Source organism: Numenius arquata, chromosome 21 (assembly GCF_964106895.1).
Source record: "Numenius arquata chromosome 21, bNumArq3.hap1.1, whole genome shotgun sequence".
Taxonomy (NCBI): Eukaryota; Metazoa; Chordata; class Aves; order Charadriiformes; family Scolopacidae; genus Numenius; species Numenius arquata.
The window spans coordinates 3,730,169-3,800,474 of NC_133596.1; the positions used below are offsets into that span (position 1 = coordinate 3,730,169).

The 70,306-nt window shown below is 51.1% G+C and overlaps 2 protein-coding genes and 1 non-coding gene across 4 annotated transcripts in view; all 3 read right to left on the reverse strand.

Annotated features, from left to right (window-relative positions):
• RCC1 (regulator of chromosome condensation 1) overlaps positions 1-5,216 on the reverse strand; it is a 6,390-nt gene extending 1,174 nt beyond the window's left edge. Inside the window, exons 1-10 of one of the 2 annotated variants that reach the window (XM_074162169.1) lie at positions 5,182-5,216; positions 4,370-4,454; positions 4,088-4,275; positions 3,196-3,375; positions 3,010-3,106; positions 2,328-2,450; positions 1,954-2,109; positions 1,465-1,584; positions 864-1,016; positions 1-279 (exon numbers count right to left, since the gene is read on the reverse strand). The exon at positions 1-279 is cut by the window's left edge and continues 1,174 nt beyond it. In XM_074162169.1, coding sequence (XP_074018270.1) covers positions 104-279; positions 864-1,016; positions 1,465-1,584; positions 1,954-2,109; positions 2,328-2,450; positions 3,010-3,106; positions 3,196-3,375; positions 4,088-4,275; positions 4,370-4,442 — 1,266 coding nt within the window. In that variant the 5' untranslated portion in view covers positions 4,443-4,454; positions 5,182-5,216 and the 3' untranslated portion in view covers positions 1-103. Of the gene's footprint in view, positions 280-863; positions 1,017-1,464; positions 1,585-1,953; positions 2,110-2,327; positions 2,451-3,009; positions 3,107-3,195; positions 3,376-4,087; positions 4,288-4,360; positions 4,455-5,181 lie in introns of those variants that run through there. The other variant, XM_074162168.1, reaches the window with a different exon arrangement.
• Positions 5,217-9,437: 4,221 nt separating this feature from the next.
• Positions 9,438-9,642, reverse strand: LOC141474389 (small nucleolar RNA SNORA73 family). The gene has a single exon (XR_012463627.1). It is a non-coding gene; the product is annotated as a small nucleolar RNA SNORA73 family (small nucleolar RNA).
• A 537-nt stretch (positions 9,643-10,179) lies between these two features.
• Positions 10,180-38,381, reverse strand: PHACTR4 (phosphatase and actin regulator 4). The gene is made up of 13 exons (XM_074162157.1): positions 38,171-38,381; positions 28,745-28,921; positions 28,187-28,267; positions 24,909-25,073; positions 24,419-24,778; positions 18,886-19,486; positions 17,951-18,174; positions 17,336-17,486; positions 16,644-16,699; positions 14,886-14,947; positions 13,978-14,115; positions 13,210-13,286; positions 10,180-11,712 (listed from the first exon to the last, which is right to left on the reverse strand). The coding sequence occupies exons 1-13, from the start codon at positions 38,214-38,216 to the stop codon at positions 11,697-11,699; spliced, it is 2,154 nt and encodes a 717-aa protein (XP_074018258.1). The 5' UTR covers positions 38,217-38,381; the 3' UTR covers positions 10,180-11,696.
• Between the last annotated feature and the right edge of the window lie 31,925 nt (positions 38,382-70,306).

Below are 70,306 nucleotides of genomic sequence, written 5' to 3' on the forward strand. Positions count from 1 at the left end.
TCGGTGGGCCACCAGAGCTGGAAACCAGTTGCCCGACCCGGGTGGAAGATGTTGGGGGGGTGTGCGCGGGTCCCGTGATCCCACCGGGCTCAGCGTCGCTTCATCAACTCTGCTCCTTGTCCTTCACCAGCAGCACCGTGTGTTGGCCACCGCTGGACACGGCCAGGACCGTGCGGTTTTCCAGCTGCTTGCCCGTCATCTCCACGGGGCTCCAGACGTCATCTTCCTCCCCCGTGCCCAGCTGGTAGTTGGTGCCCATGCCCCAGGCAAACGCTCGTCCTGCAACGGGAGGCGACACAGGTTTTGAATTCCAAGTGGCCACACCATGGGGTGGGGAGGGGACCCAGTAGCCAAACCCAAGGGGACTTCACACCCGGGCAGGGAGATGAGCAACGGGTGGCAGAGGAAGGCAGGAGGAAGAGGAACAGCTTGCTTGGCAACTCAAAGAGGGGTTTCATCACACAACCAAGGCAGCGTTTTGCCCCCCCCGGGGGAGCAAACCAGACCCGTCAGCCCACGGCAAACCCTCCTCCCGCACCACAGATGCCACGCACAAGCTGGCCCAGCACCAGTCTCGCAGCTGCGGAGATCAGGGTGCGGAGAAGGGACCAGGAGGCGAACGATCCCCTCCCGGTCAACACCCTGTCACCAACCTTCCTGCCAAGGGCCCACAAAAATATTTGAGCAGCTGCTGCCCAGCTGCCCCCAGGTCCTGGCTCCAGTCCCGACCCAACCAGCAGCGAGCGATGAAGGTATGTGGGGCTGGACGGATCCAGGGGGGGGCCAGGACGGATGGATGGATGAGGGGTGGGGTGGGGAAGGTCCACAGGGCGGTGTTCCCAAGCCCACCGGAGCCCACTCACCATCACTGCTGACGGCGTAGCCAACCGATGCACCGCAGGCAACGGAAGAGATGCTGGGGAGCTCTGGGATGACGGTGGGTGTGCTCTTCTCCTCCGCCCCTGCCCCCAGGCCCAGCCGGCCGTACTCGGCCCTGCCCAGGCTGTAGGCTTTACCTGGAGCACAACACACACACACACACACACACAGGAGAGGTGACTCGAGGGGGAGAGAAGCCCACAGCAGGCTGTAACCGGACCCTCTGCCCCTGGAGAAGCATCGCTCCTCCCTGCCATACCCTAGATCCCAACCAGGGGGTGCAGGGTGCGATGGAGACCCTTGAGCTCCCCAAAATCTATAGGGTGGGTGGGTGGGTGGGTGCCTGGACAGACTGCTGAGTGTGCAAGAGCAGAGGTCACAAGTCACTCCGGGTTCCCGCCATCCTCCCTACCCTCTGCTGCAAATTCACGCCACCCTTGTTGCCTTGAACACCTCGGAGGGCTCCAGCACGTCACCCTAACCCCAACAACACCCCAGTCGGGATGAGGGCCATGGGAGACCCGCCCTGTCCCGCTTTGTGTGACACCCAGCCCCCCCCCCCCCCCCCGTCACGCCAGCTCTCACCCTCCGAGTCGACGCACACCGTGTGGTGCTGCCCGCCGGAGAACCCGACCCAGGACTTGGTGGAGTTCTTGAAGCACGTCAAGTTCTGCGGGGAGAAGCAGGGCTCGGTGCCCTGGGTCCCTGCGGGATGGGACGCACAAACCCAGGCAGATCAGGCCCCCGGGCAGGGACAGCCCAGCCTGGCACCAGCACTGAGCCATCCACCCCGGGGCTCACCGTACCAGAGACTAACACAGCCCCCCCCACAACCCCCCAAATCAAATTTCTGCTCAAACCCACCGGCTGCAGGGGTTGGGACCTCAACCCAGAACTATGAAGGGTGACACACTCCCCCCCCCCTCCAAATTTCCAGCTCCAGTGTGTGCTTGGTGTTCAGGATCTGCGGTGTCCAGCAGCGTCCACCCAGCAGGCCAGGGGAGCACAGGATGGGGGAGCCTGCGGCCAGACCAAAGCAGGCAGGAGATGTGGAGGGCCATAAGTGAAGCTCACCCAGCTGGTGGTAGTTGGAGAGACCGAATCCATAGATGTGTCCTTCCTCCGTGACGGCGAAGGTGAAATAAGCACCACAAAAGGCATCCTGGAAGCGCATTTTGCCTCTGTTGCCTTTGCCTCTGACAGGGACACGCTGGGGGATCAGCAGGCGCTCTGGGGGGGCCGGAGACAAGGTGTCATACGAGGAATAATGATTTACACCCTTTTCCATCTCCCCCCTTAGACCCAGCTCACTGAATCCAAGCAACCGATTTACAGGCAAGCCCTTGAGCAGCAGGGGAAGAGACTGGGTGTCCCTGCTCCTCTGCAAAGCGCAGAGCTGGGGCTGAAGGACGCAGCACCCCACTCCTCCAAGCACCAAAGCCACTCACGCAGCCCTTTCCTTCCTCCTCGGTTGGCAAAAAGCGCCGGCACTCGCCCCAGCTGGCCCTGCTCGCCGCAGCCGCACGTGAAGAGGTCACCATCCACCGTCAGCATCACTAAGTGGTCATTCCCTGGGAGAAGAAGGGGAGAAGAGTGAAGCAGGAGCCATGATCCAGGAACCCAGCAAGACCCCGGGGGTGAGATCCCACACGTAAAACCCCAGCTGTCCCAGCTTTCTAGAATTCAGTGGGGATACCTTGACGGCAGCTCCTGGCACAACTTAAAACACGAGGATCTCCCTCTTCCTGATCCCAGTTCCCCATCTGAAACTCCAAAGAAGTTTCTCTGGGATGGTTTGGGGGGACAGGTCCCCCCCAACCTCACCTGGGCCCTGGACAAGTTCACCAGCTGCTCTGCTCAGCTTCCCCAAGTCTAGAAGAGGGCGAGCACTTTGACCCCTCGAGGTCACGGTTGTAAGCACTCTTGTAAGGCATTTTTCATCAGATCGGGTCAAATATTAACAATATTGTTGGGGGTAGAAGAGACACAAGGTCTGTTCTCTCAAGAGAGCAAGCAGAGCCTTGTGCCCACAAGGAGCAGCCAAGGGGGGAGGAAAAGGACATGGACCTTCTGGACCTTCACCTCCTCCCGAGGGTTCCTGACCCACGTGCACCCCAGGACCTTGCTCACCTGAGACAATTTTAATGACGGGCGTGCTGAGCTGGAGCTGCACAGGAACGGAGCTCGTCTTCATGGGCTCCAGCAACCCGATCACCCCGTTGTTATCCTGGGTGGAGAGACAGACGCGGGAACATGAGTCACAGAGGCAGCAACCACCATCAGCACGAGCTTCCAGCATCTGAGACATCAACGTACCCGGAAAGAGCCCCAGACAAACACCCTGCCGTCCTCCGTCAGCGCGGCCGTGTGACTGTCCCCCGCAGAGACCTGCACCACCTTCTCCTGCAGCTCCACCAGCCCCGGCGTGGTCTCCGACCCTTCGGCCGAGGTGTCACGCCCGAGGGCGCCTTCATCGTTGCAGCCAAAGGTGTAGATCTGCAGAGAGCGAGACGGTCAGGATGGGACCCAGAGGGGCCACAGGTTGAGCGTGAAGCCAGGGGACAGGCTGAATTATCCTTCTGACCCCCTAAAATTTTGCAGTCCGTGGCATGGTGGTGAGGGGTCTGGAGAACAAGTCTTGTGAGGAACGGCTGAGGGAGCTGGGGGTGTTCAGCCTGGAGAAAAGGAGGCTGAGGGGAGACCTTCTCGCTCTCTACAACTCCCTGAAAGGAGGGTGTAGCCGGGGGGGGTCGGTCTCTTCTCCCAAGCAATAGGCAATAGGACAAGAGGAAACAGCCTCAAGGTGCACCAAAGGAGATTTAGGATGGGTGTTAGAAACAATTTTTACATGGAAAGGGTTATTAAGGATTGGAATGGGCTGCCCAGGGCAGAGGTGGAGTCACCATCCCTGGAGGTATTTAAAAGCCGGGCAGACGTGGTGCTGAGGGACATGGGTCAGTGGTGGCTTTGTTAGTGTTGGTTGATGGTCGGACTCGATGATCTGAAAGGTCCCTTCCAACCTGGACAATTCTATGATTCTATGGAGACCACGCTCATCCCCGGAGCTGGAGTGAGCTACACGTCTGGGCAGAGCAGGGTCCGATTCAGACCCCCCCGCTCCAGGACATGTCCCAGAGCTTGCAGGGACAAGTGGCTCAGCCTCCTCATGTCGTGTTTCCCCACCACCACCACCCCGCGCTGAACTCACTTTTCCCGTCTGGCTGAGGCACACCGTGTGCATCCCTCCGGCTTCCACCTGCACCATCATCTCTGGCAGCGTCACCAGGGCCGGCCTCTTCCTCTCCATCACGTCCTCCCCCAGGCCCAGTTGACCGACATCCCCCTGCCCCAGTGTCAGCACCAGGCCGGGCTGTGTGCGATGGGACGAGTGGCAGACTGCAGGGCAGAAAAATAACATATATCACATATAGGGAACAACCCGTCTATTAAAGCTGGTCCCTGGGAACGGGGAGGGAAAACTCTTTCTTACCTTTGATCTTCTTCGGTCCAGGAGACTCTTCTTCTGGCACCGGGCTCTTCTTCGCTGTGCGTTTCCCTGGCATCGTGCCTCGGATCTGAACAGCAAAGAGACTCCGTTAAGGGCTTTGCTGGAGAGTCCCAGCGTGGCCATCAGTCCTTTGGGGGCTTTTTCTCCCCTCTCATGCTTTAAAATCCCCTCGGATCACCTGAGGAGCCGGAGACTGAGGATTTGAGCAACGGATCTCCCGCTTTGGAAAAATACTGGGGGTTTTTCTTGCGTGTTTTCTGCCCCGTCCCCACTCTCGGGTAGACCTGAACCCCTCTCCGGGTCACAGCCCCCGGAGAATGCCACCAGACCAGGCCAGGCCAGGCCAGACCAGGCCGGGGAAGGCCCAGCGCCCCGCCTGCCCTCCCCACACACAAACACGGCCCCAAACGGAGGGGGGGGGGGGGGAGGAAGGAGCACCCCGCGAACCCTCCGCCCTGTCCCCCATCCCAGGGACGGAACCGTGTCGCCAGGCGGGGTGTCCCGGCCCTACGGTCCCCCACGGCCCCGCCTCACCGAGCCTCCCCCCCCCCCCATCCCTTCCCGCCGTTTGAATTCCCCGCTCCACGTGGGGCCGCGCAGGCCCCGCCGCCCGGCCGGGCCTTTCTTCCCCACTCGCCGCCGGGGAGCGACCGCACCGAGGGCGGGCCGGGGCTCGGCGGGGACCCCCGCACACCTCTCTCCCCGTCCCCCGTTTTCCCCTCTCCTCCTCCTCCTCCTTCTCCTCCTTCTCCTCCTCCCTCCCCGCCGCCCCCGGGGCCCCGCCGCGCTCCCACCTCCGCTCCAGCCGGCCGGGCCGCCGTCGCGCTCCCACAGTGCGCATGCGCGGGAGGGGGCACAGCCGCCCCCCTCAGCCGGGCACTGCGCCCCCTGGCGGCTGGAGGAGCGAACCGCCACCCCCGGAGTGGGGGGGGGGTGTGTGTGGAGAGACCCGCCCCCCCCCAAATAAGGTATTTAAGCCAAGGGGGGGACTAATTGGGTGCCGATAATGAAGCACGGCAAAGAGTTATTAATGAAATAACAGGCTGGGTGGATGGGTTGAAGGCCAACGGGATGAGGTTCAACAAGGCCAAGTGCCGGGTCCTGCCCTTGGGTCTCACCAACCCCATGGACGCCACAGCCCTGGGGCAGAGTGGCTGGAGCTGCCCGGCAGAAAAGGACCTGGGGACCAAAAAAGTTGGTCGACTGTGGGCTGAACACGAGCCAGCAGTGTGCCCAGGTGGCCAAGAAGGCCACCAGCATCCTGGCCTGCATCAGGAACAGCGTGGGGAGTAGGACTCGGGAGGTGATCGTCCCCCTGGACTGGGCACTGGTGAGGACCCACCTCGAGGGCTGTGTCCAGTTTTGGGCCCCTCACCACAAAAAAGACACTGAGGGGCTGGAGCGGGTCCAGAGAAGGGCAACGGAGCTGGTGAGGGCTCTGGAGAACAAGTCTCATGAGGAGAGGCTGAGGGAGCTGGGGGTGTTCAGCCTGGAGAAAAGGAGGCTGAGGGGAGACCTTGTCGCTCTCTCCAACTCCCTGAAAGGAGGGTGTAGCCAGGGGGGGTCGGTCTCTTCTCCCAAGGAACAGGTGATAGGACAAGAGGAAATGGCCTCAAGTTGTGCCAGAGGAGGTTCAGATTGGATATTAGGAAAAATTTTTACTCTGAAAGGGTTATTAAGCCTTGGAAGGGGCTGCCCAGGGAAGGGGTTGAGGCACCATCCCTGGAGGTATTTAAAAGCCGGGTTGGCATCGTGCTTAGAGACATGGTTTAGTGATGGGTTTTATCAGAGTTCGGTTGATGGTTGGACTCGATGATCTTAAAGGTCCCTTCCAACCCAGACAATTCTATGATTCTATAATTCTAAATCCAGCAGGTGTACGCTCTCAGGTCTGGTAGATGGGGCCATAGCAGAGATGCCATCTAACTGGGGCTATTCTTGAGCTATTTGATGAGCTTATAACTTGTTTTTATGAGTTTATTATTATAACACATTGCCCAGGAAGGTGGGAGACGCCCCATCCCTGGAAACATTTAAGATCAGATTGGACAGGGCTCTGAGCAACCTGCTCGAGTTGAAGATCTCCCTTCTCATGCACTAGATGGCCTTTAAAGGTCCATTCCAACCCAAACCATTCTATGCCTTAAATTTATTTACACCCCGTTCCACCTGTTTGGATCGGTTTATAGTAAAAGCGAGGAGCTCGGTGACACACACACACTCCTTGCGATGCTAGAAAGTTCTCCCAAGGCCACCGATTCCAGGGAGTTGACTTAAAGGGAGTTGATTTTCGACTGGGAATTTTTCAAAGCCATCTACAGCAGCGCTTTGAACCATTTCCAGCGTAGCTGAGACTTTCCCACCTCCAGAGTCCCTGACTTTTCTACCAGGGGATTAAACCTAAAGGACCTAAAAGGGCTTTAGTAGAAGTTGGTGGCTATGGGCCACCATGGGCCACCACCACCTGTGCCGTGAACCACCATGGCGCTGGCAAAAATAGCACCGACTGCTGGGTTTTGAAGAGCAACGGAGTTTTTATAATGCACGTTTGACCCAAATTCGACAGGGTCAAACACTGCCCAACCAGGTTTCCCAGTTGCCACCAGTACCAAGCCACGACTGCCAATTGTGTGGAATTGGGACCGATGAACTTTTAGTATTTTTGGCATTTGTGTCAAACGTTCCAAGTAAGGTTCCAGGATATTTGTAGCGTCATTTATCATCCTTACAACTGGACTCCTTAGTGGTAAGGACTCCCAAAAGTCCAGTTACAGGAGCTTTGGAACTTTCTGGTTCTCATAATTACCATTAGAAGATAAAACCTAAAGATTTATTGGGCTTGCTGAGGGGGTTTGCTTACTGAGGGCACAGCCTGCTGACCACAGGGTTCCCCACCAATGTGCCCCTCCACCATAGGCCACTCCACCTTTCCATTATCCCACTGGAAACTGGAAAACCCAGTTTTATTCCCCCACAGCCCGTGGCCCAGGTGACCAGGAAACCCTTCCAGAGGGGGACAAATGTCCATTACCTGACCCTTTCCTGTTTGTTTTCAAAAGGAGCAGGATTTTTTCAGGCAGCCAACTGCTGGGGGCAGGCAGTAGGTAACTCATTAATCAGCATTTTAACCCTTTATTTAAGCACGACCTGCACAGAAGCTGCTGATGTCATCAACATTGCTCTTCTGCAGAGGAGCAGCCAACCCCCTCAGCAGCAGAGCTGGGGTACACACCATTAACCGCTCTGGGTTTCAGCCCTTAATGGCCAATATAAAGGTCTATCCGCCCCCAAAATTTGGTATCGCCTGCTCCTAGCCCAGCCCGAGCAGCAAGTAACATGGGTTTGAGGTGGGTTTCTGCACCTCTCACCATCATGCTCAGGAGAGGAGACACGATTAACACACAGGAATCCCACTTCTGATTTCAAGTGAGAGGCACCTGTAGAAGTATCCGCAATTTCTTTCATATTCCAGGACTAACGAGGCAAAGAAATGCACATCAAGCCAAAAAAAAGTTTATTTAGTTCTCTCCTGCAGCTAGACATACGTTTACAATCAATACTTTAAGGCCTTATTTCCGTTACACAAACGTACAAATTCCTGCTCATGCCCACGTCCCATGTGATGTCCCCTCTGGTGTTAGTTCCCCCCTGGAATGTCCTCGCCGCACTGGAGCCAATTCGTATCTCCCCTGACAGCTGGCATCAAGGGTGGCCCCACTGCTGGGGGGGATGTGGGTCCACAGGCCAGCTGGTGGCAAGTCCAAGTCCACACGTGGCTTCTTTTTCTCGCTCCTTTCTTATACCCCAGGCTCCCACCCTTAGAGAACACCCCAAAGGCAGCTCCTTCCTGGTGGGCCAACCATCCAGGGTTGGGGTTTTTTTTTTGTGGTGCCTTTCAGGCAATGCCAAATTCACCGCAGCCTCGTGGCTTTCCCTGCGTGTAGCGCAGCCCCAGGCCCTGCTTTATTGCACCACAAAATTCAGCAGCTGCACAACCCACCATGCCACCAGGCCTTTTCTTCTCATCTGCGGGGATCTTCCAGCCCATCCTGGTCTCCCGGGCTACATTTTGACTCCAGATACCGTGTGAACTGACCCTTAGCTATCACCTCCATTTATTACCGGGGCCGGTACTCTCCATATACTCACCCTCTCCCATGAGACACGTGGATTCTTTTCTGTCGTTAGCACCTCATCGCAATCAGTCACGAGTATCTGCAACAATTTAGAATAAAATAAAAAAAAAAAAAAATTAAGCTTCTACTCGTTGAGAAGCACTTAACATAACAGATACCTGATGATGAGGTTAAGTCCACCCACGTGTTCCCAGTCTTAAGCAAGCGTGACATGTGCCCACCACGTGCTTTCCCCCAGTATCACCCCAGTGCTCCCTATTAATGATACATTCCTCTTTCCAGGGGGGGTAAAAAGTCCACTGGGACGGATTAACACGCGAGAATGGGCAATTACAGAGGTCTAAGCCTTCAGTACTTTCCACTAAGGCTGCTTCTGCTCCTTCCTCAATTCCCGTATCACACAATGAAAGCCTTAAACTATTCAAACAGATATCCTTCACCTCCACTTCGCCAAGGATTTCCTCCCCCCTTTTGAAGGGGATTCAGGAATCTGTTCTTTCACCCATCCATCCGTAGCCCAACAAAATCTTAAACGCTAGGGAACGCCCAAATTAAGCTTTCGCTGCTAAACAACGCCTACAAAGTCTGCATTGGTATTCAATTACTTCAATCCGATCCAATTCGGTTTCCCTGAGCCACTTAGGAATAGCTCAAGCTTATTTAAAGTATAAATTGAAGAGAAACGTGTAACTATTTAAGCAGAGCCTTAGAAGCACAGCCAACAATAAGACATTATTAGTGCAATATTACTCACCTTCCAAATCAGTGCTCCGCTCGCTTCAGACTTCTCAAGTTTATAACTGGAAATAGCAAAAAAAAGAAGCTCTTTGAAGTAGTTGCTGGGATTTTCTCCTTTCACATACGCACACCGCCCCCCCATCTTCCCCCTCCCCCGATGCCATTTTGGGTGGCAGAGCTGTTTCCTGCATGGTTTGTCTCCCCCGTCAGGGCCCGAGGGCTCGGGGAAGCAGTAGGAATATGCAGGCTGCAGGCCCGAGGCCCGGCTTTATCTCCAACGTCGTGGAAGGGGACCGTACGTCATGGGCCCGGAGGCCTACGCTCCCTTGCGCCACACGGACAGAGCCGAGAGAGAGCGACTTCTCCGGGTATCCACGTTGGGTCGAGGTTTTAAACCGCCGTAGCCACCTCCCCCCATCCACCCCCCCCCCCTCTCCCAACCCCACACGCGTCCCCTCAGCAGCGCCGAACACCCAGAGGAGGCCGATTAGTAGCACGGGAAGAGGGGGACGGTGTCCCCGCAGCCGGCCGCAGGGACCCCACGCCAGAGCACAAGGAATAAAGAGAAGCTGGAAACAATACGTGAAGGCCGCAACCCCACCGCCCTCCTGAACTCACCTGCTCTCGTCGCCGCCCGCGGAGAAAGAGGCCGAACCCTCGCGCGTCGCGGTATTTATAGAGCGGGCAGGGGGCGGGGCTAAGGGCGCATGCGCCCCGAGAAAGGGGCGGGGCAAAGTGGCGCCTGCGCAGCGGGTGGGGAAGGGGCGGAGGCGGGGGTTGGCGCATGCGCGGTGGGAAGGGCGGGAAAGGCGCGCGCGCTGCCGCTGAGGGGCGGCAGGACACCCCCCCCCCACACACACACCCCTTGTGTTAAATGCGTTTAAAACACGACCACGAAAGCAATATTTTTTTAAAAAAAAATTCCTAAAATACTTTTATTCAATAATTAAAATCTGTTGATGAGGAAACTGATATACAATGCAACGATTTAGTCTACAGGCTGTACAGGGGGAAGCTGTGAGGGGAGACACCCCCCCCCCCCCCATCACCCACCGCCATCTCCCAGGACAGGCCATGGCGGCGGGGCGAGGGCAGGCCGGGGGGCCCGGCCCGGTGTTGGCACAGCGCGGAGGGGCCGGTGGCACGACCAGGCCCACCCCGAGCAATAAAGGAGACAGGTTTGTGAACAAGGCAAGTCCTTCTCTCTATTCCCACACCTCCATTCTCCTCCGGACATAATCCCCCTCCTTCGCCTCAAGTGGCATCTCACACAGGGGGTTAGGTCTGTGCATGATACAGCAGTGGCCAATAACAGAATTCTTTAAAAAAAAAAAAACCCCACATTTAGGAAGAACCAATATAAGATCATCCTCAGAAGAGAAAGAGTATCTTTAAGGTCACTTTTTAAACCTCTTCTTCCCCCTCCCTTCCACCCACACAGTGAAATTATCAAGTTTCCAGTAGGTTTAGCTGTAAAAATGAGAAAAGGCAAGTTTCACCCTGATTTGGGAGAGTAAAAAACATCTGAGAGGAAGCCACAATAAAAAGAATTGACTGCTCTCACAGCTTCCCCAAATTAAAAAGTCTTAAAAAGGCAACAGTCTTTTCCTGGTAATTTGTTAATCAAGCCTAGATACCTCGAGACAAGATCTGTTAACACCACAGCGAGTGTGAGAGAATGGGGAGGGAATGTTTTATAACATTTAAGTTCTGTTTTTTCGGTTTGTTTTCCTTTTTTTTTTTCTTTTTTTTCTTTTTTTTTTTTTTTTTACAAAAAGATGCAGCATATGTTAATAAATCTATACAATTCCCTTCCAGGACAACAAAACCGTTGGTCAGTAGTGATTCAGGACATTTAAGGACGTGACAGAGACGCAAGCAAAACCCCCTCCCACCCCCAAGAAAAAAATTAACGAGTGGCGTGTGGGTTGTCTGCCAGGTCAGCGTCTGCGGGGGGTTCTCTGTACACAGCTAATATACACACGTGCTTCCGAGCACATCCACTCGCCGTTCCTCAGCTTTCCAACACTAGAGCTGCCTTTTTTTGCTGTTGTTTTGTTTTTTTTGTTCCCCCCCCCCCCCCTTTCCCTCTAGGTAAAGGAGGAGGAAAGGAAGGAGTCGCGTCCCCGAAAGGAGTTATGTACAGCTGAGAACTGGACCGGTCCGGGCTGAGAAAGGGAGCGGAGGCGTATCGCTGAGCCGCGCGAGGTATAGTGTTCAGTTCCGGCCTGATGGCACTCGAGACGTGTTTGTTCCAGTGAAATGCTACATTCAGACAGGATTATTCCCCCTTCCCTGGCCGAAAGCCCTTTTTCTGGATGTGTTTTTGAAGGCAAACCTTGGAAGAGCCGAGGTTCCACCCTTGCTGTATTGCCTAGGAGAGGGATGCAGAGAACTTCCAGGCCTCTCGGGTCTCTTGCTCCCTTCTTGGAAGATTATGGTCGATGGTACCTAAAAGCCAAGTGGAAAAAAAGCAAGTGTCACTCTTGGGAATGCAAGTTAAATGGTTATCGAGGAGCTACAGACGGCCAAGAAGAGTAAACTGGACGAGGGGACAGAGTGTATCCTCAGCAAGTTTGCTGATGATACCAAACTGGGAGGGCTGGCCGACACTCCAGAGGGCTGCGCCGCCATCCAGCGTGACCTGGACAGGCTGGAGAGCTGGGCAGAGAAGAACCTCATGAGGTTCAACAAGGGCAAGTGTAGGGTCCTGCACCTGGGGAGGAAGAACCCCAGGCACCAATAGAGGTTAGGGGTGGACCTGCTGGAAAGCGCTTCTGAGGAAAAGGATCTGGGGGTCATGGTGGATAGTAAATTATCCATGAGCCAGCAATATGCCCTTGTTGCCAAGAGGGCCATGGGATCCTAGGCTGCGTAGGGAAGAGTGTAGCCAGTAGGTGGAGGGAGGTCATTCTCCCCCTCTGCTCTGCACTGGTGAGGCCACAACTGGAATACTGCATCCAGTTCTGGGCTCCCCAGTTCAAGAGAGACAGGGAACTGCTGGAGAGAGTCCAGCACAGGGCAACAAAGATGATGGAGGGATTGGAGCATCTCCCTGATGAGGAAAGGCTGAGAGCTGGGGCTCTTTAGCCTGGAGAAGGGAAGGCTGAGGGGAGACCTTATTAATGCTTCCAAGTATCTAAAGGGTGGGTTGAAGGAGGATGGAACCAGACTCTTTTCAGTGGTTCCCAGTGACAGGACAAGGGGCAACGGGCACAAGCTGGAACATGGGAAGTTCCATTCAAATATGAGGAAAAGCTTCTTTAGGGTGAGGGTGATGGAGCCCTGGAACAGGCTGCCCAGGGAGGGTGTGGAGTCCCCTTCTCTGGAGATCTTCAAGCCCCATCTGGATGCAGTCCTGAGTGATGTGCCCTGGGGCAGGATTGCTTTAGCAGGGGAGTTGGACAAGATTATCTCCAGAGGTCCCTTCCAACTCTGACAATTCCGTGAATTATCTCTGAACTCACTGAAGCTGTTAATGTCAAACGATTTCACCTCTGCCTTTGAAAGCTCTTGTGCTCTGCAAACACTCAGCCGCAGAGAGAAAATGTTGGAGGGGAAAGAATCACTTGGGCCCTGATCCACAGGTTACTTCATAAATAATACCCGAGGTAACTGCCACAGTGTTTCGTGGCTGCGGCTCCTGCTGCAGGTGTCTCTCGCCCCAGAAAAGCACACTCCAGCTGCAAGGTCACACTGGTGCCAGGTACACCTCAAACCAGCCACTGGTCACTTTTAAGTTGCCAGGATCGAAGGCCCAGCTTAAAGGAAGAACAACCCACTCCATGTCTGTTCCTCCTCCAGTCACCCAACGCCACCGAGGCAGAAAGGGACATTTAATCTGCAACTGCTGCACGAGTCGGGTTTTTTTAAGGTTTTAATGTTTTGCCTCTCAGCACAGCTCTCCCAACAAGATCAAAACTAAGGGAGTAACGTGTCCTCGCTCACCTCGTGAACTGCTTGCTGTCCTCGTGGACTTCCATTTCACAGCTCTTAAACTCATTCAGCTCCTTCCGGATGGCAGCCTACGCAAAGAGGGAGAGATCTTTTTTTATCTCCTGCTAAGACATAAATATATTAATTACCCTCTCGCCCACCTCAAGTGAGCTCAGACACAGCAAGAAGGTGCTGCACCTCCAAGATGGAGGGGCTGATCTGTGCCACCTTTTGGTGGTGAAGAATTAAGAGCAGTTTTGATAGGCAGGGGTGACACCACGGCCCCTTGGGTGAAGGTTGAAGCTCAGATGGCAGCAGCCACCCCGGCTTTTGCAGGCGGTTCACACTCGGCTGAGTTTAACCTGTCCCAACTCCTCCCCACTGAGGGCTGGGACGTCCCCACAGGGGGTCAGGGAAGACAAAACCAGTTTGCTTCCCTGCCAGATTCTCGCCCAGGCCTGCCTCGGCCTGCGAGGAACCGCGCTCCTGACCAACGCCCTGCACTGGGCACCCTACGGAATCACTCGGGAGTGGAGGCGGAGGCCAGGCCGGCGTGCAGACCGTGTCCCCATCACCGCGGAGGGGACAGCAGGCAGGGCTGGGGACAGCAGGCAGGGCTGGGGACAGCACAGGGGGGTGAAGGGACACTGGTGGTGCTTGTTGGGTGGCAGAGGGGAAGCAAAAGGAACTGAGCAATTCTCCTCGGCTCAGGCCCTTTGGCATGGGACACCCTGATCTATGTCCCCTCCCCACACCTGGGGACAGGGCAGTCCCTGGTACCTTGTCAGCCGGTGTTAGCTTTGTCCATGGCTTATCCGCTCGCCGGTCGTAGTCCTGAGCGTCCGTTACTTCCACATATTCGTTAAACCTCAGGATCTTCCTGGCCTGCAGCTCCGCCACTGTGGGCCTTTGGCTAAGCTGAACACCAGCAAGAACAAAGAAAGTTAGTTTGTGTCTTTTTCACAAAGCAGTGCAGGATTAACCATCCCCAGCAGAACTAAAACCAGTTCCCTCACTGGGCCTGAACCAGAGACGCTACTGGGTCCCGCCGGAAGCCTGCAAGGGAATAGGCAAACCCTCTCGCAGCCAGCGTAGACTGGTTTGGATCACAAAGCAGAACCAAGGCCACATTCGTCAAAGAGAAGGAAGACACTGAGGGATTTGGGAACCCCTAAACCAAGCAAGCCCCTTCCTTGCTTCAACAACAGCAAAACTCACAGGCCCTCGGGAAGTTTTTCCCAGCCAGGATTAACAACCACAAGTAACTTGGAGGTAATAGCTAAAAAGCAGCTGTGGCTTTGCTCAGCCTCTCCCACGCTGCTGTCACTTTAGAAATGGATTTTGGGGAGCCTGGTGTGAAAACTGTGGCCACTGAAGTTCTGTGTTACAAGAGCCAGGCCAGCACCAGCAACCTTTCAAGTGCCAGATGCCAAATTTAGTTCTCATCTAGCTTGTTACGCTCGATGCCAGCTCAGATCTATCACTGACAAACGTGGCCGCGGTGCCAACGGCTCACCGTCGGTGACAGTCCACGTTCCAAAGTCACTGCAGTCAGAGGGCACCGGGGACACTTACACAATAAGCCCCCGTGACTTCCCCCACAGCGAGGTAGCTACGATGTGCTCATAGCCCCCACCAGCCCCCACGGCTCGGCCAGATGGCTGCCCCAGCACGGGGGCCAGCAGTACCTTTCTGGTGAGCCGGCGTTTGATCTCTCGCTTCTCAGCTTGACGGTCGGCTTCATTTTTCGCTGCCAAGGAAAAAGAAAGAATACATTTCTGTATTACAGAATACAGGCTGAATAGATTGGGATTTTAAATACCTATTTTCACAATTTCTGTCGAAGTCCAGGGGTGTGGAGTATGTGGATGGTGGAGAATCCTTGCAACCGTGGGGGTTGGACTAGATGATCTTTAAAGGTCCCTTCCAACCCAAACCATTCTGTGAACTGTAAATCCACGTTTTGTTGTGCTTTTGGCCCCTGGGAGCGGGCACCACTTGAGTGAGCGGTGGCAAATGGATTACGTGGGCCCCTTCGAGAGGTTGCAGGGGGTTTGTATCAGTTTGTATTAACTAATTTCACCTGTAAAAGAGCATGGACTGAACAAAAAGGTGGAACTAATAAAATGGATACTCGGCATGGATCCCAGTGTGTGTCAGCCACGGAAGTTGCATGGGATACAAACGGTACCTTTGCAACTGGTGTAATAATGGGGGATGCAGCTGTATTGCCTGATGTGCTCTGAGCGGTACAGATGGTGCAGATTAAGTTTTGGCCACTGAGCATGTCCAAAACTAAAATCACACCGTCCACAAGTATCCAAAAACCCTGTAGAACGGTATCCATATTAACGTTATAAGATGGGGGAAAGAGATGGGGAATTGATACGTGAGGCATGAACTATTCCAGATACATCCAGGGTGTGACCCGCACGTACATGGGTTGCACCTCTCTTAGGATTGCAAAGTCTCCATCCTTGGAGACAGTCCTGGGCAACCGGCTCTAGGTGACCCTGCTGGAGCAGGGGGTTGGACCAGATGAACTCAAGAGGTCCCTTCCAACCTCAACCATTCTGTGATTCTGTGATTTTTCCTCCAAGCATGGCAGGCTTTGAAAAACGCTTTCTGGGCTCGAGCACGGGAGAGTATCGAGCTGTATCAGATCGTCTACGTATCTGAAAGCTCATTGTGGCGCGTCTGCACTAATTACAGGCAGAGAGCGCCAACCAGCTCAATGCCCTGACGCCCCATGCACACACACACCCCCCCCGGCCCCACCTGGCAGTGCCAACGTGGGCCTTTGCACAGCACCAATGAGTCATTCCCTCCAGCCCCGGCTACGTTAAAGATTAATGCCCATATTGTCAAAATACATCCCGGCCACTCTGCAGATTGCTCCTCCCCCAAAGCTTTTATACTAAGAGTTTAAAGAGAATAGCAGGGCAGATAAATATTTCAAATGGAAACTTCCTGAAGCGACATTTCCCTTTCCTCAAAAATGTTTATTTAAAACTTTTACACAGCAAGGTACGGCCGAGAGAAACACCCTTGAAGGGAGCAACCGACTGCTGCTTTTTGGACTGGGCGATACAATGCTGTGATGTTTGGACCACAAATAAAAGTCCAGCCCAAACAAAAACAACCTTTAACAGTCCTTGCTTTTAATATCAGAGTTTTCACCAGTTCACATAATTTCCCCTGAGGTGTCAGGCAGGGGACAGGGAGCATTTCTAGAACAGGGTGTTTTGAATTGTATTGCTTGGTTTTATCCAGAGCCGGTCTCTGATGGTACTGGGAAAAATTAGTTGAACTGCCTCGTTACAGCGATACAACCAATGCACAGTCCTCCATCACTACCTTTCAAGCAGATTCCAGCTACACCCGGTCTAAGATGTTAAAGACAAACTTATTTTACTACTTAGGACCGCTAGAGAAGCGCTACTCACGTTGAAGTATGTTCCTCTGCTCCAGTTCTTCCGCTGTCGGTCTCTGACTCAGTCGCCTGAAGAAAAGGTGTAATGTTTTATCTGTTCCTTCATCAGCGCGGGGTGAAGAATACATCCAGGCTGCTTGGTTTCAGCGCACTGGGAAGCCTCCTCGACACCCCTCGCTCACCAGGGGAGACCGCTTGCTGCCCCATTTTGCACTCTCCTCCGCCCAAACTGCTGCTCGCCCACAGGCACGGGGGCTGGAAAGCGCGACGGCCTCTCAAAAGCTCAGAGGCACCTTCGTGGGGGGGTCTCAAGGAATGGCAGAGCCTGGACTATCAGCAGCCCCAGCTTAATGCCCCCCCCAAACGCATCAGCACTCAGCCTGCATCTCTCCTCATCTTTATACACCCGTCCACATTCTACAGGGATAACATTTCCTGTAATCCTTGAGATTTTCACCTCCCAGTCCATTTAACGTCTGGAAACATGGGCCTGTCAGGGGATTATTGCACAACTCCAAGGAGGAACTTCCAACTTTTATAACCGAGGGGGGGAAAAACAACACTTAGCCCCCCCCGCCCCGATCCAGCAGCACCCATCAACATTCCAGCACTGGCTGCTTAGACAAGGTGACAGCTTTGTCCAACCCCACCCTGTGCACGCCGTGCCAAGGGCTCAAACGTAACACCCTCCTCCGTTCCTTGTACCTGATCAGCGTCGTCCCAATCTGGTGCCGGATTTCATTCCACTCCTCCTTGCTCTTCCGAGGGAAGACAACCTTCTCCTCCTGCGGTGTGGTCGCGTTCCCCAGCTTTATAGCGAGCGTGTCCTTCCTCTTCACTTTGTTAGCCAGCGTGCCTGCGGGGAGGAAGAGCAACGGGATGAGACTGAAGGCTGCAGCGCCTGAGCACAGCGATACGAGCCGCGTGCCCCCAGCAGTTGTGCTCTCCCCTGGGGTTTGCTTTCCCAGCTCTGCCCTACAGCTCCCGAGCTCCTCGCGACAGCAAAAGCCAGCGCTTCTGTGTGATGCTCACATGCTCACCTAATGCTGTCCCACCTGAAGGCGGGGGGGGGGACAGGGACAGCACAAGCTATTGCAAGAGCCATCTGCAACTGGAGGGGGTGCATCGCAGCAGGTTTGGCTGGAGAGCCTTTGAAAAAGTGAGGAGGAGGACATGTGGGACATCATGAAACCAAGAACCAGCTGCTTTGAAGCACTGTGTGAACTAGCTCTTTGATCCGGGTCTCAATACAGCCAAGCACAAGTTCAGCAGAGAGAAATAAAAAATAAAAAAAGGCCAGCTGCAATGTCAAAGTCTTACTGTTATGGCTTTCATCTTCTTCCTCATCCTCGTCATCTTTGTACAGGATGGGCCCCTCCGAGTCAGAGTCGCTCATCCCTTCGTCTCCTTCCTGCTCCTCTGGCAGGACCTGGGGTACCAGTTTGGGGATGACTGTGACAGATGGCACATCCCCAATGTACACACGAGGGCCCAAATTCTGCTCCTCTTCCTGGTCATCTTCTTCCTCTTCCTCATCGTCTGGACTAACGAGAAGCACGCTATTACATCTCTTAACGCACACCACAGTGTCATGGGGAATAACCCCGAGATCAACACCGTATTAGCTCTCCCCAGTTCATAGAAGGCAGGTCCGTGGGGAGCCCAGGACCAGAAATGCGAGAGCAGCCCCATGATCCTGCACCATCCCCTCTCTCCAAAGCACGGGAAAGCTCCGGCAGAGGAAATGCCAGAGGCAGGTTCTTTGCAGAATCCGAAAGTCCTCTCTCCCCCCTACTCTGGGATTTTCAGGTTCTATCATAATACAAGACAGTCCTTTTCCCACTTTTTTTTTCTTTTTTTTTTTTTTTTTTTTTCAAAACGAAAGGCTAAGGAAGGCCACAAATGGATGAAATCCAGCACCTTGTTTTGTCTTAGCGCAATTAAAGACAGGCTTGGATTCCTGGCACCACCCTGTGTTTATAGCGTGGAACCCATTTCCCTTTGTGAGCAATAAAATCCCAGAACCAGGGTTAATTTCATGGGGAAGATGCACTGGCCCCCTAAGGGGCTGAGACACAGACTCAGCCAACGGGCAAAATTGTTTCTGGGCTGTTGCAAAAACCAGTAAAGAAGCCAGCCCTGCCCATAGCCCTCTCCCGTCACTGCCTCGTGGCCAGAAGCGGGGAGCACGACACCCATCACGTCAGAGCCCAGCGTGACGCACACCACTGGGGTCACCCACAGAAGGTACTCACACTTTGAGCATCTCGATGGTGACAGGCAGGGACCTCGTCCTGCCCAGGGTGCCATTGTCTTCTCCAAAGCCATCGTTCTCGAAGAGCAGCGAGTGAGCCCTGTGCGACCCGTCGGCAGGTGGGGTGACAGGCAGGGGACTCGCCAGAGCCTGCTGAATACGGATGTGCAACGGGATTTGGGGCAGGCGAGGCAGCACGTGAGGTTCGACAAACCCTTGCTCTCCCATCCTCTTCGACACCTCCAGGGACCTGAAGTCTTCAGGAGGGGGAGGAGGAGGAGGAGGAGGAGGAGGAGTCTCTTTGGGTAGGTCCAGGGAGCGTGGAGGGTCCAGAAGAGGGGTGGAGGCAGGCAAGGGCATGCGTGGAGGCTCTGGGGGTATGTGCGTGGGCAGCGGCGGCGAAGGCGAGGGTGGTGGGTAAGCAGAGGGGATGTGCATCGGTATCGGCGCGGGGCGGTTGGATGTCACCGTCCTGTCGTTCGGGGGCTTGGAAGCAGCAGCTGCCTCTGACGTGTTGTTAGGCAGGAGGCCTCTCTTGGGTGGGAGAGGAGGGGAAGGCTTGGACAAGCCTGTACCACTGTTTATTGCTTGAGAAAGTTCAGCTGAAAGTAAAACACACAAGTAAAACACTCAGTGTGGTGAGTAGGACTCGGGAGGTGATCGTCCCCCTGGACTGGGCACTGGTGAGGCCCCACCTCAACTGCTGGGTCCAGTTTTGGGCCCCTCACCACAAAAAAGACACTGAGGGGCTGGAGCAGGTCCAGAGAAGGGCAACGGAGCTGGTGAGGGGTCTGGAGAACAAGTCTCATGAGGAGCGGCTGAGGGAGCTGGGGGTGTTCAGCCTGGAGAAAAGGAGGCTGAGGGGAGACCTTCTCGCTCTCTCCAACTCCCTGAAAGGAGGGTGTAGCCGGGGGGGGTCGGTCTCTTCTCCCAAGGAACAGGTGATGGGACAAGAGGAAACGGCCTCAAGTTGTCCCAGGGGAGGTTCAGACTGGATATTAGGAAAAATATTTACTCTGAAAGGGTTATTAAGCCTTGGGATGGGCTGCCCAGGGAAGGGGTTGAGGCACCATCCCTGGAGGTATTTAAAAGCCGGGTTGACATAGTGCTTAGAGACATGGTTTAGTGATGGGTTTTATCAGAGTTCGGTTGATGGTTGGACTCAATGATCTTGAAGGTCCCTTCCAACCCAGACAATTCTATGATTCTAAAAGCCACTATATTTAACAGGGCATTTTCCAGATATCCTTCACCGGTGTGGAAAGAGCATGGCAAAGCACTCGGGGCCTCGGACCACGCAACCTCTGCTGCTTTTTTGCTTGAACACGGTGCCAGAAATAACCGGGTTGCAAGTCTCTCGTTTGTCCTTCCCGCAGCAAAGGTGAGGGTTGGGAGAGCAGCCAGAAAGGAGAAGGCTGGGAGAGGTCCGTGCATCCTGCTGCTTCCGAGAGAGAGAACCAGCGCCAGCCCTCCAGTGACAGCAGATGGAGCTCACCCCTCCTCAGCCAAGGAACGCAGGTATGTAGGGCACTTTATGGCTATATTTACTGTTTGCAAAGGAATTTGAGATATCCAGGACACCTCAGACTCCAGTTGTGTTAACAACTCCCTTGCACATTAAAAAAAAAAAAAAAAAAAGCTTTTGGGGAAGTCTCTCTCGAAGGCAAAAGTCAGAATTGCAAGCAGCGATGTGCTCTCTCCCTTTCCTGCCAGACCCAGCCCGAGAACACCCTGGTGCCAGCAGCTCCTGCCTGAGGATGAGGTTCTTCTCTGCTCCCTCTGCTCTCTGTTCCTCAAGCCCCACATAAACATCTCCGCGACTGTAACTAGCAAAACTGCCAAAAATATTTAAGGGCCTTGAATCTACACGGAGTTTGTCTGCTGAGTGACGGAGGAGAGAAGGAGAGATAGAGACCATGTCACATTACAGAAAATGCCAGCAGCAGGCAGCTCCAGGTTCCTCAAACAGCCCTTGGTTCCTAGGGAAGAAGCTGCATCAGTGAAGGCTGCTCTCGCTTTAGGAGTTTGTAGCCTTTAACATTTATATATAACTTTACCAAGTTGGGTGGGGTGGCTGACACCCCGGAGGGCCGTGCTGCCATCCAGAGAGACCTGGACAGGCTGGAGAGCTGGGCAAGGAAGAACCTCATGAGGTTCAACAGGGAAAAGTGTAAGGTGCTACACCTGGGCAAGAAGAATGTCAGGCACCAATACAGGTTAGGGGTGGACCTGCTGGAGCCAAGCTCCGAAGAGAAAGATCTGGGAGTCCTGGTAGACAGCAAAATGACAATGAGCAAGCAGTGTGCTCTTGTGGCCAGGAAGGCCAACGGAATCCTGGGCTGCATAGGGAAGAGTGTGGCTAGTAGGTCGAGGGAAGTCATTCGACCCACCTGGATGCCGTCCTGAGTAACATGCTCTGACATGCTCTGGGCAATCCTGCTTCGGCAGGGGAGTTGGACTAGATGATCTTTATGGTCCCTTCCAACTCTAAAAATTCAGCGAAATTCAGCGAAATTCTCCCCCTATACTCTGCACTGGTGAGGCCACAACTGGAGTACTGCATCCAGTTCTGGGCTCCCCAATTCAAGAGGGATAGGGAACTACTGGAAAGAGTCCAGCGAAGGGCAACAAAGATGATTAAGGGATTGGAGCATCTCCCTTATGAGGAAAGGCTGAGAGAGCTGGGAGTCTTTAGTTGGAGAAGAGAAGGCTGAGGGAAGACCTTATTAATGACTATAAGTATCTCAAGGGTGGGTTGAAGGAGGAGGAAGCCAGACTCTTTTCAGTGGTTCCCAGTGACAGGACGAGGGGCAACAGGCACAAGTTGGAACATAAGAGGTTCCACTCGAATATGAGAAAGAATTTCTTCCTGGTGAGGGTGCCAGAGCACTGGAACAGGCTGCCCAGGGAGGTTGTGGAGTCCCCTTCTTTGGAGATTTTCAAGACCCGCCTGGATGCAGTCCTGAGTAGCATTCTCTAAGCAATCCTGCTTCAGCAGGGGAGTTGGACTAGATGATCTATACGGTCCCTTCCAACTCTAAAAAAAATTCGGTGAAATTCATCTATCAATGGCTTCTTGGGCGTGGAAAGGTTTTGCCCACCTGCTAGAAGAGGATCAGGTTTTCTCCACATTTTCACCCAGAGCGGGTGACGGCCACACAGCGGTGGCCCCAGGACCGAGCTGGGAGGAATCCACAGCACCAGACACCACAAGAGGGTGCTGCAAGCGGGGAGTGTTTCACAGAGATAAGGCTGCATAACTGGAGAGAGGTGGGCGCATTTTTGGGATGTTTAGCATTTTCAGACTTTCCCCTTGTAGATTAAGGGCCAGATTGTGCAAAACACCAAGTGCCCTCAGCTCCCATCAACCTCAGCCCAGAGGGACTCCGGTATCTCCTCAGCAGCGCTCCAAGCCTGGCAGGACCAGGCAGGAGTCACCCTTGGGTAATAACAGACAGATTTTTGAAAGGGACGGAGTAGGTGGCAGAAGGGAAAGGAGATAGAAGAGGGCTGGGTGCTGCTCAGAGCATCCTCCCGAGCCAGCCCCTCTCCCTTCAGGGTCCTAAACCCAGTGCAAGGACTGGCACAGCCCCTTGTGACGTGCCACCGTGGCAAGATCCGGTGCTTTAGCATAGGCTGCAGCAACTGCGGCTCCTAAAACCCACCAGTGGCACCAAGCACCAGGGCTGCCACCAAGCTCCCGGCCAGCGGCACAGCACCCTTTGCCCTGCTTGTTTTTTCAAGCTGATGCCGATGAAATTCCCCCTCCCCAAAAGCGAGTGTTTCCTGAGCCTTGTTTTCAGCTACACCATCAGACACCAGAACTGCCCAGAGAATGAAGGTTAGGGAACATCTTCAGGGGGGAACAAAGGGGTGATCTGCACATCTAGTCCTCCCTTGCCTTAGGTTACGACAGCAGCAGCACAAGAACTAACACGTGCCCGAGTCAGAGCATGCATCAGAGACCCGTGGAGAGCTCACGAGGCCAATTCCACTGCCGCTGTTGATCCACAGCAACAAAACACGGCTGGCACAGCACCGTGCCGCACTTACAGCTCCGTCGTGCCGGATGCAGGGCCCTGCGGAGCTGCAAAGCATCTCCCTGCATCTGCATTCTCAACCGGGAGACAGAAGAGGGGCTGGCTGCCCTCCTCACCCCAGGGGTGCCCAGCCCAGCCCCGTGTTCCCGGCAGGCTGCGTCTGAACGCGTGTTTGACAGACTGCTGTCTTCAGCCACGTTTTTTCTTGTTCCGCAAGTACCTCCTGCAATTAGCGCCGGGGCATTTCAAATACCATCTGTGATGTGTGCAAGCAGCTTAAGGAAAACAAGAAAGTATTTCATCGAGTGCTCAGGCACGGTCAGACTAATCAAGCTGGTCTGGCACACAGGAGTGTTTAATACCATAGCGAGGTCGCTTGCAAAACCTGCTAGAGCAAGGAGAAGCCCCAAGCAGAACGAGAGATGCAGTTTGTACTGAAAGCGCTGGTCCAGGCTCCTTCAGGTGGTAACTCACACACGATCTAAGCTCCTGCCAATGCCTCCCAAACCACACCTGGGGTAACGCCTCCAGTTTCTGCGATAACAGTGCAGACCTGGCTGATTGATCTTCCCGGGAACCTCCCTCCCGATCTGTACTAGCCTCTGTTAATCCAGTGTGAAGAATAGCAGGTGGTCTGTGAAATATCAACAGGCCATCGACTGGATGGGAACCGGCTCATTTACTCCAGCAGAGCTGCATCTTTAAGACCTCTAAAACTCCTAAAGAGAGCAGGGACCCATTCAGCTTTAAGAACCTCTCTCCGGATTTTCTGCTTAGAAAAGTTACAGAGATAAAGACATTCAATTTTTCAAGCCAGAAGATTCAGCTCAAATTCCAGTTGAGCTGATTTAGCCATGGGACAAGACTTAAGGACAAGACTAATATGGCAATACCCTGGCCACAGACCTTAAGGAAGGTGCCTGAGCGTAACCAGGGAAGTCTGAATTATCCCTGCCAGTTCCTGGCCTCTCTGCCCAAAGTGGAAACCACAGGGCCCAGCAGCGACAGCTATAACAGGCCTTGTTTGGTGTGATGTGGATTTTTTGGTTTTGCTTTTTGCAAAGAGCAGCTGAAAGTATCAATTCTCGCTGACCATAGTCTCGCAAAGCAAAAAATCTCATACGCCATCCACCAACCCTGGCTGCCCACAGCTGAAACCCAGCCCTCGGTGAATCATCAACATTTCAAGACAGTGTCTTATGGCTGACGGAGAAATGCCTTCCCCTCTCCTTGCACCACTCCCTCTCCTGCCAAAAGCAGGCAGAGATTCCCTCCTGCAGGTCGCTGTTGGAAACACGTGCATCTGACAGATTGGATGGCTTACGGCAGAAGACTCCAGTAATTACACGTGTGCCCTGGCAGATCTTCTGAGTCCAAACTGGACTCTATTCAGGAAAGATGGTCAGACATTCATTATACAACATTTGCTACATCCTATCGTCCCTTACAATGGGTACCCAGGGTACAAAAAAAACAGTTTATGGAGGCACTTACCTATTACTGAGTTGCTATTTCTGTTGACGGGTTTGGGAGGAGGGACGGGAGGCTGTTTGGCAGGAGCTGTGCTGGTCGTACTGGTGGGAGCAGTAGTGTTGGCACCGGCAAGAGCAGGGGGCAGAGTCCTGGGGGCTGGGGAAGGGGCAGCTGTGGAATTGACTGTCTTTGCCACAACAGGGGCTGTGGTAGAGGGTGCAGTTTTTGCAGCGCTGCTGGCAGGCGTTGGATCCTTTGCCTGTGCTTCGTTTGCCTCCTGGGAAGTGGAGGGAGGTCTTTTTGGAGGAAGCAGAGGCTGCCTGGAAACATGTGGCTCCTGAGGTGGCTCCGGTTCAGGCCCAGAGTGGCTGCTGGATGAGCCTGCAGAGTGAGACACCTTGGTTTAAGAGACTGGAGGGCCCAGAATGGGGTGGGAAGAATCAGAAAAGAATCCAAAATTGGTCCTGGGAGAATCTGAAGCAACCAGTTTTGTACACATCTGGTTTCTTACCCTGCCTTTTCTTTGGTTCCTCATCTGGAACAATCTTCCTAAGGCTGGATGGCTTTGTGGCCTCTTCCTCCTGGCCGGCCAGGTTGCAAACCCCGGGACCACCGATGGGGACCGTGTGGCCATTCTTCAGTGCAGGTGGATTGAGCTTCTCCGGTTCTTCACCATCTGCAAGGGGGACGGGAGGGGAGAGAAGCAAAGAGAAAACACTCAGAAAGCAGGAGAGGAGGTGGCTGAGCTGATTGAACTGCCATCCATCTGCACCAGCTTCTCTCTGGCTTCCAAAACCGGTGTCCAGTCTCCCTTCTGCAGAGGAGAGCACAGCGACACCAGCGATAGCTGAAGCTGAGAGCCCTTGATTTCATTAGCAACAAGCAAAACAAGCACAGCAACGTATCCCATCAGGTGTTTCTTCTTCTTCAGCAGCCTCTTAATCTACCAGCTTGTCTAGAAAGAATGTTACTGCATTAAAGAGCAGCGTGCCCAGTGCTGTCCCACAGCCCAGGGAAGTCGCCATCGCAGTTAAAAACCTCCAGGGGTTTTTGAATCTACCCACGATTAAAATATTCACAAATTCCAATGCTGGCCAAGTAATCTACGGGACCCCGCAATATTATGTCACGGTAAAGTCTTAAAAAGTTGAAGCACCTCTGTTTTCCTTCTGGTTCTACCCTGAATTTGGCACAAAAATCACTGCTCTGCTCAAAACATCCCACAGCAAGGCATATTTCCTCACTTTTTTACCTTTGTTTTAATAAGTAGTAACGATACCTTCTCCAGAATCTGATGTAGCTCATCTTGACCGTTTCTGCTTTTACAGATGGAGTTTCTCAAATGCTAAAAGCAAGACCTCTTTTGAAAAAAATAACCTACCATCCTCTTTTCAGCCCGTGCTTTTGAGAGCACTTAAAGCCCTCGTCACAAGGAGGAAATACTCAACCGTTCCCTGCCTCTGTAATTGCCCTGACAGGACAAACTCTTCATAATATTATTCCCCAAAATCAGACTTAACATCCGCTCTAAAGGGGAATTGCCCATTTTGACTGCTTTCTGACTCAAGAAAGCTTGAGTAGATAACATCCCCAATTTGATTAAAAACCCTCAGCGTTTCCAGGCTGCCACCTCTCAAGCAATCCCAGTGTATGGCATCATGCCCCCCCCCCCCCCCCAGGTGTCAGACCCCTGATTTTTGATGATTTATTCCACTGCTCTTCACCTTGTGGGGGAGAGGAGAGGTATTATTCCACCCCACCTCCCCACCTTCCCTAACCTGGTGTTATTCAGAAGCTGAAAGCAAAGATGCCAAGAAGCCCTCCCTGGGCTTTCTTTTCGGCAAAAAAGCTAGCCTTGGTTCCTGCGAGGAGCTGGAAGACGGAGCTGCCTCGCTCGCTTTGCTGCCCTTCCCCGCAACGCAGGAAGCGCAGGCACCAACAAGAGGGAGTTTCCTCCCCAGCCAAGGCTGAAACTCAAACGATGAGCTTTTTAGAGCAGCACTTGCCTCTGGCTAGCTGGAGTTTTCAGCAAGGAGACAGGAACAGTACGATTGAGCTTTCCTGACCATTCCGACCTCGCGTGCCCTTCCCTGGCGCACACACAACGCTCCTGATGGTCTCCTCACACCACCTTACTCTCCACTTCAGCTCCAGTGACCTTCTTCAAGGTCAAGGCCACCCAAGACTGTCTTCTTTCCTCACCGCGAGCCCAGCACAACCTGCCGACCACCAGCCCGGAGAGTAGCAGAGCCACCGGGTTTGAAAGCCCCCACTTTACCTCTCCCCCTGCCTCCTCGCTCACACCTCTCTCCAAGGGTTTCCAGCATTTCCCCCCCCCCCCTTAAGAACTTGCCAAAGAAAATTAACCGACCTTGGAAGTTATAAAATTGTGAGCAAATACAACAACCTACCACCACCGTCTTATGACTGCCCAAGTGTCCTAAACTCATAGAAGGGATTAAGATAATGCGCTTTCTAATCTAACCCTCCTGACGATACCCGCTGCTCCCTCGTACCTTGGGTTTGCACTTTGTCCAGATTATAGCCATCTTCTGTTTCCTAAGCCAGATCAGATGACTCAAAGCAGAAAATAATTCCATCTCTCAGCCACGCTCCCGTTACACCCGTACAGTTTGGAAGATCTCTCCTCTGTCGTCTCTCCTTGGAAGTTCGTTACCCAGAGCCTTTGATCTCTCTTCCACAGTGTCATCCTGTGACCTCATACGCTTTTGTACCCTGGTGAACTCTTCCTCCCGCCCAGCTTTTACACCCTGGGGTAGCTGGGGATGGCTTTCCTTACACCGTAGCTGTGAACAACTGCGTTAAGACTTTTCCTCTCAGTTTTGCTTTCAGTGGTTTGGTCTGAAAACCACTTTTTCACCTCCACATCTTTCTTAGAAGAACCCTGAAGTTTGCCTGAGGTGAAGCCTGCCTCTGTAATACGCCTTCTGAGGTGCAATTTTACATCGCTCCGACCAGAGACCGGGCTGCCACCCAGACAGGGGGGGTGGCTCTGCTCTCCCACCAGACATTCCTGCCTCCTTCCTTGTGCCCACATCACCCAACGCGCAGCCAGGTGACGAGATGGTGAACTGATCTGCCTAAAAAAGTTATTTCAGCAGGACGGTCCCAACTCAGAGACATCAGGGATGACAGAAAAGGGGACAGGACTTCTTTGACAGCAAGGCAAGCTTCAGTAAGCTTAGCCCTGACTATGACACCATACCATGAAGCATCTCGTCTATAACCGAGGAAATGCTCCTACCCAGGCAGCTCCAAACTCAACAATTGGCTTCTTTTTCCAAGCCTTAGGCCTTCAAACCTCAGCTCCGAGGTCAGCGCCTCCCCCACGATGGCGAGAGCGCAGTCCAGAGCCGGAGATGGGGAGCAGAAGTGTGAGAGAGGAGCTTAGCAGGACAAGACAAGGCGGTTGGAGAGGGACACGGACAAGGAGGACAGGAGAGGAAGTGACACAAAGAACAGCCCTTCCCTCCCCCGGCAGCAGAGAGGAAGATGTCCAGGAGAGGCATTGGGATTTCTTAGCAACATCTTCCTGCCTGAGCAGGCTGCCTTCCTCGCCAGGTGCAAAGAGCCAGACGAGAGAGGATATTGAAGAGGGCAAGACAAACAGACAGGAACTACATTAGCAAAGAGCCATCAAATTTGTCTCCCAAAAAAACAAGGAATGGCTGCAAGGGTGAGGTTTTGCCAGAGGAAGATCAGCTACACAGAACACAGACAGGAGGAGGAGGAGGAAGAGGAGGAGGAGAAGTTCATTTGCAGACTCACCCTGCTCAGGGTCTTCCAACAGAACCCCTCTTTTTACCAGCTCCTCTCTTGGCTTTCGCATAGAAATCTTTCGTTCTAAAACTGATATTAAATTGAAAAAAAGCACTCAGAAAACAGAGTAAGCTAGAAGTTCGAGAAGACAGAAAAAAAAAAAAAGTTTCTTTTTTTTTTTTTTTTTTTTAAAGGGATCCTCTGGAGGAAATAAAAGGGCTTCAAATTTCACTGGTTTTGTGTGGATTAAGAGGAGGGAGGAGGGAGTGCACGTTCAGGCCTGTGCTTCACACTACATTGGTGATCGTGGAGCAAACCCTCCCTCCCCGCAGCTGCTCGGGGAGGTTCCTCGCAAGAAAGGAATTTGTTTGTCTGAAACTACTGCTCCATGGCAAGGTGTTTCTGGAGAGACTGCAGGTGCCGGCCCATCACCAAAACCTCACATTTTGGTTCTTACACGTGTCAGCACTCGGGCTGGTGACAGCAAGCCCTTCTCACTAGCCAGGTGGCTAGCGGCAGGTTGCCCAAGCAGAGGAAGGGACTCCCACCCGGTCCCGATTACTCTACCTTCCGAAGTCTCCTTAAATTTGTCACTGCTTTTCTTTTTCCTCCACTTCCAGGGTTTGAAGATCTTGCCAAAGCTCGAGAACTTGCTTTTCCTCTTCGTAGGAGGCGTGGTGTCACCCGCTTCCAAAACGTCTACCCCCATGCCGGCATCACTTGGGGGGTGATCCACCTCTTCGGCTGCACGGAAAAGAATCGAGAAGTCACTTTTGTGCTGCAGGTAATCGCTGCCATCTCCCCCCAGCCTGTCCCCTGCACGCTGGGCAACGGTGGGCGCACGTTCATGCAAAGAAGGTAGCAAGACTCCATGCCTTCACGTAACCCGTCAGCGTTTCACGTTAGCTGGGGGAGACGGGAGTGGGGGTTCCGGTGTTAACGGTGCAAAGGGGAACCGAGAAAAGGCTCTTTCTAACGAAACAGGGATTAGTTTAAATTTGCAGCTTCGCCCGAGGAACACAAATCACTTGGCTGACGTTTCTACAGCTTCAGTTGGAAACAAGTGGTGCTAAACACAAGTAATTACATGAACGCAAATACCTTCCAGACTGCAGAGCCCATTTCCACGACTGTCTACACACGCTGAAACTACCAGACCCATTACGACAGCCGTATGTGCTAGAAATTCGCCTGATTTCCACCCCCCCCCCCTCTATAAATAAGGCCAAGAGCAAAGCTCGCCAAGAGCAACAACTACACAGGAAAGCAACACAATACAAGCCCGCGCTCCACCTACTGTACTCCCAAGTCTCTGGAGAACAACACCAGAAGGACACGGAGGCGGGAAGGGACACGCAAAAAACCCCAACAAAAAAAAAAAAAAAAAAGCTCAAAGAAACAAATCGCGACACAAAAGCAGAGCACGAAAGACTGAGCTGGCGGCTGTCAGCTCCGGTTTGCCTGGTGTGGCTGTTTTCTGGGTATTTGATGAAACATAAGGGAACACTTAGAACACTTACAATCAGCAGAATCTAGCAATGCCTGCAAAAAAAAAAAAAAAACCAAAAAAACAAACCCAAAAACCCCCTAAAAATGAGAGCGTGCACAACCTAAGTGAAGCCAGCTGGTGGCCTGCTTCGTGGCCTTCGTTTACAGACCGAGAGCCGGGAGCACCAGAGCTGCCTCGCGGAACTCCGTGAAAACAGGCAATATCGGGAACAGAGCCTGGAGATTTCCTCCCGCCCCGCGACCGCGCTCCTGCCAAACGTCGCACACCGCGGGCCGAAGGTGCCGTGGTAGAAATTGCACTCGCGCGTCTGAGTTTTGAGCCTCTAAGTCAAACGTTCTGGAGTTCGTAAACCTTCTGGGATCACAAAAGACCTTTTAAAGTCAACTTCAAGACAAGCCTGTATGACGCGCCGGCAGAAAAGACAATACCCCGTAGGCCACGCAGAAAGTTCAGCCAAGAATCCCATCTCCTGAGGCTGAGAGATTGGGAAAGGAATTTTAGGGGAAAGCCATAGGACAAAGAGCTAATAACGTATCTCTATATCCTACGAATATCCACCAAGGATACAGACCCAGATGTGAAAAAGCAGATTCCTGTCAACATGGGGAAGGGCAGATTGAGGACAGGGGAAAAAAAAACAAACAACAAAACCCAACAAAACAAACAGGAAAAAAGTGAGTTATTTGGTGGTGCTCTACCTGCAACCTGTACTGGTTCCCAGTATGAGATTTCAGACCCCAGGAAGGGTCAAGCACTGGGAGCCCCAGCCAGGAGCAGCCTCAGGCCGGCTGGGCTGGGGACAGGCAATCGTTGTGCGACACCGCAGGACAGACGGACCCCAATTTTTTCAGTCTGAGCACAAATGACACGGAAAAATCACTGAATAATAGGGAAGGAAAGAGAAAAGCAGAGGCCACGCTGTAGGAGCGCAAGAGAAAACGGAGAGTATCTCAGCGGGAGGATCTAGATCGCACACGAGAAGTGCAATCTTTAACCAAACGATGGAGAAAGAGGGAAACCAGCCCAGGATTCTGGGCCGGTGCCACTGTGGTAACCAGCAGGAAAAAAGAAGGAAAAAAAAAAAAAAAAAAAAAAAAAGGCTTTTCAAAGCTAATTGTGGCCATTTCAGACTTTACCTAAAAAAGCATGACCCTTCCGGCTCTGCACAGTTTTCTCTTCACTTGTAGGACTCCAAATTTCACCCGGTGGTGGTTGATGGGGTTTTTCTGTTTGGCTGTTGGTTGTATTTTTATTATTTTTATTTTTTTTTAAAAAAAAAATCAGCCACCTAACAGAAAGCTCACTCAGAACCAGAGAAAAGCTGATGCGCCAACATTTATTTGAAAAAGCAAGATCAATTCAGCATCTGAACTGCTTCTTAAAAAAATAAAAAAAAAATAAAATAAAATCTGGCTTCATAAGAGGAGAGAAATTGGGTGGAAAGTAACATACGAGATGTCAGCACCGATCTGTGATTTTCCGCAGCTCTATTCTGTGATTTTTCTGCCGGGGGGAGCGGGTGGAAGCAGGGACACACACACACACAAAAAAAAAAGTGGCATTTCAAGCTGCCAGAAGCCCAAGAGGAATTGTCTGGGTGTTTGGAGGCACTTTCTTCAGAGACTAGAACATTAGCCCTGGAGTTGTACATGTAATTTTAAAAAGCGGTATTCACTTTGTTCAATAGAGCGTTCCCAAAGTTTACCAGGCAGGCGGGATCATTTGCCAGGGACTGAATTTGGATCCCAAGTGCCAGGGAAAGGCGCTTCCCTCTTCTTCTCCCGGAGCGGGAACAAGCGCCGGAGGCCGTCCTACCGAGCTCGCTTCGTCTATATCCCTTCTCTGAACTGCTCTTAGGAATGTCACTTATGTGCCGTCCCGCCACCCGAGGTGTCAGAGCGCTGCACTAAGCAAAAGGAGTTATTAAAAGAAAATTCAACCATCAGCCACGAAGGTGATCAGAGGGCTGGAGCACCTCCCCTACGAAGACAGGCTGAGAGAGCTGGGGTTGTTCAGCCTGGAGAAGAGAAAGCTCCGGGGAGACCTCATAGCAGCCTTCCAATATCTGAAGGGAGCTACAGGAGAGCCGGAGAGGGACTCTTTGTCAGGAAGTGTAGTGACAGGACAAGGGGTGATGGTTTTAAATTGGAAGAGGGGAGATTTCGATTAGATATTAGGAGGAAATTCTTTCCTGTGAGGGTGGTGAGGCACTGGAACAGGATGCCCAGGGAAGCTGTGGCTGCCCCATCCCTGGAAGTGTTTAAGGCCAGGCTGGATGGGGCTTTGAGCAACCTGCTCTAGTGGAGGTGTCCCTGCCCAGGGCAGGGGGGTTGGAACTCAATGATCTTTAAGGTCCCTTCCAACTGTAACCATTCTGTGATTCTATGATCAGGCCCACGGATTAATGACCGGAGACCTCATCAAGCCGCAATGCCTCCCATTTCCAATTAAAGGGAGAGTGACAAGCATTCCCCTGCCGCGGCCACCTCCGAGCAGCCAGGGAAGGAGAGGGGACATGAAAGGATGAGCTGAAACTGCGGGAGAAACACGATATCCCCAAAGCAGGAGCGGCTGGAAGCAGGGAGAGGCCGGGGGGGGGGGAGAGCCCACACCGGAGTTTTACTCCAGGCGGATGAAGGTCTTTCAGCAGCTCCTGTCCTTCAGGCCCAGCCGTCACATCAAATACCATCTCGGGGTGGAGTTTCACACCAGGTGCCTGACTGCCGCTAATTGCAATCACACAGGTTAATACAAAAGCCAGGTTTCACAACAACGCTCAGCATCATCGATATCGAATAACTCCCTTCTTGCTTCTCTGCCCTTCTACCCCATCAGCCGCGCCATCAACTGCTGCTGGGCCCCAGGTCTCGTCCAACATGAAAAAAAAAAACAATCAGTTTTGCTGGTTTATAATCAGTTCCTCGTCTAAAAACAGCGATGGAAGAGGAGGAGACAAGCAAATCTCTTCATAGCGTAAGAAGAGCACAATCCAAATAATTCTCGCCACCTTTTTTAGAATAAAACTCACCACGCGTCACTAACCGGGTGTGACCACCCCAGGACAGCCCACCGGGTGACACCGATGCCATGAAAACACCTTCCCTCCCCCCCGGCACAAACTGGGATTCATTCTGCCCGGTTCTGCAGCACAGGCTGCTCACAGCAGAGCCTGTGACGCCTGGATCCCTTCCCTTCTCCTCTTCCTTTTACCATCCCTAATTACCAGGCGGACATAGACATTTAAAATAGCCCGTTGTGATGCAATTATGAATTACATTTACTGCTAATTAGCAGGTGGATCTGCAGCTGTAGGTGTGCTTTACCGATCTGTATTTTAAATAACCTCATTGTTCGGTGACTGTTCATATTAGATAGTGCTCCTACTCCCTCACAAAGGGACCTTCCCTTCCATTCACAGCCCATTTCCAGCTCAAACTTCCCTGAAATGGTGCAGAGAGGACGTTTCTGGCCCAAGTTGCCCTCACTATGAAGGAAGCATCAAGGTGGATTCTCTGTCTCCTCTTACTCCGCTCTACAAGGTCCAGGAGGGTCTCGAAGCCACTTTGCGATGCGAGGCAGAAACCCCTCCTTATCCCAGTCACGCACTGGGAAACTGCTAAGGAACCACGGTGCGGTGCTTGAGGAATGAAATGGGGCAAAAAACAAAGGAACTGGACTTGAAGGGAAGGGTGAGAAGTGTCAGGAAGCCGATGCCCTCGCCCAACCCGGCCCTTGCTCGGCACCAAGGCTGTTTACCTGCATGGCAAGTCCGTGTCCAAGAGACCGGCCTCACCTCCACCATGGTGCCAGGCTGGAAAACACATTGAAAATCTAGGGAAAAGGTTAAATGAGGTCAGGCAGGCCTAGGTAAACCCAGCGGAGTCCTCATTACAAGGTCAAGAGCTTACCAATAAGCAGGTCTGTTGTGTCCCTGTGCCAAAGCATGACCTTGTCTAACTTTTCTGCAAGAACTCCAGGAATTATCCACTTGGGAAAAGCAACTCTGAAGCAGGGAGGGCCCCACAGAGCCCACCCGGGCCCCAGAGCAGGCCACGGCTAATGCCCCGACCTGCAGCACAGCCCTGGTGGAGAACAACTCCAGAATAGACCATCTACAGCAACCTCAGCACGTTGTCCCAGGCAAGCGTGGGTGCTTCTCCTGGAGATGTCCTGGAGCACCCAACCTCAGAGAGACCCCCAGGATCAGGTAGGTCTGGGGTGGAAGCGATGAAGAACCCAACCTCAGAGAGACCCCCAGGACCCAGTAGGTCTGGGGTGGAAGTAATAGAGAACCCAACCTCGGAGGGACCCCCAGGACCCAGTAGGTCTGGGGTGGAAGTAATAGAGAACCCAACCTTGGAGGGACCCCCAGGACCCAGTAGGTCTGGGGTGGAAGGGATGAAGCACCCAACCTCAGAGAGACCCTCAGGACCCAGTAGGTCTGGGGTGGAAGTAATAGACAACCCAACCTCGGAGGGACCCCCAGGACCCAGTAGGTCTGGGGTGGAAGTAATAGACAACCCAACCTCGGAGGGACCCCCAGGACCCAGTAGGTCTGGGGTGGAAGTAATAGACAACCCAACCTCGGAGGGACCCCCAGGACCCAGTAGGTCTGGGGTGGAAGCAATGGAGAACCCAACCTCGGAGAGACCCCCAGGACCCAGTAGGTTTGGGGAGGGAGCGATGCCTTGGCACCCCCACCAGAGCCTGCTGCCACTTCAGATCTTCTCTCTAACTTAAGACTCCCTGATCCTGTTCCGTCAAAACAAGCAGGTGAATTTGAGCTGTTGAAACAGCAGATTTGTGTTAACCCAAAATGTTTAGACTGAAATCGTCTGGGGAAACGTCACAAAATTGGCACAGCGCGGAGACACAAGGCGGCAGAAGGCTCCAGCAGCGCCAAGCAGCCAGGGATGCAGTTCTCCACCAGTACGCCCGGCCAACTGGTCCTTCCAACACTCCCTCTGCAGACTTCTACACACATTTACACAACTCTTGCTGTTAAAACGCAGTGGGGAAAAAAAGCTCTTCTCCCACCGCACCCGCTGTTAGGTGCAAACTGTTGTGCCAGAATGTGGGTGCTCTTGAGCTGTAATGTTTTTCTTTTTTTCCCCCCTAGAGAAGAGAAACTATTTCAATGGAAGAAGCTGGAGACTCTCCGTTGGTCTCCGAGCTCATTGGTCTGCAGTGCTGCATGTGTCATCTGCTCCCAAAGCTTTTCCCAGGCTCGGGGCTGGCATTCCTATTAAACATGGTAAAACTTTCACTTCCACTGCCGCTCTCGATGACTCAAACCAGCAGAGCCAGGATCGGCCGGGTCAATTAAAAATACCACACGTGTTCACACCATCGCCATCCACACGGGACACTCAACAACAGCCAGCAGCCATCTAGCTGACCTTTAGGAAATACCGACATATAAATGTAATGCTTTTAATGGTCACACCGTGGTCCCAGAGAGGAAAAGCCATCACGTAAGCAAAGACAGTTAACCCTCATCTTCAGAAATAAAGCCCCAGAATACCCTTTTGTACAGCAATTCACCACCAGCCTTGAAAAAGGCACCATAAAGACTTCGGGTGCCAACACGAATAAACAGAAAAGCATTTCTTTCATGAAGAAGCATCTCCCACAGGGCAGATCCCTGCACCAGTACACGAGATAGCGGCACCTCTGATTTTAAAAAACTAAAATAAACCCAACCTGCACGTAGTGTAGATCATCGCAGAATTAGTCCTGGTGAGTTTTTAAACCGTTTTAACTCAGGCCCCGCATCATCAAGAGCCAACATGGCTCCGGAGAAGTTTTATTTTGTTTTTAACTGGCACAACATTACACAAAGCTAAAAAAAAAATCACTTCAAGATTCAAGCTAGAGACCCTAACAAAGCAAGGCTGAAGGCTGTGAAGAAATCAAAGAACTGTATCCCAGATGCTGACAATTCGTATTATATTGCTACATGCCTGAGAGGGAAACTACCAATTTCCACTGCTCATGAAGAAAATGGCACAGTCCTTTAAGGACGAAGGCTCAGGAGCCCCAGGACGGGACTGCAGACTGAAGCTGTTTGGAAAAGACCGAGAACATGTTGCTTTTCTCCCTGAAATATCTCTACAGGCATCCAAGAGCCGGTGGGACAGACTAACTCCAGCAGAAGATGCGTCTCACCGCTGCCCTCACCACAACAGGCTCTTTGCCCCAGTCCTTGTCAGAGACATACGATCTATTAAATTCAATCTTTATTGATTGAGACACCCTCCCAAAGGAATCAAGAAAGCCTCAGTATTTTGCTTTGACACAGGACTTGCTCAGCATGTAAATCACGAGCTTGAGCCGGATTCTTTCCATCTGCAAACCACAGCTCGCTCAGAACCCAATCCAGCTCTTATCGTAGTAGCTACTACAGGATTTCCACAAATCCCAGGAGTTTCTGTTCCCAAGGAGCTCACCGGGCATTTCTGTCTCACAGTGGTAGCCTCAAGGCTCGCAGACAGACAGACAGAGCTGCGGCAGCGGGATTGAGCTACGGCAACAGGCAGTGAAAACGTGCAGCTGAGAGCTAGAAACCACCCGGACAAATCGGGCACTTCAATACCATGGCAGAACTCCGAACACCTCTGCTTAATCACCTTTCTTTTCCTAACTAACACCCCCACAAAGTTCTGCTCTCACAAGGCGCATCAGGCACCTCCTGCTGAGAACGTGGCTGCTCATTAGACACCCAACTTTTCATCGTTTTGACGTGTTTTGAGGTTGCCTGGACCAAAGGCAACCCCGAGCCTGCGCGGGATCCTCACCCATCCGTACCGTGGGACCTCAACAAACCCTCCCGTTGCCGAAACACCGACCACGCACAGGCTGGAGAATAATTCAGCTCCCTCCTCTTCGGCTTTGTTGTGTCGGGCAGAGCAGTTCAGAATCCAAATAGCATTCGAGCCAAACAGCTACAACTCCAAGAGCAAACAAAGAGTCTTTTGAGGGAAATGCTGTTAAGGTTAAAGTATCAAAGAAAGCACTTTAGGTAAATGTTTCTAGCTTCCTATAACAGCTTTCAAAACTTCACGTGCCTTTCCTGAATGGTCCAGGGAAGACGTGAATCCTGACCTTAAAGCGATAAAAGACTGTGGTCACAAAACAGCCTCAAATAGTCCCAGCCCTCGGTTTCCCCCTCTTTTGTACGTTTCTAATCGCCATGATCTTCACTAGACTTTTATTTTTAACAGCATCCTGCCAAAGTTAATGCGAGAACCATCCCTTCAAGTTTACAGTTTATTCGGTGGGAGCTGCATGAGCAGATGGCAAACGACCAGTTGAGGCAACACCAGGTCTGCTGGTCTCCAGACCCCGGCAAAGGACAATGTCATTACACCAAGTGAGCCCTCTCCCCTGGAAATTACCCCCGTCTCTGGTGTTTGAGGAGAGAAGATCCCAAGACTGAACAGGTCGGATTCTAACAGCGCAGAAATCCAAGGAGAGGATGCTGTTAATCTCCATGGACAGTATGAAGACGACTGAAGTTTTACTTCTCCCTTTCCACTCTCTCAATACCACTTATTTTTAGCGGCTCTTCAACAAGACTGGAGCGAACTGGGGGCGGGGAAGAGAGAATCACCGGTTTAATCTGAGCCTTAAAACTACTTGGTAGGTTCAAAGTTATAAAAGTGAAAAAGAATGAAAAAAAATAATAATACTCTGTATCTCAGGGAGCTCTCCATGTGCAAATGTCAAGTGTTTCTCTAAAAATCAGATATAATTCCATTTTACAGATGAGAGTAAGCAGCTCAGCCCCGACAGTTGACAACAGTCGGAAGGAGATAAAAGGGAAGAGGGAGATGTGTCAAGTTCCCTGTTACAGCCAGGGCACGGCGGTCCCAGCGCTGGGACCAGCACCGGAGACAGAGACCTGGAAATACCACCGACCTACACACCGCGTTCCCGAATTAGTGCTGCTTCCAGGACATAAAGCAAAGTTGTGTTTGCTACAGCCTGACAGTTACCCAGGTACCGAGCAGAGCAGGGAGAGAAAACAAGCAGGTAGATGACTCCCAAGTCCCTTCTCCCTTCAAAACTACCACAGCTGCTCCAAAAAGCTGGGTGACATCCTGCACGAGGAGGCAATTTTGGGCAGCTTTGGTCTGGGCTGGCTCCTACCCTGCTCCGGTGAATTTTACCGCTGTCCAAGCGCTTTGCAAAGCTCGTGTCCCTCAACCTGGCCACGAAGACAGAGGCCATCCCTAAAAACTGCAGCTCGGAGCCTGTCCGGAGATCAGCAGAACACATTGCACAGCGATTGCATGTGACACGAGTTAAAAAAAGGGAAGGAAATGGAGTTATTTCTCTGGTTTCTCTTCCCTGTTCCCAAAGCCGGGCGCGGGTTACACAAGCCCCGCATTCCACTCCTCCCGACTCCTGCGTTTCACCTGCAATCCTGCCCTGCCGCAGCCCCAAAGCTCCCTCCGTCTCCCTTGCCCTCCATTACTCACCGAAAGCAGCTGGATTTACCGGTCTCGAGAAGTGCGGCTGTCCCATTAGATTCTTTTCTAAGCAGCTCCCCGGGAGGAGGCGGGAGAGGGAGAGAAGAGAAGAGGGGGGAAAAAAAAAAAAAAAAAAAAAAAGTCTACCCTGAGAGAGCCCTTTAGTCCTTTAAAATGATAAATCCACACTTCGGGCTGGGAAAGAGCCCGGCGATGGAGGCGGCTGCCAACTCTCAGGCGATGGCATGGGTGTCCGACGGTTCGGCGCAGGTCCTGTAGTCCCCGTACCCCATGGTCGGGCACTTGATTCTCATAAATCGGCGGCCGTGCCAGCTCCCTTCACGCAGGAATGCCTGTCATTCCAGAGCCGAGCTGGCTAAGGCTGAAGCTCAGGAAGGGGAGGAGACAGCCAGCCACGCTCCAGCCACTTAAACTGCATAATCCAAATTATCAACACGCCTCGCTCCTTCCCCGCACCGAGTTTAGGGAGAAGAGGGAAAAGCTGAGAGCGAGGAGAGAGGGAAACCGGTGTGTTTTGCTTAAGGAAGAGCTTGGAGATGGCACACACGGAGGGGTTTCACCTCCCAAACGGGATCAAGGAGGTAATAATGTACCCGAGCCTCCAAAATACAAACCAAGGCAGTGGTGAAGGAGAAAGCACGGGGCTCGAACTGCTGTAGGAGCTGCACTATCCTAAATAAAGGGAATTTCAAAAAGAGTGCCTGAGCTGATATGCATCTAGCCAGATGTCTAATAAAAATACAGTTTCACAGCAAATCCTCTCTCCGCTAAAGTTACCAGGAAGAAGACAAGAGCAGGGAGTGTGCCTTCTCATTTAATTTTAATTTAACAAGGAAAATAAGAGTTCATTTTTTATTCATGTATTCATCACATCTCGACAGTTAAAGTAACAAATATCCCCTTCAGCATTTGCATCACAATAAGAAAGATCTCCAGAGTTTAAATACATCCGCTTGGATTCTTTAATTTTTCATCCAATTTTGTGTTAGGAACTTCAGTGAACCTAGAGATCATTTCCAACCCCTGTGCACCACAGCACATAGGAGAGGGGAAAAAAAAAACAAACCCCTTTAAACATCCAGAAGCTTAACCTTAAACTCAGGGGAAAAAGAAAAACGATTTTCAAAAACATACGGGGATTTGCTGCAGCATCACCCCAGTGACTAATCAGGAACTGGAACCCGTCTGACACATCCAGGTTTGTCCTGGAGGGAAAAAACAAAAAACAAAAAAAACCCAAAAAAACCAAACAAACAACAAAAAAAGGAGTTTTAAACACACTGAAATTTGCTGCAGCCCTTGAAGTCCTTGTCCGTGTCAGCCCAGCAGCCGCAGTACTTCAAAAAATCACCAAATATTACTCAGGCAACCAGGAAGAGGAGTTCAGGACAAGCTCACTACTGCAGCAGCCCCAAGAGTAAGAAACAAAAATAAAATCTGCTATTCTGGGAAACAACAAACTCCAAGATTGTCAATTTGGGCTGGTGCACCTGGGAACGATCAATGCTGAGCGTTAGAGCAGACACCCAGCGCGAACGCCCGCTTCACTGCGCAGAGAGTGCCGTCCACAACCGCGCGTCGTGGCGGGAGGCAGTTTTGTAGCCAAGAGACACCCCCCCGCCCCCCCAAATAAAAAAGGGAAGGGAGTAATTTTGAAATCTCCACCTAATAAATAAATAAATAAATAAATTAAACTCCACCTAAGCCACAAACACACCTGGAAGACGCTGATGCTCTTGGTTGTCTTGGAGAAGAGAAGGCTCCGGGGAGACCTTAGAGCCCCTTCCAGTCCCTAAAGGGGCTCCAGGAAAGCTGGGGAGAGATTCTTTATCAGGGAGGGGAGCCATAGGACGAGGGGGAACAGGTTTAAACTGAAAAAGGGGAGATTTAGACTAGATATTCGGAAGAAATTCTTTGCTGTGAGGGTGGTGAGAGCCTGGCCCAGGTTGCCCCAAGAAGCTGTGGCTGCCCCATCCCTGGAGGGGTTCAAGGCCAGGTTGGAGGGGGCTTGGAGCAACCTGGTGTGGTGGGAGGTGTCCCTGCCCAGGGCAGGGGGCAGCACTGGATGGGCTTTAAGGTCCCTTCCAACCCAAACCATTCTGTATGATTGCTTCCTCCACTAACATACTAGACATGCCATCAGACAACTTGGAAAATCCAGCTGTAAAAACACAGGAGGAAGCAGGACACCTCTGCACCTTCGCCACCCACACCAGCACCCAACTCCTCCTTATCACACCTAACTCGTCCTTCACCTGCTGAGCAGATGACCACCGTCCCCAGGGATGGCACGAGCAGGTGGAGGAGCAAGGGATGAGCAGAGCCGTGGAGGCGGAGGAGCAAATAGCACTCTCCTCCCTCGCACGGAACATATGGATGTTCCTGAACGCGTTGCTCTTCTCCGCCTCCCACCACCAGCCATCTCCGAGCCCCTTTCTGCCTGGTCAGCCAGAGCAGTCAGTCTTCCAAGTACTTTTGATTTTCATTATGGGCAATTACCATCCTGATTCACAGGCACTGCTCTACCTCATTGAAGACTTTTTTGCTTTGAAACAAAGAAAAAAAAGCCGTTTTCGAGTCATTTAAACACGCTGCCATCTGGCAAGGACCCACAAAGTTTGGAGATGGAGGCTGGAAGACTTCTCCAAGTCTGTAAATCAGCTGTCCGGCTTGGAAGGAGGTCTGGAAAAAATATCCCTGCATCTGGGAACGCTAGAGAACGCTAAACGCTGCATCTAGACTCGCCTGACTTCCCAGGACATTAAAGCCATTGCATTTTATATCACATTTGCTGTGAATTAAGAGGGCACAAAGCCCTCAAAGATGACACAGGGCAGGTTGTTAAAGCAGAGCAGCACAATCACATGCCCGACCCCTTATTGCTGCATTAGCGAAACATGAAACGTTAGTTTAAATTTCAATAAAGAGATTTAACCTACTACATCTAAATTCACAGCGGCTGCAGCCCCAGCGCGCCCACGACAGTTATTCAGGCTCCGGTGCCGCGCGGTAACTCACCGGGTTGTGAAAGGACAATCGTGCAATAAAGCACTTTCACATCTCTCTATCGTTGATCAGGCCTTAAGAACCATCACTAAGAAAATAACAAGACTATTTGGCAAAGGCGCTTGTAATAACGTTTGTACCAGAAGCGTTAATGTTTGCTTCCGACGTGCGGGGATGCTCAAGGAGCAGAGCATCCAATCTGCATTTCCAATTGCAGCTGGGTTTAGAATTCCAACATCAGCCCCAACTCCCTCCTCTTTGGGGCAGAAAGAAGAAAAACCCCACCGAAGAGGGGTGACAAAAGGCAAAGAACAGCAGAAATCCAAATCAGAACTACCACCGCCACCATCGTTATTTTCCAGGTGGACTCCTGGCTATCGGAAAAACCTGCCCGTCTGTCCCTCAGTTCCAGCTTCGCAGAGAAAGGTGCAAATTCTGCACCCCCAGACACAACGCGAAAAAATGTCCCTGTCTCGCTCCAGCCTGAGGACAGAGAGTTAAGAGCAGCCGTATTTACCGTGCTCTTAAATAACCCTTTGCGTTCGTAGCGCTTTGTGTCACAGCTGGGGAAAAACAGGGGACAAAGCAAGCTGTCCCCGTCCCCTGCCCAGCTCCCGTAGAGAGCAAAGAGCACCCACGCTCCGGGTTTAGCTCCCCGTCTAGTAAGGACACATCAGCTCTACCAACAGCAGCGAGACAAAACCTCAGCCCCCAAACAACTGCCCGTCCAGGGGAAAGGAAAATCCACATTTCAAGTAACAAATGTCCAAAATTCCCATAATAACGCAGGAGGGCCACCTGACACAGCAGCAATCAGAAGAAACCAAAGCAAAGCCCACACTCCTCGGGGACGGGACGTTCATGAGAAGGAAGAGCTTGAATATTTCAATATTCAGGCCCTTCAATATTTTCTTCTAAAAACATAGTAACCAAGAAATCCCAGTTACATGGAAGTTTAACAGGATTTCAGGAGTCAGATGGTTGAAATAAAACAAGACGACGATGGGTTCCGGTCAGTAAACATCCAAAAAGTGGGGTATATCGCTTTCCTCTGGAGTTTCATTTCCTCTCCATCCAGCCCAGCATCCCATTAAAAACCCGGCATTCAAATGTTAATAGTCTGCTTATATACATCGTAAAAAGGAACTCTTCTGGATTGTTTCACTTGAAAATCTAATGAAACCCATAATGAGCACAAATATTAGCTCCTCTTAATAAAGACACTGTTGTTCACATTTCGGTTCACACCAACGTGAAACACCGCATTCATCCACGGTGACTCAAACGTTGATGTTCCATGATTCAGCCACAGGAACATTAAAAAGGATTCTTGCATTATCCCAGCCATGCAGACGGAGCTGTCTATTTAAAACCAGCGATACTGGGCGTTTTCCTCCAGAGCCCATCAGCAGAAGAGTCAGCAGGAGCTACAGGATGTTCCGGGCTCTTTCCTTGCTGGAGATGCACCCACCTGAAATACTAACAGGGGCCATCTCAGCAGGAGGAGAAGAAAAAGTGGCAGGACCACGATTCTGGATGGGTTTCACCACAATCTGTTTGCTAGAAATCCTCAGAACAAGGAGAATACGAAAAAATATATACATTATATGTACATAACAGCTCTGGCTGCCTACAAAGCTGACCATTTCTAATCCTCGGAACAAGGAAAATATGAAAAAAAATATATATTATATATACGTAACAGCTCTGGCTGCCTACAAAGCTGACCATTCCCGGGCTGAGCTCCGAAAGGGAGCGTGTGGAAGAGTTATTAATTAGGGAGGGCAGGCCAAGGGGAAGCAAGCGGGTAGGAAGCCGGGCAGTCAATCCGAAAGGTCACAAGCCCAACACAACGTGACGCTCTTCCTTTCTCCTCACATGGTATGAAAAGTCAGGCCCGATACCCGGTGTGGAAATGGAAAATGGTTTATTTATAAGCCAGCTGGCACCGCATTGTTTAGGTTCTGTGTCCTTTGATGAAAGGGCGCTGGTTCGGATGAGACAGACAAGTGAGGTAACCGCTCCTAAGCCACATGATTTCCTTCGCGCTTCCTGCGACATTTCCAAGAGGGAAACTCCTATTTCCCAGAGCATTCCAGTCCCCTTGTCCCCACCAATTTGTCAGCGTGGCAAGAGCGGCTGCTCCATCCCAGAAAGTAAGATCTGCCCCAGGACGTCTACCACACTAGGGACCTTCTCGGTGCCACCACGTCTGTGCTGGTGGTGGGGAAGGTGAACAACCCATGCCCTACAGCAGCCCAGATGTTGACCGGGATGGAGCACAGCTGGAGAAAGAGCGTTGCTCCGGGCTCAGCAGCAGCTTCTGCCAACGAGCTGACTGACGGCACGTTCAGCCTCACGTTTCGGGAAGGAAAATAAAGCTGAGGACATGCTCCTGGAAAGCCTCCTGATGGCAGCGGGTGGCTGGAACACAAGGAATCGCTTAATTATCACAAGAACCAGGCTAAAGAAAAATCACATTGTTAAGTTCTTGGGGCCAAGAGGAGCTTAAGGGCAAAACATCCCCCAGCCTTGTTTTCCAGCAGCGGAAGTGCAACTTTCAACGAGAACACATTTTAGCCAGTGCTGAAAACGTATCATCTCCAATGCCTCCTCGCCACTCACTGTAATTACAACACATGCTAAATATTGTCTTGTTTACTAGTGAGGGAAGGCAAAGGAATGTAATCCCGACAAAATTAAAGATTCGGTCACATCTTGGCTAACTCGATCCCCGGGGTGATTCATGGCTATGCCATCTTGAGGCAAGGGAACCTCCAAAGCTGACAAACTACTTTTTGGAGCACCTGGAAGTAGCATTAAAAGAAATACTGGTGAGAAGCCAAAGGAAGCAGAGATACAGGACACATTCCAGCAAAGCATCAGGCATCAGCAAAGCATCAGCGTATTCCCAACAGTGAAGCACTCGGAGGCAGGATACCCATCTGCCACTTCCAGCTATATTATTAGGAACACATTAAGCAAAAACACAGAGAAGAAAATTACATTAATTGTTCCATTGTTTAGGGAAGAAATAGGCACGACATTTAGCTTCACTCTTGTTTAACCCTCTCCTTCAGCAAAAAAAAAATAAGATACTCAGAGAATAACCCATAAACTAACATCACCTAAGGCTTCCCATTGCAAAACACTGGAGAGAAAGAATGACAAAACTAACAGAGTTTCAGCATAAATCAAAAATACATCCCTCTCCTTTCAAACCGCTACCCGGCACGCGCTTTGAGGACTGGCACAGCACGAGGATGCAGTGCTCTTCCTAAGTGAGCTTGACAGTCACATCCCCTGTCTGTGGTAACCACTTCACTGGACAAACCGAAGATTTTACAGCTTAATATAGATATTAGTCAAAATAACCGAGTCCTTTGGCAGAGGTAAGTCCGTCTACGTCACCTATGAAACTGATGGGACAAGCACCACACTGGAGATTGCAAATGAACAGCAAGAATAGCAGTAAATATTAAACCTCTAAAATAAGATTAAATTGAAATTAACCCTCAGAGGTAGCACTGTATTTAAGTTTAGTCTGCAATGTGTAGGTCAAGGTCCGCAGGCTAGTGTTTCATTAAAAGATCATGATCCCACGTTCATTCATGATCCCAAATTTCTCTTCCTACCTCTAATCCTTCAAGATGGCAAACTACGTCCTGAGCTGCGAGCCTCTCTGCTCACACCCCAGCTGAAAAGAAAGGCGGCGAGATTTCTCTGTAAAACTCTTATTTCCTCTTTTTAACATCCCACAAAAATCTCAGCAAGAGCACTGCCTCTTCGTAGCCGAAGATGAAGCCGCGGCAGAAGATTTTCGTATTTCCTCTGCCACCCCGAAGACACGCAGCACCAATAAACCAAATTATCCTGCAACACCTACGGCTCCTCGGTCTGAAGTTACGTTTTTTTTTTTTCCCCAATTACCAGGCAGTGCCAGGGCATCCTACCGCCATCCTTTGCCCGCTTGGCTCTGCCCAGGGAGATTTACAAAAGCGCCTTGGTTTAGCTTTTGGGGAACACCCAACTTCCCCACCGCACCTGCTCCGCTTTAATTATTGACTAGGCTAGAAACTCCTTATTAAAATGCAAGGCAAGTTTGGCACACAATCTCAGCTCCTGATCTTCTCGAGCAGATATATTTGGAAGAGAAAGCCAGATTCCCTGCCACGGTTCAGAAATTAAAAGGAGCGGCAGATAGATCTGGCTTAAGGCACTGAAATTCTGCAAAAAAAAAAAACCAAAACTTTTTTGCCCCTGTGCAACTGAAAACTCTCGTCAAATTTGAAATTTTCAACCATAACTTTAGATTCACACACAAACATCAGGTTTAAAAGGTTTCCTTCGAGCGTATTGTGTTTTTACAAGCCATCTCTACCGGAGTGAATCTAACAGGTAATTACAGGTTTGACCTCCCTCTGTTGCACAAATATGCCTTTTGAAACAATGTGGATAAATATTTGCCCAATACAAGACGACAGCTCCAGGAGGAACCATTCCAGTTTATCAACTTCGTGATTCATGTTGATACAAGCTTTATTCTCTATTTAAGGAACAAGATAAGACTTAGGAAGTTCATCTGGCCAAATATATTTCGTAGATCTACCGCGGACCACCCTAAACGGTGGCAACGTCCCCACCGCGGAGCACACCCAGACGAGGGCCACCAGCAAGACGAGGAGTGACCCTCAACCTCGGCTCTCCAAATATTTACCCTTGCTCAACCGCTGCGGCGTCTCCGAGCGGCAGCAGCAGCGGCGAAGCTTCAGATTGAAACACGGCGAGTAAAAGATGGTGTGATTAAAGCAACGCTTGGGGTTTGCGCTGTGAAACATCTCCCTTTCCAAGTAGGGAAAGAATTAAGGAGGCCCAAAGAAGCCGAAAGCAACACGTGGGCTTTAAACCTAACCACCCCCCCACCCACCCCCCCCATAGGCTCCTCTTCAAATCTCAGTCCCTGCCCTGATGCTCCTGTGTTTTCTGCCACCACCAAAAGCTCTCGTGAAACCAAGACGGTGATGGACTCCATCCCAGAACACGGCACAAAAAGCAGACGTGACAATGGCAAACAGGGAGTTTACGTCCCAAGACGTACCCAGACCAGGTCCCCCCAAACCCAAGGCTGTTTATGTGTGACACTGACTCACAGGAGCTGTGGGGACAATGCCATGGCCAAGTGTTTACAGTGTCAAGGCCATTTCGTATAATTAAAGGAAATGTCAAGAGATGAGATAACACCCACAGTCCAGGAGGTGCAGCTAATCGTAACCTTGTGAGAAGCTGTTCCTCCCACAGTTGTCCCCCCTTTTGTAGATGAGACCCTTCACACAGAATCCTCATTTTACATAATTTCACCTAATTCTCTTGCTCCCGCATTTGTAGAGCGCCAGCAGTGACCTTGTTTGGGAGCAAGTAGCACCACACCAAAACAGTGGCCAAATTCCCTTTCTGAGACTATCAAATAACGTTCCCGTCTACTCACGCTTGGCATGGTTGCACATGGGGCTGCAGACACCGCTGCCGAGAGGTTAAATTGAAAGGGGACTATTTCTACCAGTATGAGGTCTGACTGTAGCCCAGCACGACCAGTACAGTCCATCAGGACTGGCTTTGAAGCTCAGATGCCAACAGCCGCCTGCTCCTAACAGCCACGAGCCCTGCAAGGGCAAACTACTCAAATATTTACTTACCTTCTCAGACAAATTTTGCAGTACAAGCGTTATAGCTCACTACTATTCCAGGTATGTACCTGACAAGCTTCCAACCAACCCAGGAAGGCTTCTGTGAGCTGTGGTCCCACCTCTGCTTGCAGATAACCCAGGGGCCAGACAGAGGAGCGTGATTCACCTCGCTCCTGCCCGTGGCACCCTTCCTGAGCCTCACACCGACGTGAAACACCCTGAGATAGGGGCTGGGGTCAAAGAATCACGCAGTGACGGAGCTCTGTGCTATATCCCGTGGCTCCAGGAGGTCACAGCGCGCTTCCCAGTGCTCAGAGAGGTCAACGCTGCCCATTAGGGAGAAAGATCTTAAAGGCAAAATATCAGTGCAAACTCCCCACCAAAGAGTTCCCACCTCAAGATCCACGGTATTCACAATCCAGCAGCACCAAAGCTCAAGTTCAGGGGTTTTCACATTGCAGTAAGAACGAGCGAGAACTTTAAGGGGTGCAAAGAGAAGCCACTAGGAAAAGGAGGCACGTTTGGGTTGAATTCACGGAGGTCCAGGCCTCCTGTCAGACGCTGCTCAAAGCTCCACAAATGAAAGGCTGAAAACCGACAAGCATGTTCTCCGAGCAGCAGTTATAGCAAGGACACGTTAGAGTTCGGATTTGAATCAGTGCACAAAACGTAGAGTGCTTAAACATAAACATTAAACCACTTCTCTGTGCACTTCAGGTTTGAGACGGGGAGTTTGTTCCAGTGCTGGATTCCCACCTAAACCAGCTGCAGAAGGTGCTCGCTCCCTCGTACAAACCCCATCCCCGAGCTTCCCCCAAAGCCCCTGAGATGACAGGCTACGATGCTGCCATTTCAATCCATTAGTTTATCAACATCAGGGCTAGCTGGCCCCTGGGCACTTAAACCAAAACCCTAGGTAGCCCCTTGGCTATGTCAGCCCATGACCTCTCCCTGTCTTCTCGGAGGCAGCCCATTTCTGCTCTAAGGGAGCTCCTCGGAGCTTCCAAAGCAATGCTCACCTTCATCAGGGGAGGAGAAAACAATAAAACTTCACAGAAAAAAAAAAAAATCTGCAGTTCTTCCCCAGATTCAGATCAGCCTTAAAAAAAAAAAAAAAAATTAAAAAAAAAAAAATAAATCAAAGGTTGGAAACTAAAAGCCCTTTAATGGAACTTTCCCGTATTTATGGAAATTTCTGGTTTGGCACAAAAACATCTGCTCATTTAGTGGGTGTTGTAGAAATCACTTCCTTACTCTAGTGATGCTGAAAGAAAAAGGCCTGTTTCATTGTTAATTGAGCCTCTGGCTACAGAGTAGAGAAAAAAAAAAAAAAATAATGTTTTCCCTGACTTTGAAACTCTCTTTAATTCTCACCAGGGTGGGTAGGTCTTTCCCTCTCGCACGACCAACAGCGACCTGATTTATGTCCCTACCTGCGGGCAGAACCGTAAGTTTTGTCCCACTGAAACCAAGGACTCGGCCAGGCAGTGACAATGCCATTGTGCCAGCTCGGGACAAACCCTGCGTGACAGTCGGGCCACTACAAGGTGGTGGAGGTCTGCAGGTCCCCCAGGAGAGCAACCACACCTATAATGAACATTACAGATGGATCATACATTAGAGCTTTTCTCTCTCCTCCCTTCGCTTCTTGCGTTTTCCTGACGTTGGTCACCTTGCGATTTATCAAACTGCTTAAAAACAAACTCAAAACAATCCTTGTAAAGACCCCACCAGTAATTTTTCTTTAAAACAATTGCCACGGGACGCAAAAAGTGACGCTTTCAAACCAGAAATGATTCCACTCCGCAAATATGATGGCCCGGGAACGGTCTCCAGAACAGGAACTCGCTCAACTGCAGGTCCTCGATGCCAGGAAGGCATGACGAAGGGAAGTCTCCTTTTATACATGTCCTTGTTCTTTAGTTCTTTTCCTAAACATTTATTTAGGGATGGGTTCAAGGGATCTTCGCCGTGGAGGAGCGAACGGCTTCATAAGGCAACGGGGTGCTCATTATCAAACTCATTTTTTTTCCCCCCTAAAAAATAATCCAGCCCCACTGGAAACCAGTTGCCCCCCAGCCAGCACCTCCCAAAGACTGATCAATATTTTATTTATCCTGAACAGGAAAATAAGAGAAAACCCTGAGATAGGGAGTGTCCGGGGGGGGTGTGCCAGACTGACTCGACTAATCCCATTATAGAGTTATCCAGAGCAAGCAGTTTGCTCAATATTTGCGAGATAACAGGATTAACTTCATGTTCAACATCATTTCAGCCTAATAATTGCAGAATCACTCCTAAGGCCCTAATGTCATTGATTCAACAGGGGATTCCCATCAACACCCCCCCCAGCCCCAGCTTTGAAAGCCCTGTTCATTAGCGTCAGCATCTTAAGTTAATTACTCGGAGAGATTTTCCTTTCCTCCCCCAAAGCAAAATGTAACTTAACCCCTGCAACGCCCGGTGCTCGAGCAGAACAAACTTCTACCTTCCCTCCGGGAAGGGACAATGTTTACTTTCCCAATCACCACTAACGTCTCCATGATTTGATGTTCAGATCAAAGGGCTGGGGGGGGTAGGGGGAGAGCAGTTTTTTCAACATTTTGGTTGAATTTCTACAAAACTCATGGCAGAGGCTGGTTATAGACCTCTCAGTGATCAAGGGTCAGGCTCGGACGTCTGCCCAACCTTCCTGAGATGGGGAGAAGGTCTTGATCTACCCTTTGGGACCAGAACTACCGGCAGATCCGTTCAGTGAGGATCAATTCTTGAGTCTTCGGGAGTTCTTTTCCTTGCCAAGCCATGACTCACTGGTCACCCTGCCTTGGAAACGAGCCCCTTAACGCAGCCAGGCCGGGGAAGCAAAGGGAAAACACACAAAGGAAAGAGCACACAGAGCCCTTTCCTCACCCACGGGAGAGAGCTGGGGAGAAACATGGCAACCGGGCCCGTGTTTTTCTACGGGATTCTTATATGGAGCACGGAAAGTTATTAAATTCCACCTTTTCAACCTCAAGGGGAGGCTTTTGGTTTTAGAACCGCTACATCAATTAGGCCACCCTTATTATTTTGCCCCTTAACCTGATGCCACCGCAGTATGTCACCCCATCTCGTCCTTCAGGGTCACCACCGGGGAAAGGTGACATCCCAGGGCCACTGCTCGGCTGCACCATCACTGCTTGTTGCTTTTTCCACCCCAAAAAAAGAGAGGGAATCTCTAAGGCACCCCGTAAGTCTTGCTCTTGGGATTCCACACACACACACACACCCCCCCAGCCCTGCTCTTGCGGGGGGGGTACCCTAGGGAAATGCAGCTTTAACAGCAAAGCGCCCTGGTTGGGGACATGCGGTTTTCTGTCCCCCGGGGGTGAAGCCATGGCAGGTAGCACTTGGGGGTCCCCAAGGACACGGACGGACACACACACACCCCCCCCACTCCCCCCATGCCAGTCCCACCGCTCCCCGCCCCGTCCCGCCGCTCCCCGGTGCCGCACGCCCCCTGGCGGCCACCGCGAAGGGCCACGGCCGGTGTCCGTCCCCCGTCGTACCCCCCTCCCCTCCGGGGGATTGCGGGGCCCGATGCGGGGGGGGGGTGGTACCGGCCCGGGACAAAACCCGCCCCCGCAGCGAGAAAGAGGGTGCGGGACAGGCTGGAGAGGTGGGTCCGTGCGAACCTCACGAGGTTCAAAGTGCAGGGTCCTGCAGGGGCCTTGGGGCAATCCCAGCACAATTCTCCACCCCAGGCTGGGGGGGGAGAATGGCTGGAGAGCAGCCCTGGGGGACAAGGACGTGGGGGTGTCGGTGGGTGAGAAGCTCCACACGGCCCGGCAACGTGGGCTGGCAACTCAGAAAGCCCCCTGCATCCTGGGCTGCATCCGCAGCAGCGTGGCCAGCAGGGCGAGGGGGGGGTGGATTCTGCCCCTCTGCTCCGCTCTGGGGAGACACCCCCCAGTGCTGCCTCCAGCTCTGAGGCCACCAACAGTAGAAGGACATGGACCAGAAGAGGCCACAGAGATGCTGGGAGGGCTGGAGCCCCTCTGCTGTGAGGACAGGCTGAGAGAGTTGGGGGGGTTCAGCCTGGAGAAGACAAAGCTCCAGGGAGACCTTAGAGCCCCTTCCAGTCCCTAAAGGGGCTCCAGGAAAGCTGGGGAGGGACTCTGGATCAGGGAGGGGAGCCATAGGAGGAGGGGGAACAGTTTTAAACTGGAAGAGGGGAGATTTAGACTAGATATTCGGAAGAAATTGTTTGCTGTGAGGGTGGTGAGAGCCTGGCCCAGGTTGCCCAGAGAAGCTGGGGCTGCCCCATCCCTGGAGGGGTTCAAGGCCAGGTTGGAGGGGGCTTGGAGCAACCTGGTGTGGTGGGAAACCTGCCCAAGGTAGGAGGTGGCACTGGGTGGTCTTTAAGGTTCCTTCCAACCCAAACCAGTCTGTGATTATATGAAAGCAATGGGGGCAGTGAGGTTTTAGGGGTCCACCAGCAGGGGATTAAACTCGGTTCCAGCACCACCACTCCAGGCAGGAAGAGGAACATGCTGCCTCGCAGCAACCATCCATATCCATCCCACGAGAGAAGTCTCGCAGGCAAGGTGCCATCTCAGACGCAGATCTCCGCACGGATTCTGGCCTCCTTACATGACTTTAGCACAATCTCCTTCTATTTCCATCTCCAGCTCTCTCCGGCGACCACTCTGTCCCCGCCTGGGGTTAGCAGCAGTGACGCCCCACACCCCTGAGAGAAAAGCAGGTTTCCAGGCTGAAATGGAAGATACTGGGAAAAGGACTGAGATGCGGCACAGAAATCGTACAGCTGAGTTACAGCAGCGTAGACCTGGATCTTCCACAGCCTTAAGACGAGCTCTAACGAGCACCAGGATCCACTGCAGGTCCTGAGGCCGCAAAGCTCAGCTCAGAAAAAGAACAGCCCAAGTATCAATAGGATACACGGATCTGTAAGTGGAATTTAAATATTATTTTTAACGTACAAGGGAATACAAATTTACCGTAACCCCGCTGATAAAGTCCTTTAGAAATCTTAAAGTCTCTGCTTCATGAAGCAAGACAAAGCCCGGCTGGGCTGAAGAGCAATACTCTCCCTACCCAAGCCGGGGTTATCGCTCGTCCCATCACAGCTGGATCTGTAAAAAAGCCTCATCTCTGGTTTCTCGTTGCTCTCAAGTGTTTTAGGAGACAAAAGACACCTTCAGAAATCAGAGCCGGGCTCCTTTTGAAGACAAACGAGAAAGAAACAGATAAAAGCGGTGACGTCAGCAGTGACAACACGCGACTGTTGGCGACCGGCCTCCAGCTCGTCACCGGCCCCGTGGCCCAGCGGGGCCTGAGAGACAGCTTTGTTTGGCCAACGGTAACGAGAACACTCAGCATTTTGTTTTTAAAAAAAAGCCAGGTTCGCCACCCAGCCCGGACACACGGCTGCTGTGCCAACTGAGGAAAAATCAGTTAATAACGAAAAATCACTTCATTTATACTAAAACCCACTGACCTCTGGTTCCAGGCAGGCTCCTCTTCTGCCCCCAACCCCAATAAAATCAGCTCCTAAAAATCCCCTGGTGGAATTTACAGGCAGAACAAGGTGAATTTAAGGTCCAAGGAGTTGAAAATGAAAACTAGAAACTCTGGCAATCTGCCCCCCCCCCCCCCCGCTCTGTGCCCTACTTTACCTGACCATAATCACTCCACCCTCGCTATTTTACACCCAGTCGGCCTGAATTACCTGGAAGATCGATTCCACGTCCTAGCAAGGTCTTATCTCTTCATACAAGGAATAAGATCGTTCAATTCAATCACGAAGCACTTCAGCAGGTACAACATTTCTCACTCGACAACAGCCTTTGCCATTATCTTGCTCCGACCCACCTGGAGGCCAAAGCATCTCATTCCCAGCATCTCATTCCCAGCACATCCACGGCTTAGCCACACCAAACCAGCAAAATTAACCTCTGCTTTCCTCCGGGCAGAGCGAGGTGGAGGACCTGCACGGCCACTTACTACAAAACAGCTCTAAAAATCACTTGAAACGGAGTTCCACAGAATTACAAAGTCTCCGGTAGGTCAGCAAATAATCTCTGTGAAACACCTGGCCTGTAGATGGGGAGGAAAAGGCAGTGAGAGTTCAGATACTTACTCAAACCGTACGGGGCTCGTTCAGGGGGAGAATTATTGGGAATTATTTGGGTGTACAGGCTGGATTGACAGGCCGAGGCCAACGGGATGAGGTTCAACAAGGCCAAGTGTCTTTGCACCTGGTCCTGCCCTTGGGTCCCACCAATCCCATGGACGCCACAGCCCTGGGGCAGAGTGGCTGGAGCTGCCCAGCAGAAAAGGACCTGGGGACCAAAAAAGTTGGTCGACTGTGGGCTGAACATGAGCCAGCAGTGTGCCCAGGTGGCCAAGAAGGCCACCAGCATCCTGGCCTGCATCAGGAACAGCGTGGGGAGTAGGACTCGGGAGATGATCGTCCCCCTGGACTGGGCACTGGTGAGGCCCCACCTCGAGGGCTGGGTCCAGTTTTGGGCTCCTCACCACAAAAAAAGACATTGAGGGGCTGGAGCAGGTCCAGAGAAGGGCAACGGAGCTGGTGAGGGCTCTGGAGAACAAGTCTCATGAGGAGCGGCTGAGGGAGCTGGGGGTGTTCAGCCTGGAGAAAAGGAGGCTGAGGGGAGACCTTCTTGCTCTCTCCAACTCCCTGAAAGGAGGGTGTAGCCAGGGGGGGTCGGTCTCTTCTCCCAAGGAACAGGCGATGGGACAAGAGGAAACAGCCTCAAGTTGTCCCAGGGGAGGTTCAGATTGGAGATTAGGGAAAATTTTTACACGGAAAGGGTTATTAAGCCTTGGGATGGGCTGCCCAGGGAAGTGGCTGAGGCACCATCCCTGGAGGTATTTAAAAGCCGGGTTGGCATCGTGCTTAGAGACATGGTTTAGTGATGGGTTTTATCAGAGTTCGGTTGATGGTTGGACTCGATGATCTTAAAGGTCCCTTCCAACCCAGACAATTCTATGATTCTATTTGTTTTCTTAAAATGCCACAGTAACTAGTAGATGGGTTCTGATCTGCATCACTTGCAAATAGAGCGGGCAGAAGAGCAGCACTGGTGTCCCATTAACCGCCCCAAGCACCCTGACAGTGCTCAGCACATTAATTACACTGAGAACTAGAACATCCATTACAAATTTAAGGACAAAAGGGCTGTCCAGGATAACGTCCCAAAATATTTTTCCGATTTATCAAGCGCACTCGAGTTATACACAATAATGCTCTCGGGTAGGTAAGGGAGCGTTCTTGTCCTGCCCCTTGTTTAAAAGTCCCCACCGAGATCATTTCGACCCTCTGGTAAATCTAAGGAACAGCAGGATTTTGCTTTTCTGCATGCTGGCAAATTAGCATATTTCAACTGTAATTAAACATTTCATCTCAGGCACTTTGACCACTTTGGCTCTCTCCTGGTGTATTGCACAAAGCAGTTATATTGCTGTATACATAATATACAGGATCTCGTAAGAGAATCACAGCTTCTGTGTCTTCCCGGAAAAAAAAAAAAAAAATCTGTTCTTTTGTTCTGGAACCGACATTATTAAGAGTTTTCCAGCAGCTAATTCCCATTAACTGTTCTCTGACAGACGTCAGAGCTGGGTGACAGGGAAGCACTTTAACACTCCTCTATGATTCTGCAGATCAAACCCAGAAAACAACAAATTCCATCTCCAACAGCCCGGTTTAAACCAAGAACCACATCGTCAAAACACTTTAGATCAACATAAAAGTGCACATTTGACAAGTTTTTCCCTAAATGCTGCCGGACGGTTAAACGCCTGTCCTGGCAGCAGCCTCCAAGCAGCTGATTTCCTGTCAAAACTTAGTCATCAAAAGGGGATTCCCACCCGGCCAGTCCCCAGCAAGTTGAAGAACCCCTGGATGAAATCCAGCCTCTGATTCAAGTTCCTCGGCAAACGCAAAGAACACCACAAAGCGCCCTTCACCTCCCTTTCTCCTTTCCTGCCCCTACTTGGCCCTTCCTTTCTTGAAGTGCATTACCCCAAGGATCAAAACGACCATCCTAGAGATCTGAAGCCTTGTCAGGTTTCTGAGGAACAGAAGACACTGAGAACAGACTGTATTTCCTCCTCAGCCCTGAGGAGTCACCAGCAGATCAGAGGAAGGTGTGGGTGGAGACCACCTTCCCACACAGAAAGCTCCATCCACAGCTGTGGTCCCTGCAGAGTCCTTGTCTCTGCCACCAGCCTCCAAGCCACTGGTGGAGATGGCTCTGCCACCAGTCTCCAAGCCACTGGTGGCAAAAGAAGGGAACTCATACTCACCATCCCTCTTCCTTAGGTTCAAGCATCTCACATCCTAGCAGCCACCCCCTCAGCTTTCACCACTGCTCAACACAAAAGGCTCCACAAAGGAACAGTGAGAAGAAAGTCACTCGACAGACACCTTTGAAGCAGAAAACAGGTTTTCCTGAGCAGGTTTTGTTTTCTCGTGCAAGAGACACTGCACATCTGTAGTCTTTTGGTCTTTTCTACTTGTACGTGGTGCCCACCTGGAGGAGATGCTGAGCTTGGTGGGCCTTGGGTCAGCACAGGAAGGACATGGACCTGTTGGAGCAGGGCCAGAGGAGGCCACGGAGATGCTGGGAGGGCTGGAGCCCCTCTGCTGTCAGGACAGGCTGAGAGAGTTGGGGGGGTTCAGCCTGGAGAAGGCAAAGCTCCAGGGAGACCTTAGAGCCCCTTCCAGTCCCTAGAGAGGCTCCAGAAAAGCTGGGGAGGGACTCTGGATCAGGGAGGGGAGCCATAGGACGAGAAAGAAGGGTTTTAAAATGGAAGGGGGCAGATGGGGATGAGATCTGGGGAAGAAATTCTTCGCTGTGAGGGTGGTGAGAGCCTGGCCCAGGTTGCCAGAGAAGCTGTGGCTGCCCCATCCCTGGAGGGGTTCAAGGCCAGGTTGGAGGGGGCTTGGAGCAACCTGGTCTGGTGGGAGGTGTCCCTGCCCAGGGCAGGGGGTGGCACTGGATGGGCTTTAAGGCCCCTTCCAACCCAAACCATTCTATGATTCTATGGTAAAGAACAGCAGCAGCGAGGGGCCCTGGCAGAGTTCAAGAGGGATCCCACGTGCGTTCCACACACCAGCCAGCACCCAGATGAAAACAAAATGTTTTCTTTTCAGATCCCAAGGCAGCAGCCTGATGGAAACCAGTGATGAAAGCATCTTTGGGACAGGTCATGGCCATCACACCTCTACCATCATGCCCATCTCCCTTCTGAGCACCAGCCAATGGCAGCAATGCCAGAACCTGCTGGGACAATCCAGCCCTGGAACAGCTTGGCATATCTTTTAAATCCCAAACTTCCTTTCAGACAGTAGGGCCACCAGGAACTTGGCAGCAATGTATGTACGCTAAAAGATGTTGCTTCTACAGACATGCTTTGAACCAGAAGTGACCTAAAAATCCTGTTACCTCTGCACATGCTCGTTTCCTTAATGGTTTTGAACCTCTGAGCATCTAAAGGTATTTCTCACATTTTTAGGGATAAAAATGGGAATTGGGTAGCCAGCCACGCATCCCTCCAGGAACAAGGAGCAGAGCTGGTGGCATAAGGCACTCACATTTCTGGCCGTTTCCTCTACTCCGACTATATTTGGAGTCTAAGCCTCCAAAAGCAGCAGATTCATATCACACTGGTTTCCTTATGAGGCATGTAGCCCAGAAGTCAGCAGAGATGCTAAAACAAATTACTTCTTTGTTTGCACAAAGGTTAAGGACTTGAAGAGTATTTCCTATTTTTAGTAAGAAAAAGAATTGGAAAAAAGTAGCACAGCAGGCAATACAGGGGATGAAAGTCAGAGGGGATGAAAGTCAGCCTTGAATAAAGAAATAACTGCAGAAGCATCCATAAACGTAGTATTTCAAGTGCTATTCTATAAAAGCAGCTTTGGGTAAGAGCCTGTGTGTACAAAGGCTACTTTACTTATGTCCCCAATGCTTCACAGTTGTCCCACAGAGATTTAGACCTTTCAGAGAACCTACTGAAAGGTCCATGTCCCAATACCTGCAGAGGAAGCGTGCAGCCACAAGCAGAAACTGGAAACAGAGCCCTGAAGTACAGGAGGTCAAAGGACCCGAGAGCAAACAATTCCCATGAAGAAGGACGTCGCCGTGCACCCTCCACAGCTATTCATCAATGATTAGCTCAAAGATTACCGCGAGGTGAACCGCAGGCCTGCTTCCACCTTAGGTCCATCCAACACCGCGGCAGAGCTTTCAAGGAACTACAGGCACAAGGCGAGACTCGCTCTGCCAAGCACAAAGCTCCCACTTCTTCCATAATTTGCTTTTTTAAGATCTTACAGAGACTTACAGGCAGATGAAATGGCTGGATAAGACAATAAGAAAAAGGTCCAAACTTGGCTCGTGTCGTACTAAAATGCTAAGTCTTTGGGAGGGGGTCTGGGCAGCGATGGCGTGGGCGGGAGATGGAACAGCGGAAACAGGTTCCAAAAATAGAGTGTGATCCTTCACCCGCACCACAGGAAGGATCTGAAGAGGGGAAAGGTATTCCAGTGACACTTCCCTTCAACAGATCACTTGTGTAGGTGGGACCTTGGAAAGCAGGGAAACTCAGCTCAGCAACATGTGTATATTTAGATTTCATTTATTCCTCTCACTACCTCTGTCCTCCCACCCACCTCCCAGCTCCGCTGACAACTTGGGGGCCGAGCTCTCCCTCCAGCAGGGACCTCACACCAAGGAATGATCCATCGCTACCACCTCTCAGCTCCTACACAGAACCCTGCAGGTTCCCATCACTTCTCGACCTCTTCCATCCCCAGGAGGTGTCACAGCACGAGGGGCTCAGGCTGAGAAGCGACACAAGTCGCTGCCACTTGAGCAGTTTATGCATTCGTTCAGCCAATGCCAGTCATTCCAGCAAAGTAATTCAGTTTTACTTTAATTCCAGCTTTACAGTGAAAAACTAAACCATCTGATGCTGCCCTACAACACACACGTGTCCAAACTAATGCAGATAACTGATGTGTGGTTACTTAAACTATGGTCACTTGCTCAGGGCCATGTCCCAAGGCCCACAAGAAGTTTCCGTATTATTTTTTTTTTCTCTACACTTGAAAAACAACCCAGGGTTAAGGTTGAGAGCAAATTTTAAGTTGCATACCTGTTCTAAAAGAACTGCGTCTAGAAAAAGCTCTGAAACTTCACTGCAGCTGCCTGAGGACCACGCTTCCACTAGTCTTCAGGGACGAGCATGAATTAAAATCTGAAGACAACAGCAAATTTCATTTTTAATTAGCCAGGGCAGGCAGCCAAGGAGAGCTCCCCCACCCACCCATGGCTAGTGAAGCCTGACAGCTAAAAAGGATTTATGCTTCGCTGTGCAGTCCCAGTGGCCATTCGAAGCAACACCGACTCTGAACACGCGCCAATGCAGTTAACACAAAAGCCAGCCATGCAGCGTTGTGGATGCGGTTAATATACAACCGGTTAAGGACAGCAATACATCAAAAAAAGCACCAGGCTTTAAGGGAACAAAGGGCATCGGCTTCTGCTCAGCCCCTGCGCGCAGCTCCGCCTTACCTCATCTCCAGTCTCAGGGCCGGGAAGGACCCAGGAGTCCTGAGCTTAGCGACACTTGGAGAATGAGCCAAGTCCTTAAAAGCAAAGTAATTTTAAGGAAATAATAATAAAAGACCCATCTGCTTATTCTGCCTTTAATCCGGGGCTCTTAGCTCCCAGCGCTAAGGCGGCAACACGTAAAGCTTCGCAACCCGCTGTGTGGGGTGTCTGTGCATGCAGAGACCAAGTACAGATGCTCCATCCCAAACCCACATCAGCTGAGATAGTTCGGAGGGAAAGGGGAGGTCATTTTACTTGAGTTGGCAAAATGCAAACGGAACACAAAGCCTTTCCCATCCCAGGCCTCCAGCGCTGCTCAAACCAGGAGTCAAAGCCCTCAGCAGCCTCGACAGGCTCCAGCCCCACGGCTCACTGACCTACACAAAAAATGGAGTTCAACTGCACGTAAAAAAAGGGGAGAAAAAGCTTTGTGACAAGAACACAGCTGGCTGCTGGCAGTCCCAGCACAGGCCGGGTCCTGGTGAATAAGCAGAGCTCGCGGTGTTGCTCAAAGCCATCCCATTAATGCAGGTGGAGAGATGGAAAAAAACTCGCCCTGCCGCTGTCTCTGCTTTGTCCCAGGGTTGAGCAGGGAGCTGTCACCTCCACAGCCACCGCTTCCATATCAGCTGCCAGCGCCACACTCGCTCTCCCCATCCTTCCCCTCCGAAAGTCATCATTTGGGATCAGTTTGCCACGAGCAAACCATAAGGGACAGCAATCACCACAAATTAAAAGTGCACCTTACAGGCTAACAATTAGAGGGCACAGCAGCAATTCTTGCCACCAGGATTCTGGGCATGACGTGGTTTGATGCGTGTACACTTGGCTCGTAGCTCTTCCAACTGGGCCACCAGGTTCCAACCGGGCCACCAGGTTCCAACCAACCAGGCTTGCATGAAGTCAAAGGCTAGCCTTGAGCGTGACCTCAGGACAAGAGGTAACGGGCACAAACTTGAACATAAGAAGTTCCATCTAAACATGAGGAGGAACTCCTTCACTTTGAGGGTGGCAGAGCCCTGGAACAGGCTGCCCAGAGAGGTGGTGGAGTCTCCATCATTGGAGACATTCCAAACCCACCTGGACACGCTCCTGTGCAACCTGGTCTGGATGGACCTGCTCTGGCAGGGGGTTGGAGGAGATGATCTCCAGGGGTCCCTTCCAACCTCATATCGTTCTGTGATTCTGTGACCTTGACGGGCCCGGTGGCACCTCTGTCATGCCAAGCTCACGGTACCGCCGAGCGCATCCATTCCCAGGTTTTAAGGATGACATCACCTAACTGCATAGGAATCATCTAGAAATAGTATTTAAGGCCACAGAGTTGCCATTCACTACGAGTTAGAAGTCACCAGCTGCAACATCGTGGTTCAGATGATGTGAAGTCAACGCGTTTCATGGAGATTGGCTTCTCACGGTGAAGGCAAGAGCTTTTGTGCAAATCTCATTTCAATAGGAAGGAAAAAATTGGCCATTTAGCTCGTGTCTTCCATCGCCATTTGAGGCAAACAGATGGAAAAAATATTCAAGGCAATCTCTTAAGTAAAAAATCTACCAGTTTTAGTTGCAACCATATTCCTGCATCGGTTAAACCTAACAGCAATGGGTTTGCTTGCCTCGGGGCAAGCAGCACACAGTGCCTAAAGCAAGAGCTTTAAAGCCAAATTTTGTTTAATAAAAAAAAAAAAAAATTAGAATCCTACATCTTCTGCAAGACAGAGCAGCCTAGAGAAGTAAATACAGAAAGAGAAGTCAGGAGCTACCATGAGCTGATCCCTGTTTATGGCTTACCACGTGCCTTACTCAAATCACATCCCAGCTCAATGTTTCCAGCCTCTTAAAAAGAAGATGTTGTTTGTTTTCAAGAGTCTGGGATATCCAGTGGACTTTATTCCAGGTTTCACACATGGGAGATGTCAAAAAAGATCTTCCAGACACACAACACAGCTTTAATCGGATCTGGTCCACACCATTAGTGCAGCCCAACTGATGCATCCACCAAACTCGCTTATTTTCTAATCACCTTCCGCATTTGGCGTGAAGATACGAAGCGTAAAGCACTTTATGATGCTGAACCGAGGAGGAAAGAACAGGTCCACAATGGTAAGATATCCAAGAGCGTACTCACCAGTGTTCTCTTCCATTCCTCTTGCACGCTGGTTCTCTGAGCAATTCCTACAAAAACAGGAAACAAAAATCGACACACGAATTAAAATTCCAAGTGTGAGCAAAGCCTATGGTTTCACTTCTCTTATCAGCTCTGCTCTGTCTACACACAACCAGCGTGGGGGGAACCCGGAGCAGAAATCCTGCCCCGGCAAACCAGGAACGAGAGCGCGCGGCATCTTCACTCCTCTTTGGTATCACTGGGCTCTAATCACACACACGCCGGGATGGAAAGGAAAGGGAAACAAAATGAAGGTGTACTCATTACAAAGAATCGAACGTTTGCTCCCAGGGCCAACATCCCACTATTGCCTCTTCCAGAAGGCACGTGTCTGCCGTAAAAGGGAACAGCTAATGCTTATCTAGCAACGGCAGAACAGCACACACCCAGGAGCATTTTTAGATGTCACACGACATCGAGACAGTTCTCAACATACTGCGGGGCGGGGGGGGGGGAAGAAAAAAAAAGACAAAAAAAGGAGGAAGTAGGATTTCAGTAGCAAACCCAGCTTTTCTCTGGAGAAAGTTCTGAAATGAGGTGCAAGAGGAACTAAGTCCTGGGAAAGCAGGAGACGTCTTGATTCTGATATATCCTGTAGCACAGTAAAAACACACTCAGCACTATAGAAAAAGAGAGTTTCTGTCCCAAAGAGCTTGCAGTTCAGCCCAAGACAACCACAATAGGAAACGTCAACAGTCCTAGCATGGGGCGATTGGGAAAGAGCTACAAAATACGCCTGTTTCCAGCACCGAGACGTCAAAGCCAGCTTTTACATGTAGCCCATTTCAGCCCAACCCATCCCCACGAAGCCCAGGACAGCTCATCACCGGCAGCAAAGCGCCGTTTGTTGGCCATAACGCAACATCAGATAGATCATCTTCATCTGATGGACCACCTAGTGATGTGCTGATTTTATGGCAGGGCACAGCTTGCAGACAGCACGGGAGCATCACGGGCCACGGTGTCGGAGGAGATAACCCCGCCACACCATCCACTGGAAGTGCTCCTGAACCAAGCTATCGCCAGCAGGGCTTTTTAGCTCCGCTTTGCTCAACCGTGTGGGCGAAACACTTCTTTTGATCAGACAACCATGCTCCAGGCTACTTCTCTCCGTGGCGGCTAGAATCCCAGCGCAGCAATATTCTGAGATGGGGAGAAAACCTCGACAAAGCCGTTAAAGTCTCAAAACATGGTTGGCCATCACAGCATCGAAACAGCAAAAAGCAGCGCTATTTGTGCGGCAAGAACGTCAGATGCTCTTCATGGCAGAGGCAGATCGCCACGAGGTTACTTGGGAAACACCCTCGGAATCCCTCCGGCTTAATCCATTAACGCTGTTAGAATACAGCTAAGTTTCACGTGCCTTTTGGATACACAATTTGGTACATCCACAAGCTATGTCTATTCTAAAGGCCACGTCAAGGACGCTATTTACAAAAACTAGAACAAATGCTTCCCCCACTGAAAACAGAAGAGCCATAATGATTTTTAACAAATATTATCAAGTCGGCATCTTCACACAAAACCCCCAGTTGTAGCAACTCTACCGTACAGGGCGTTTGCAGGCAAGGTCTCCCTGCCTGCCCTTTCACTGAGCCCTTCTGGGAAGCGAAAGCAGAAGAGAAACAAAAGCAGCCACCTCAAAACCTGCTGGAACCTCAGCGCAGATGACAGCAACCCTCCTGCTCCTCCCAGAGCCACCAGGGAATTGGCTTTAATTTGCCTTTCAAGGGCATTCCTGCACAGGCTGCGCTGAGCTGTGCATATTCCAAGGGGCACATTAGTGCCTGGAATACTAATGCTGGCAGCGTCGCTGCTGGACACTCACTGTAGGCACCAAGGACATCTGTCATCGCCCGACAGCGCGGCTGGAAGCACCTCGGCCTGGATGGGGAGGGATTCTTCTGAGCAAAACACTAAATCCACAGCTATTAATAGAACAAGCACAAAAGGCACATCGGAAAGGGAAAAAAAAAGAAGCGATGCCAGGTTAGAGCAAGAGGGAACGGAGTCAGGGCTCCCGCAGCACGGCCAGGAGGATGTCCACGCAGGAGAACATGTCTCTGCCCTGCAAAGGGACAGGCATGTCCTCACCCAAGCAACGGATGAGGGACTCTTGATCAGGGAGGGGAGCCATAGGATGAGGAAGAAGGGTTTTAAAATGGAAGAGGGCAGATTGAGATGAGATGTGGGGAAGAAATTGTTTGCTGTGAGGGTGGTGAGAGCCTGGCCCAGGTTGCCCAGAGAAGCTGGGGCTGCCCCATCCCTGGAGGGGTTCAAGGCCAGGTTGGAGGGGGCTTGGAGCAACCTGGTCTGGTGGGAGGTGTCCCTGCCCAGGGCAGGGGGTGGGACTGGGTGGTCTTTAAGGTCCCTTCCAACTCTAACCATTCTGTGATTCTATGAAGCAGCGCAGATCCCACTACCAGCGTTAACTAGGGCTGGCTAATTGGGAAGCTGAATTCTGCAACAGACAGTTGGAGATAACCTGCCCCGCGGCACAGAAAATTACTTTTATCCGCTCCTGTCAGATGTTTCCCAGGTACATAAGCCTGAGAAAACCTGGATTTTGCATCTCCTTTGGTATGACACATGCTACAGCTCCTCTGAATATTCATGTCCTCAAAGTGCTCAGACATTCCCCGGGCCTGACAGCTGTGTGAAATTCCTCTGTCACCGCCACCGCTCGGGGGACACGCCGCTTCGCAGCCCCGCTCCTGCCCCTCGCTGCTGCTCAGCATCGAAGCCCAGCCTTTGTCTGGCTTTTTAGTTCAAACACTTTGCTTTCCACCCGCCCCCCACCCAAGCTCTTCGTACCAATCTAAGAATATATTCTTGTTCCATTGACCCGTCTCTGAACTCCCAGCAGCAAGGTGATGGCTTTTTTCCTGCGAGGCAGCTTATCCCCACACAATAGAAAATGACGGCTCCGCAGCCATACTGGAGCATTTTCCACCCTGTTCCTTCAGTCTTAAAGAACTCCCTGTTGAAGCTGGGAATTTCATCTGTCCCAGCTCCGCATCCTCCTGAGGGTGCGGTCCCACGGCAGCACAGAGGGACCAAAGTCCAGGCTCTGGATCTCCTCCCATGCCTTCCCAGCCTCTCCTCAGCCGGCACCGCTCCAGCCACCCAGGGAACGGTCAAAAGCTGTCCCAGATGCAAACTCAGCACCTCCAGAGGAGCCACACGGTGGGTTGGGAAGAAGGACAGGATCTTGACAGCCCCAGCTCCAAACACCAAGTCACCACGAAGCTGCACGCTAAGGTGCCACTAGTTTTGCTTTTTCCAGCCTTGGGCAATCCACACAGTTCAGCTATGAGCTTTGCTGATTACCAGTTACCCAGTTTCCCGTGGTCTCATTCCCAGCAACCCTTACCCAGACCTCTGGAACGTTTACTTTCAGCTTCCTCCCCAGTGAAGCTCATTAGCTCTGTCCTCCCCGGCATTTCTGATTTGGGACTGCTCATCTCCTCCAGCCCCTTCCTTCCAAAGACGATGGGATGCTTCCAGAAGTCCAACTAAAAACCAAGCCAATTTTTATCGTGTCCCTCCCCCCCCCCCCGCAACTAAACCAGAAAACTGACAACTCTTCCAAACAGAAGTGGCACATTACTTCTCCGCAGGGCCTGCTAACAGGCTTGCCTCAGGCATGGAAAACCAGTTTCCATGCTGGCTCAGCTCTAAATCACCATTCCAGAGGGACACGACAGCGGACACGACAGCAGCCGGGCAGCTCCTACAGGGCTCTTGCTGTAATGAGAGACAAAACCAGAGGCTGTCTTGGGAAGGGGGGGGAAAAAAAAAACATGTGAGGGAGAGAAAGGATGTTCTTCTAACAGTCTTGAACTCTGCCCATGGGTTGGAGGGAGAGGGAAAGGGAAGCGTTAACAAACACCCTGGAGCCTGAGGATCCTGCGTTAATACAGACCATTTCCCAGCGCTCGAGTCATTACCCAGGAAAGGAAACTAAAAATCACTTGACAGCCCCCCAGAAAATACTTTATTTTGAACTAATATGGTGCCAGTAACAGCCAATAACCAGATATAATATTAGAATTTATTATGTTAGCTCAATCCTTCGCTTTACACAGTTTTAAAAATGGTATTACTCCAGCAGAACCCAGGAGCCCAAATCCAGAGCTGGTCCCCGCTGGACCAGATGAGCCTCGTGAGGAACTGCCTGCGAGAGCTCACAATTATAACAAGAAAAACAGGATAACGAGAATAAGGCCAACTGGGCACTGAGGGCAGGCACCAAGCAGCCTGTTCTTTGTCACAGATGGGATCTGGACCCGAGTCTTCATCCCTGGCCTGCCAACCCTTTCTCCAATGGTCAGACCAAGCCATCAGAAAGCTTCCTCCCAGTACAAATCATAGAATCATAGAATCATCCAGGTTGGAAGAGACCCTTGGGATCATCGAGTCCAACCATCTACTCTACACTACAAAGTTCTCCCCTATATCAGATCCCCCAACACCACATCTAAACGGATCTTAAACACATCCAGGGATGGTGACTCAACCCCCTCCCTGGGCAGCCTGTTCCAATGCCCGACCACTCTTTCTGTGAAAAATTCTTTCCTAATGTTCAGTCTAAACCTACCCTGCTGGAGCTTGAAGCCGTTCCCTCTCGTTCTGTCATTAATTACCTGTGCCAAGAGACCAGCACCAACCTCTCTACAGTGTCCTTTCAAGTAGTTGTAGAGAGTGATGAGGTCTCCCCTCAGCCTCCTCTTCCTCATACTAAACAGTCCCAGCTCCTTCAACCGCTCTTCATGTGATTTGTTTTCCAAACTAATAAAGTTTTCCAAACAAATAAAATTTTCCAAACAAAAATTTTCCAAAGAAACCAATTTTTTTTAAATCCAGCTGCAGGGGTTTGAAAGGCTGGACTCCCAGTAAAAACTTCTCAGCCACCTCATCAGATCTGGTTGTCCATCACTTTTTATAAATGCAATTTAAAAAAAATAAATAAAAATCAACATTTTATTCTCTTACTCATTCCGGGAAGACAGATGACTGGATTTTTGCAAAGCTGAGATAACTCCACCTAATGCTATGGGTGTGCTGTCCACGAAGTCCCACGAAGTCCCCAGAGGAAGGGCTACAGTAACTCGATTTATCTGCCAGTCATAAGATTAAGAGCATGGTAAACAATATTAAAATTCTGTTCTACAAAGCAGCATAACTCAACAGCACAGAACAGCTCTCCCGGGGGTGCAGCTTATAGCACAGGCGCACAGACCAGAGTTTAAATATCACAAGGGAAATTCTTGAAAAACCTAAATAAATCAACCATGCCCAAGGCACTACTATAAATTACAAGACAAGGTGTGATGGCGGAGTCAACCTCTTACAGAGGGGAAGAGCGATGCACAAACCCTTCCTCAGGCCAGCGGATGCCAAAAAGCTTGTCTGTTTTTCTGACTTCATCTAATAACAAATCAACTCCACCTAAAAACCTGGCTTCGCTCATGTCCTTCGGTTACGTGTTTTGGCCGTCGCTCGCTAGAAACTGGTATTCTGGTTTGAAAATCCTCCGAGCAGCTTCTGCTGACCCAGTTTGTTCCGCGCTAATCACGCCCAGAGCAATGGAGAGGTCAACCGTGCGTCCTGGGGATAAAAATCAGAATATTCCCTCCCTCTCCATAAAACGACACAGATTAAACCCAGTCGTTCTCCCAGCCTAATCTGGCAACGTGTTAACGAATGGGGTGCAGCAGGAATTAAACGGCCCTGCGGTTTCTCTTACTTTACCGGGACCCCAACGCTTCAAGCGGGAACGCGGATTGCATTTCTTCACTTGTTGGAAAGAAATCACTTTGAGCAGGAAAGGGTTTTGTAGGAGAAATGGGGGGGGAGGGAAATCAGAAACACAGTATAACAACTATAAATGCAATTTAACTACTAGAATAACTAGGTCTGAGAAATCTAAATTGAGTGGATATTACAGCAAATGAAACCTGCGGCTTTTCATCCCAGATTTCACGTTCGATAACCGGCTCCCCGTACAATATTTTGTGCTGATATTTTCCAGCAGCTCGGTAGCTGCCTGTGGGTGGCACAGTAATATAACGTTACCAGAGAGGAACTGGAAAGGGAAGGGAGCTGCATCCTCCGCGGCTGCGAGATGCGGTAGGCGAGCGGGTTTTTTCATCACTCCTGCAAACTAAACCTTAAAAATACTCATCGATGTGCTGTTCCAGACCCACCTGTACTCCCAGCTCTGCTGCTGACCAGCACAGTCCACTCTGGACAAGGACCTTCGTCTGGCTGTGCCTCAGTTTCCCCCTTTTCAAGAGGGGATTAACTTCCTAAAGCAATTCAAAACCAAATGAAACCTTTCAATACTCCATTTCCTAGAACCTGCTGCCTTATACAGGACCCCAGCAGCATATATATATTATACCCCCCCCAGCAGCACCGGACACCTCACTCAGATAATAAGCCAAACACAGGTAATTTTTATTTTTTTTTTTTTTTTTTTTCATATTTCTACTTGAAACAGATCACACGAAGTCTCAAAAAAGCCACTGTAGCCTCTCCCAGGTGTTTCAGTTCAGTGAATGAGCCTTATTTACCAAACCATAAAGAAAAGCCGGCAGCCTATAGGAAAGCACGGCACGGAGAAGAACACAACGCGATTGTAAGCCAGCTCCCAGTGATAAATGCTATTTCTATTCAGGCGTCGGAACGGTAAACACTTCTAATTCGCCTCCAGACCTTTTGGCAGCTGATCAACCGCCCCGGAGATGTGGATGTGCGCGGGGAAAAAACCTGCAGTATGAATAGAACAACCCAGAGCTTCCCTCCTCGCCGTCCTTGAAGCGGCTGAAGGGCTCCCCTCTCCCAAAATTATCTTCCTGATAAAAGCAGAGTGTAAAATAAAAGCAGAAGAGCCGATTCGTGCAGGGGGCTCATGCTCTTTTTATTATCCTGACACGGGAGCATCCAAAGGGAGGTGACAAGACATGGCTATTCCTTGATCAACCTCCCAAAAGATGGAAGCCTTAAGTCACTAAGGAACAAAAGGCTCGCTCTATATATACCCTCTGGATTCCTGGCTGACAGGTAGGATGGAAGTCCCAAAAGCACAGGACGGCTTTGTCAGAAGCTAAAATCCCAAAAGCAGATTCATGATAGCAACTTTGTGAAATAAATAAATCATAGAATCGTCCAGGTTGGAAGGGACCTTTAAGATCATCGAGTCCAACCATCAACCGAACTCTGATAAAACCCATCACTAAACCATGTCTCTAAGCACGATGCCAACCCGGCTTTTAAATACCTCCAGGGATGGTGCCTCAACCCCTTCCCTGGGCAGCCCATCCCAAGGCTTAATAACCCTTTCAGAGTAAAAATTTCCCCTAATATCCAATCTGAACCTCCCCTGGGACAACTTGAGGCCGTTTCCTCTTGTCCCATCACCTGTTCCTTGGGAGAAGAGACCAACCTCCCTCCCGCCCCCGGCAACCTTCAAGTTGTCCCAGGGGAGGTTCAGATTGGATATTAGGGGAAATTTTTACCCTGAAAGGGTTATTAAGCCTTGGGATGGGCTGCCCAGGGAAGGGGTTGAGGCACCATCCCTGGAGGTATTTAAAAGCCGGGTTGGCATCGTGCTTAGAGACATGGTTTAGTGATGGGTTTTATCAGAGTTCGGTTGATGGTTGGACTCGATGATCTTAAAGGTCCCTTCCAACCTGGACGATTCTATGATTCTGTGAACGCTACTGAAAACACGAACTCGGGCCTCTGCTTGTAGTTGGCTGCCACAAAGCATAAAAATGAGCTTGTTTGGATTTATCAGCAACAAAAAGCCTCCCACCTCGACCTACCAGTTGAGGACCGTGGGTCACACATATCGTCAGGGCTATATATAATCTGTGTCTGTGCTCACTATAACACGCGCCCAAAAGGCACGTAATAACAGGGTTACTTATTTCCCTCTGGCTTCTGGGGGTAAAATACAAACCACCTTCGCCTTGGTTTTGCGGTTTCCATTTTCGTCAAACTTTCAATGAAAACAGAGTAGCCGAGGACAGACTGCAACCCTGCGGTAATGCCCCCGTAATTATGACTCGATAAACGATTTCATTTGCAACCACCGTTTCCTCACCGAAATGAGGCCGCTCTTGGGCTCAGCCACCACAAAGCCAGTTCACAAAGCGTCAGGAATGAGTTTAGCCACTATCAAAGCACTAAACGGAATCTGTCAAAGCTCACCTGAACTTGGAAAAATCCAGCAGCGGTCGAGGAGTAGCTGGATTTGCAGTTCTGCCATATGGGTCTTTCCCAAAGCACCTCGCACGTTCCTCTTCCCGGGATAAACACCCCGCAGGGTACGCGCAATCTGATTAAACCCCGAGTACATAAACCAGGCACCTCTAATCAAATTCCATACCGAAAGGCAACGCAATGTTCCCACTTTAAAAAAAAAAAAGCCAGATAAAGACACCTACACAGCGCAGGTTTCCTGTATCAGCTTAAAGTATAGAGTCAACATTCGTTAACTGGACACAGCTCAGCTATTTAAAATGAAAGCTCTTTCTGAAGGGATACTCTGGAATCACGTCACTGCCTCTACAGCAGCTTTAAATTTCATTTTTTGATTCAGATTTTGCCGAAAAGCAAGCAGTTCAGGTAGAGTCCATAATTCAGTTGTAGCCTTATTTTTTCCTTCACGGTCTCACTACACTAATTTCTAATTGCTTCTGATTAAGATATCGAATTTCCTTAAAGAAACCCTTCCCCAGGCAATTTTTTCTTCTTGTGTTCCACAGCTCCAGCTTTAATCAAAAGGTGCCCCAGCCATAACTAGGAAAACGGAGAAATTAATTCCTACTACTGATCCGGCAAACCCTTTATAACGCAAGGACGGGCAGCAAGGCACCCCACCGTGAAAATAAGCCCATAAAGTTTCTGAACAAGAACATTTTCTTAAAAAAAAATAAAAAATTCCATCATTTGTAGTTCTCATTGCTGTGCACAGAGTTTATGAAGCAGCAACACCCTTTGCACGAGGATGGTGCTTACAGCACCCTGCCCTCACGTGCCCCGAGCCGAGTCTGATCCCAAGGGAGAGTTGTGCTTTTCTTAAGGCTCTTCCAAAGGGGAAGGGATCGATACCAGGGATCAATTCCATTGCTAATTCACACGAAGCCGCTCTTCTTTCAGGCCCGTTGGGAGGTTCTGGACTGATACAACACCCCAAAAGGTGGTGGTGATCTCCTGAAACTCCACCGTGAACAGGAATTATTTTTTTTCACAGCCCACATTCATCCTCTCATTGCTACTCTACTAACTCTCCATTTAGAGATTTCAATTTCCAGCCAAGCCATTGAGCTGCATTAAGAGCTCAACAAGCTATTGCCACTTCTTTTCAGCCACAAAAGGATCTTCAACCATAACAATGGCTAGAAAAACACCCAACTGAACAAGCAAATCTCACATCATGCCCTGCAGGCAGGCAGCAAATTCATAGAATCACAGAATGGTTTGAGTTGGAAGGGACCTTAAAGACCACCCAGTGCCATCCCCTGCCCTGGGCAGGGACACCTCCCACCACACCAGGTTGCTCCAAGCCCCCTCCAACCTGGCCTTGAACCCCTCCAGGGATGGGGCA

Coding starts and splice junctions, on each gene's coding strand:
- PHACTR4 (XM_074162157.1), bottom strand. CDS start 38,216: ATGGGACAGCCGCACTTCTCGAGACCGGTAAATCCAGCTGCTTTCG. Junction 28,268..28,744: donor ATTTAAGGAGACTTCGGAAG/GTAGAGTAATCG, acceptor ATTTAATATCAG/TTTTAGAACGAAAGATTTCT. Junction 18,175..18,885: donor ACCATCGAGATGCTCAAAGT/GTGAGTACCTTC, acceptor GCTTCTCGTTAG/TCCAGACGATGAGGAAGAGG.